The sequence below is a fragment of the Telopea speciosissima genome, chromosome 3 (genome assembly GCF_018873765.1).
Source record: "Telopea speciosissima isolate NSW1024214 ecotype Mountain lineage chromosome 3, Tspe_v1, whole genome shotgun sequence".
In the NCBI taxonomy this organism is placed as follows: domain Eukaryota; kingdom Viridiplantae; phylum Streptophyta; class Magnoliopsida; order Proteales; family Proteaceae; genus Telopea; species Telopea speciosissima.
The window spans coordinates 50,805,869-50,868,225 of NC_057918.1; the positions used below are offsets into that span (position 1 = coordinate 50,805,869).

Consider the following 62,357-nt stretch of genomic DNA (forward strand, 5'->3'; position numbering starts at 1 on the left):
TTCACTTGTTCGTCAAAGGTCAGAACCTGATCTGATGTGGCCAGTACTTCCACTAATGTTAGGGCCTTCGTGCCATATGCTAGTTTGAAAGAAGTCTCGTCTGTCGGAGTCCGTATCGTGGTCCTGTAAGCCCACAACACGCTTGGTAACTCTTCTACCCATTTGGCTTTAGCATCGAGCAACTGCTTCGGGATACCATCAAGGAGATTTCGGTTCGTTACCTCGACCTGACCATTATACTAAGGATAGGCCACCGAGGTATTCCTAAATTCGATGTGATAATGGGCGTAAAAGGCTTTGAATGCACTGTTATCAATCTGCTTTCCATTATTAGTGAGCAAGACTCGAGGCAGGCCAAACCGATATATAATTGTCACGAAAGAACTTCTCCATGTTTTTCTCAATGATGGTTGCTAACAAATCAGCTTCTACCCACTTTGTGAAATAATTGATGGCGACCACCAAAAACTTCCTATTTCTCGATGCTGACGTGAAATTTCCAAGTAGGTCCATTCCCCACATAGCAAAAGGTATGGGGTTAATTATTGATGTCAATGCAGTTGCTGGTCGGTTTGGTACTGGGGCAAAAAGCTGGTACTATTCACAAGCTTGCACATACTTCATTGCATCTTCTTGCATCTTTGGCCATAGAAACCTTGCCGTAGGATCTTGTAAGCCAGAGCTCGGCCACCCATGTGATTGCCGCAAATTCCCTCATGTACTTCAGCTAAGGCATATTATGCTCCAGTGGGTCCAAGGCATTTCAAGAGTGGCGTGCTGATTGATCTTTTGTAGAGCGCTCCGTCGATCAGGGTATATCGAGCCGTCCTTCTCATTACTTTCTTCACCTCGGCTTGGTCAGAAGGTAAGACACTATCCCTTAGATACGCCATGATCGGGTCCATCCAGCTTGGGCTTTCCTCAATCACATACACCTAAGCCTCTTCCTTGTGTGATGGCCATTTCAGGACTTCAATATATACGATTCTATCTAGGTTTGAGCAGCCTATCGTGGCCAACCTAGATAGAGCATCGGCTGAGCTGTTCTTGCTCCTTGGGACCTGCCTTATCTCAAAGCCGGTGAAGGCTAAGATTAGGTCACAAACTTTTTTGAGATATTTTATAATTCTTTCCTCCTTCGCTTCATAATGACCTTGGACCTGGTTTACACCCAGCTGAGAATCGTTGTGAGCAATCAGACATCCGACCTAAGCCGATCGATCTATCCTAAGTCCAACCAATGGTGCTTTATTTTTTGCTTCGTTATTTGAGGTTGGGAACTCGAACCGAAGTGCATATTGTATTTTGAATCCTTCTGGGCTTGTCAATATTAAACTTGTCCCACTTCCCGCTGTACTGCTCGATCCATCTATGAATAACATCCACGAGTTCAGGTCATCCTTTTTTCTTCTACTTCCTTATCACTGCGAGTACATTCCATGATAAAATTGGCTAGGCTCTGTCCCTTGATCGCCGTATGAGGTTTGTACTCGATATAGTGCTCACTGAGCTCTACTGCCCAGCCTACAAGGTGACCTGAGGGGTCGGGTTTATGTAGAATTTTCTGTAAGGGCTGGTTTGTGAGTACAATGATTGCATGACTCTGAAAGTATAGCCTGAGCTTTTGGGCCGCGATCACCAGGGCAAATGCCATTTTCTTAATTTGTGAATATTTGGTCTCCGCATCTAGCAGAACATGGCTTACGTAATATATTGGTTGTTGAACTCGTGAGTTCCTGTTTGTTCTGACCAAGACTGCGTTGACCACAACTTCTAAGGTGGCCAAGTACAACTGTAAGTCTTCTCCATGTTCAGGTCAGACCAGAAGCGGTGCGTGCTCAAGGTACCTTTTTAACTCATCAAACGCCTGCTGACATTCGGTTGTCCATCAAAAATCTTTTGAACTTCTTAAAATTTTAAAGGTATTGAAGAACAGGAGGCACTTGTCCCCAGCTCGGGTGACGAATCTGTTGTGTGCAGTAGCTCTCCCAGTCAACCTTTGAATTTCTCGGATGGTTTGGGGTGGTTCCATTTCTTGAATTGCCTTGATCTTTTCTAGATTGGCCTCAATTCTGCATTTCAAAACTATGAATCCAAAAAATTTTCCCGACGTCACGCCGAAAGCACGGTTCGCATGATTTATCTTCATTTGGTTTCGCCTCAAACACACAAAGGTCTCCTCTAGGTCGGTCAAGTGATGGTCAGCTCAGATACTCTTTCCTAGCATGTCATCTACATAGACCTCCATATTTCTGCTGAGCTGATGTTTAAACATTTGATTGACTGTTCTCTGATAAGTCGCCCCTGCATTCTTTAAGCTAAAGGCATCACCTGAAAGAAAAAATTACCTTGTTCAGTTCGGAAAACAGTATACTCTTGACCTTCTTTACTCATTAGAAGCTGGTTATAGCTTGAATAGGCGTCCATAAATGTAAGCATCTCGTGCCCTGTCGTAACATCTATGAGTTGGTCGATCCGGGGCAACGGATAACAATCCTTAGGACATGCATTATTCAGGTCGGTAAAGTCGACGCACATTCGCCATTGGCCATTGGATTTCGGGACCATAACCACATTTGCTAGCCAGGTCGGGAATTCGATCTCTTGAATAAAACCTGAATCCTTTAACTTCTGAACTTCAATCTCGATTGCTATGAGTCACTCGGGAGCAAAATTTCTTCTCTTTTGCTGAACTGGCTTGTGAGCTGGGTCGATGCTAAGTCAATGTTCAACAATATTCTTCGGTATCCCTGGCATATTACCTATCGACCAGGCAAAGACATTTGTGTTTACCTTAAAAAGGCTACGATCTCCTCCTTTTGCTATGATGAGCACATTTATGTGTGAAATCTTAGGGCATAGAGCATGCATTTTACCACATTGGACGGAGTTACTTCGGTGCTTTCTTGTGCTTTTCAGGTTTTCAGCTATCTTGTGCTATTCTGGACTATCGGGAGCTGCATGTCCGAATCTACATTTAAAGTCATCATTTTTCTTTCCATGGCTGTTAAGAAGATTCAATTTTGAGCAAGATGGACGTGACGGAACGCAAGTACGTATTCATTTAGGCCTCCAGGCAAGCGCTTATTCTTTTCAGGCCAAGAAAGAATAATGGGCTAGAAATGAGCCAAAATGCAAGCCCTGGCCAGTCTGATTTGGAGAGTTATATTTGGCATCAAGGAAGACAATTATGATCAAGGGTTGAGATCCTCTCAAACATTTACCCTCTTTTTGCATTTTTCACTATTGGAGGAGAGATAAAAGCTACATGGAACCTACACCTGTTCACATGTGACCAAGGGTAGGATGAGAATAATTCTCACTGAAGCAACCAAGGATAAAGATGGAACTTCAAATTCAAATTAGAAGTTTGACTAGAAAGTGGGCTGCAAGCAAGGATCAGCCAAGATGGGATTTGCGCAAGAAAGAAAGGAGAAATAGTAAGACAGATAGGAGAGGAGAAAAGACAAAAAAAATATTTAAAAAAATACTCTCTGCCACTCACGTTTCTCTTTCCCTCTTTCCTAACTTCTTCTTCTCTCTCTCCCCTATTTTATCTCCGTTTCCACGTTCTCTCCCATCCACTTTCCATTTTCACTTTTCCATTTTTTATATTTTATTATTTTTGTTATCCCATCTCATTCCACCGTTCCCATCTCTCCTCCCTCCGACGTTATCTCTCTCTCTCCCATATTCTTTATTTATTTAATTTTTTTTCTCTTTTCCTATTTTATCTCCTCCTCTTTTTCTTCCCTCTTTACTAAAATCCCTCCCACGTTATCTCTCTCTCTCCCATATCTTTATTTATTTAATTTTTTTTCTCTTTTCCTATTTTATCTCCTCCTCTTTTTCTTCCCTCTTTACTAAAATCTCTCTTTTTTTTTTTTTATTCTACTTCCCTCCATCGAATATCCCCCTTCTTTAATTAGATTTTTCCATTCTCTCTCTCTCTCTCTTATTTCTTATCTCTTATCTTATTTTTTTTACATCCACTCTCCATGATTTTTTTTAGAGCACACAAGGCTCCACGATTTTTCTAGAGGACTAGATGGGTATTTAATTAATGCTTTGAGTGGAATCCTAATCATTACCCTTACTCTCTCTCTCTCCTCCAAATTTTCAAGGGGCATTATAAGAATTTTACTACGGATAGATTTCGTTTGGAGAAGATTCTCTCATCCTTGGAAGGTTGAAAAGTGAAAGATGCCTTGATCACATGACTAGGAGAAGACTCCTGCAAAGAAAAGGAAGTACAAGATAGAATTAGAAAGTCTACTTTTTGAAAAATAGAAAGTTTATGGACCAAGCTTTGTACATATCTCGTACCTTCTTTTTATTTTATTTTAGTTGGGGATTCTATCTTTATTGTAAAGGAAGGAGAGAGGAATATTTTTATTTGGAGATTCCCTTCTCTCTCCCCTCCACAGTTTTAGAAGGAGACAAGCCCCAAAATTGTGGAGGCCGCTCTCCCTCTTCCTTCTTCTCTCTTCTCCTCTCCTTCCCCCTATAAATACCCCTTAGCTTTGGCTTGTAAAGTTGTTCAATTGCTTAGTAAAATTCTTCTTCTTCTCCTTCTAATTTGTGATATTTGGCTTTCTAGTTCTTAGTTTTAATTTTATGAGCTTAGCTCATGGTTGTAATAGGTTTATTCAAGCTTTAATTTCAATTTATGTCTTCAATATGGTTGTAATTTCTTAATTCTAGTTTAGTTTTAAAGTTTTCTAGTCTAGGCTTCTAATTCTAGTGAGAAGATTTAGATACTTGGAAGAGGAACCCATGCAAGGATTATTCAAGTGTTCAAGCTTCATCAATTCCATTCATGCAAAGCCTAGTTAATTCATGCACTTTCAACTTTGGTAGAAGGCATTATTAGTTTTTATTTTTATTTTTATGTTCTTCTTCTTCTTAACCTCTTAATTCTTCTAGTTTCTAATTTTTTTTCTTCTTATTCTCTACCACTTGCCTCTTCTATTATTTTTATTTTATTAGTATTCTCATCCCCTCTACTCCATCCATTCTAGTAGGACTCTCATTCTTCACTTTTTATTCTCTACCTCTCTAATTCAATTATGCTTTTAGGGTTTTATTTTTTATTTACTATCATCATTATGCATTATGTTAGGATTTTAATTTAATTATTTTAATTTTAATTTCAGATTTGGTAGCGCCATTTCAATTGTGGTAGAAGCAAGCAATTTCAATCCGGTTCAAGCACCTTTGGGTTTTACCTCTCTAATCTCTTAGTCTTATTCTTCTTTTATTTTTTTATGTGGTTGTAGTGTGTGGCTGCTGCGATTTATTCCTTCAAATCCGCGTTAGTATTGATAGTAAGGGTGTCAACCTGTACGATTTTGGTAATACGGTACGGTTTCGGTGAGGTACAAAAAATAGGTACCTAATACTGTTACCGTACCGTACCATTTAGGAATCCTATTTCCAATACCGTTACTGTACCGCTATGATACGGTTTCGATACGATATATAAATTGTATGCAAAACGGTATAAAAACGGTATGAAATTGGTTTTCACAAAAATGGTCTAAATATGGGATCTTTAAAACAAAGAATGCCATATTTTTTTGGTAAATCAAAGAATGCCATATTAGTATTAGTATTTAGTGTATCACCGTATGGTGTATACTCTTTTATTTTTCATTTTTACATGTTTATACCCCAAAATGGTACGGTTACGGTACAAATTCGGTAAAACGATACGGTTTTGGCACACGGTATGATTTGGTACATATCGATGGTATGAACGTAAAAACCGTTACCGTACCATAGTCAATACCATTTGACCATACCGTACCGTACCATTTTTGCAACGGTGCGGTTTGGTACCGTTTTATGCGGGGCGATTTCGGTTTCAGTGTACAGTTTCAGTTCTAGATTGACACCCTTAAATGATAGGTTAAGTGCTTAAGTGTTAGGACGCCAATTCAATTCGTTAGATGCATAATTTCATTAGATAGATGTGTGTTAGGATTCGATTCGCTAGATGCTTTTGAGTTAGGATACGTTAGTTAGTTTAATTCAACATTATAATTAATTTGGTTCATTTTGCATTGCTTTTAAGTGAGTAAGATAGAGTGGCGTACATCTCCTTGAGTTCGACTCGTAGCTACGATTGATCTGTACGCTTGCGGTTATTATTTCTTGCAAACATGCTCCAGCTTCATCTGGCTTCTGATCTGTACAGTTCGATCCGGATGGTCTTCACTGATTGGAATGGCTATTACTTAAACTGGTTCTCCTCTTCGCTCCCTGAGTTCATCCCTCTGGTCGGGTACCTCTAGCCCCAAATCCATTCCTCCACAGTTGTCCTTGTTCTTCTTAAATGTTGCGTAGCATTCCCCAAATTTTTTTTGATCGGTTCGGCGCTCTCCAACACCGTTAGTAGTCGGGAACTTTATCTTCAGATGTTTCATTCATACGACAGCTCCAAGCGCATTTAGAACAGGTCATCCTAGAATTGCATTGAATGTCGAGACTGAACTCACAACCATGAAGTTTATCATGACGATCACCTCATTTGGGTATTCTCTTGTTGTCACAGGTGCTTTTATGCCCAAAATTCTGTGGACATGTCGGTTATGGATGACCATCTGTAATACGATTGCATCATCATGGGGCCAGCTAACGCCTTTCATATCATCATCGGTAAAAGTAATGGTCTGTTCGGTTCTTGCCGTCTTCCTGATTGCCTCTGCTACACCAACAAACTTGGCATGTGCTTTTGCCTTTGTGACTGATTCCTGGCCGGGCCCTCCTAGAATCGTCAAAATTGTTGCCCCTATAGGCCGACTTGGTCTTGGCACTTCCTTGGTGGCTCTGCCCGCCTTTCTTTGGGTCTATCTTTTTCTCTGTCGGTCCTTCTTTCATCTTTCTTATTGTCTCTTCTGTCTTCTCTCCTTCTATCTCGACCTCTTTCTCTATGGTTGGGTCGATAATCTCTTTTTTTGTCAACATATCGGGCCAAGTGCCCTTCCTTGATTAAGTTCTCGACCCCTCTCTTCAGTTCTCTATTGTCCTCTGTATCATGTCCCGTACCTTTGTGGAAGTGACAATACTTGTGGGGCTTCCTATCCTCAACCTTCGAGAACATCGGCCCAGGCCAGTTAAGGAGACCCTTATTCTCGATCTACATCAGGATGTCAGATCGTCTAATGTTTAGCAGAGTGTAATTGGGATTGGGCGCCCTATCGGTTCGAGGCCTCCTGTCTACCTGTCTTTCTTCTTTTTCTACGCTCTTCTTTCTTTCCTGGACCCTGTTCCCTTCGTTCCGAGAAACAATCACCTCCGCCATACTTGCAAATTGGTGACATTGATTGATCAGTTCGGTCATGTTACTTGTCTTGTGCAGAATCAGACACTTGATCAGCTCTATGTCCGTTATACCACTGTGGAGGGCATTGAATGCGACTGAGTCATCCTGGTTGGGTATATTTAATGATTCTCGATTGAATCACGAAATAAAATCTCGGATCGACTCATCCTTTCGGCCTCCATGATTCCCTACGAGAAGGGGTGTTGATTGGACATCGTCAAGATGTCCTCAGCAACTCCTTTACCTAGACCCCGGATTCTCTCATCAAGATCCTTCAATCGTTGCCCCAAAATATCTTCCTCGGGATGGGGTGGAAAGCCACTCTCCACTCGGCATGGTTCTCAAAAGGAACTGTGCTTGCTTCTTACAGGTGATGAGCTCTATCTACCACAATCAAAACTCCTCTGGGAATGTCTTGAAACGGTCCTTTCCCATTCTCGTCTTGGATGAGACCGAGATCTCCTCCTGCTATTTTTGGGATTATTGTGTCTCATTCCCTGACTAAGCCAAGGTGGCGATCGTCTCCTTATATCGCCGTGCTAGTCCTACTCTCAGATCAGTGAATTATCTGGCTAGCAGTTGTGCCTCTCTCCATTTCCTCAACGGTAGGGATTTCATGAGAGACGTGGGTCAGACTCAAGGTAGTTGGAGGGGTGTTGCCACATGGCTCTTCTGAGGGAGAGCGCAAACTGGTAGGCCCATCACCATTTGTGGCTATGAAGGTTCCTGCGCCATGACCAACATGAAAGGTGCTTGCTCAATAAGCCTCGAGTCAGGTCCTGGGCATCGTATCGAAGCACTGATTCTACGACCGTTCTGAGACCACTCGACCTGTAGATTGGAATAATGTAGAACACCTCTGCTCCTCGTGACCAAGTAAACCGCATCGAAAACAAGTTAAAGGAAGCCTCTTATATTGGACTTCGATAACAGATTTTGTTCCATCTCTCCTCTTGAGCATGATGGACGATGTCAAGGGCTTTAGAATCTTCACTGTGACTCTCGCACGAAGATAACACAATTGTTGCCCCCCTCGAAACCCATTAATCACCATGACTTTCCATGGTGTTCCTACCTTCTTAGTCAGTTTAGCTGCAATCTCCAGATCCATAAATTGCTTAGGAAGAGCATGGAATTGAATCCATAAATCAGTGACTTCAAACTTCCAATTTCGAGAAGCTACCCATTTCTCGAGGACGATAAGATTACCTGCGACAGACCATGGCCTTTCGTCAAGTACATTCTGCATATCCACCGCATGTTGGAAGTGAAACATATAAGTATCCTTGTAGAGTGATGATACTTAGACTGAGAACTTCGTGTTCCATGCTGCTGTAAGTGTTAGGATTTCCCCGAAATGCGACGAGTGTGGGCTTAATTAATTATCGGGTCGATCATTGATGGGGATCAAGAAATACAAGGGTTGACATGGCTGCTACTATTTCATTGAGATGGACCGGCCCCGGCTTGGCCCATTGTGGAAGTGCGTTAAGGTTTTGGGGAGTATTATAAATACAACTGATGAGGGGTCCCTGCAGTCACTATTCTCTTTTCTCTTTTCTCTACAAGAAAGGGAGCTGTAGGAGAGTTTAGGAGGCGACAGAAGATCCCTATCGCGGATTGCATTCATTCTCTGACAGATCGATGCTGCTTATGGTAGAGTTTTTATTTGTTCTTCATCAGCATACGTGGGTGCCAGGTACACTATGCTTTCCCTGTTTATTTTGATTCCATCGTATTCTAGAGATCTGTATGAGGACGGATTCGGGTTTGACAAAATCCTTGAATGTTCTAACAAGTGGCATCAGAGCCGACCATACGGACCTAGGATCGATTGATTAAGAACCTGGATCGAGTTTTGACGGTGAAAATATTTTTGTATGGGTGTGAAGTGCTCACCGAGACGATCACGATGGTGGGTGGATCGTCGCTGTCGGTACGCGCCGCCCGAAGGCGCAAGTGAGATCCACGCGCCGACGGTCGTTGTAGGGAAAAAAAAGAAGAAGCTCCATAGCGATGCTGACGTCAGCCCTGTTCCTTGCGGGTCAAGTTTGACCCGGTTAAAGCTGACCCAACCCGACCAAAGATTCCTGACCCGATCAAGGTTGACCCGACACGAGACCCGATCAGTGACCTTTTTCTCTCGGACGGGTGGGTTGGTGGTTCGGTTCAGGCAAATCGGGTTTGGTCCGGGCTGGTTGACTTGGTTTGGTTTGATTCTGACCGGTTTGGTTCGTATTTTAAAATAAAATAAAGGGGGGAAAATAACCAGAAAACTTCAAATGGACCGTGTCAGTTAGTTTGGATGGATTTTGAGACGCGGTTTTTTTTTGTGTGTCTGTTTTTTCGTGCTCTTCGATTTGATATACAATTCGGCATATTTTGTATGAATAGATATTGTGGTTTTGTCAGTTTTTGTGTTTTTTAGTTGTTTTGAAAACAGAATCGACTGTTTTAAAACGTTTTTTATTATTCCATAAGCTGTTTTTCCTGTTTTGGAACGCCGTTTTGATTGGATTCTATTCTGGGATGCCCCATTTTGCTTGAATTTTTCAAGGCCAACGTTTTGGGTATCCAGTTCGAATATTTGATTGATTTTATGGGATCTGTTAATGACGACTGTGTCACCTTCGAGTGACGTATGGGCTAGTGGAGCGTCCAATTGGGCTCCGATTGGTCTTGTTTCATTCGTAATTATAAGACCTACCCACTGGTACCTGGTTTTGGGACGTTTAATAAACCCAGGGACCTGTTTTGGATGATTATGATGCTTTGAGCATATTTGGACTATATTGGGTTGACCATTGCCTCTTTGACGATAAATATGCATGTCACAACACATTATGGACGATCAATGTGTTTACTTGCACATATATTGCTGCATATCTGGTTGAGGAATTATGAGAGGGTGAAATGGTGATCCACCAAAGTGACCCATTGAATCCTTTTATAGTTTTGTCAAGGCAGCGGAATAGGTGACATTAGCCCAAAGGCGATGTTACCAAAGTTTGACGAGGTGATATGCATATGAATTGGAAGGATAGTGGTCTAAGGGTTCCAGTAGCCCAAAGGTGCCGGGATTTCTGAAAACTACTGATCTCTTCACGGAAAGACAGTGTGTCCATCCAAAGATAGTGTACTCAAAGAATTTGGGATGCATGGCCTAGGGGTTTTCTTATAGCCCAAAGGTGGAGGAAAATTTCTGAAAGTCATCGACATCTCGCGGTAATTGCAGTGCGATAAATTATTATTGAGGTGCATAACCTAGGGGCTTCTCTATCACCCAAAGGTGGAGGGAGATTTTTGAAAGTTGTTGCTATCTCGCGGTATTTACGGTACGACAAAGACGTGTACCTTTGACCCGAAAGGATAAGAATGCAGTATTGTAAATAATTGTTAGTGTTTGATATTTATTATCTTGATTGTATGCATACATGTACTTGATGTGTTGATGATAAATGTTTAGAACAACTAATTTTATGATGATATGTTGATGCATGTTTAAATGATGAGTGAACACGCGATGGGTAAAGAACATGTTGATTTGTGTGATATAAAAATCTTTGATATTATGATATGTTGTTTCTATATATGTTGATCGAAATTATGCTGTTGATGAATGACGAATAATAACTTATTATGATAGATGAAGTAATAAGTGAATAATTATGGTAACTGACGGTTAACCAACGAGCATAATGAACCATGAATGAATAATCCATCAATAAGAATTGTAACGATGAAAGATTGTTTTAAAAACAATTTGTAACCTATAAGGTATAACCGGCCTTGTGCCATTTGACAGAAGCTACTTCGGTGGCATGGATTGAAAATACATCAATAATATAAAAAGATAAAGCCAAACACTGAAATAAAACAAGAAATAATGAAAGGAATGGATGAGTAAATTAAAAACCACGAAGAATATGTTGAGGAAGTTGATGTACTTAATAAACTACGAGTATACCCTTGAAGGAATCAATACCTAATTGTGAACAAGAAAGAAAGAAAAAAGAAAGAATCTTGAGAATGATTACTTGACTGAGAACGAAAGAAGTATTTGGTTTGAATAGTTTGACGGTTTTTGATTACTTTGTATCGAGATGTGTGGTTTGAACATTTTACTTTCAGACTTGATCGATTTAGTTTGCTCGATTCTCTTGATCGGTGGGAGTGCTTCTTTACATGATTGTTCTGTTTGTGGATTGAGAGTTCTTCCTATCTCGTTGATATGCTTGTTGAGTGGGAGGACTTAATAATATATGTTTCGTTTTGATTGTGATGCTTCTGTTTGTTGTGATGAATAACATTTGCATGTATGCATATGGATGATGTGATGAGGGCCTTTTGGTCCATGGATGTTCGATTGGCAACAAGCCAAGTCGTTCGGCTATTTCTAGCCACGGATGTTCGATTGGTGATAAACCAAGTCATTCGATTACCAACGAATCATGATTATGTTCAAAGGTAATCCATGAGTCGCACGATGCTCATGAGACGTTCGAGGACCCACAAGGAATGATGACGATATTTATGTGATCACAGACGTGGACGACATTCCTTATACAAATTATCTCAAGGCGGTTCATGTTAGTAAGTAGGTCTTTGTTTGTAGCTGACAGAAAGAGATATGCCGTATGTTGAGGTGTATTTTCTGCTGTTGCTCGACATCGATGTATTTGCTGGCTGGATTAAGGTTTAGTAGCATTATTGTTGTATTGAGATCCCATGGCCACATCTGATAATGATGACTTTATAATTAATCTAGCCCAAGTGGGAGATTGTTAGGATTTCCCCGAATGCGACGAGTGTGGGCTTAATTAATTATTGGGTCGATCATTGATGGGGATCAAGAAATACAAGGGCTGACGTGGTTGCTACTATTTTATTGAGATGGACCGGCCCGGCCTGGCCCGTTGTGGAAGTGGGTTAGGGTTTTGGGGAGTATTATAAATACAACTGATTAGGGGTCCCTGCAGTCACTATTCTCTTTTCTCTTTTCTCCACACGAAAGGGAGCTATGGGAGAGTTTAGGAGGCGGCAGAAGATCCGTATCATGGATTGCATTCATTCTCTGACAGATCGATGCTGCTTATGGAGGCGTTTTTATTTGTTCTTCACCAGCATACGTGGGTGCCAGGTACACTATGCTTTCCCTGTTTATTTTGATTCCATCGTATTCTAGAGATCTGTATGGGGACGGATTCGGGTTTAACAAAACCCTTGAATGTTCTAACAGTAAGTGCCTCAGTAACCGCCTGCTTGCAGTATGGTTTCACTGGCAAGATTGAACCAACAAGCGTCAAATCCCAGGACTCTGCAAGTTTGTTCTCCGTTACTTCATCAACCTCAAATATGTCATCATCCGACTCTTTGTCTGAGGACGGCAACATCGAAGGTGGTGGAATGTTGGAGTGGGCAGCATCAGATGGGGGATGCTCAGGTGGTAGTAATAACGGTGGTGGATCCATAGGGAGGATGCAGCAGAGTTACAAGAGTAAGGAGGGAAAGGAAGGAGAGGGAGAGAGAAGGATAAGAAACACTCTAGAGGTGGAGAAGAGAAAACGTCTGAGCCGAGAAAAACTGTTACCTGTTGGAATTCATGCCTAGGATTTATGTTTACATGCTACGTCTCATTTTAAATGATGATGACCCTCTTCTTGATGACTTTTAATCCATTGGACATTATATTAATACATATGATCAATTTTCGATGTATCTTACCAAAAAAAAAAATAAATTTGATGTAGCCATAAAACTATTTGCATCAAGACATGTCTAATGTTAGGTATTCCATTGATTTACTAAGTGATCAAAGATTGAGTTCAAATTAATTAGGCTTATCAACCTATATATAAAATCTAGTGCTAAATCCAGTACCATTGACAACAATGATTGTTTACCAAAAATGATACTTAACATAACCATCACTAACATCATACTTCCAATACCATTTTGAATGGAAAGGTAATATTAATCCAATATATTAGGCTACTAAGCTTGTCTTGGTCATTGAAATGGATAAAATAGATCTAGACGGATATCATATGGGATTACACCAATAAAATATGTCAATATGATAAGATCCTAAACATTCCATTGAAAATCTTATCAATGGAAATGATGCAAGATAAATAATAATTAACAATTTAATAAAACAATTAAATTAGTTGATTATCATTGGGATATCTAGACCATGTGGTCTAACCCTTGGTCCACTTGAATAAACTATCATGTTATTTCAATAACATCAAGGGTTGTGGCTAAATATAACTCTTTTGGTTTTTTAATGGGTAAAGCTGTTTGTAACCGAGATGATTACTTTTTTATTTCATTTTTACCCTTAAATATATTATTCTCTCCTCTTTTAAGTAAATTTTTTTTCGTAATTTCAGTATCCCTCTCTACCCATCTTCCCAATGTTTGTCCAAGTCTCTGTTTTCCCACCTTCCCCACCTCCGTCTCAGCCTCCGTTTCCAGCCCCCTTCTGCGTCCTCTCCCTCCTCCCTTCTCCCCTCTCCCATCCCCTTCCCACTGCATCTCCCTTCCTCAACTTTGACCGTCCCACAAAACTCAGCCCCTTCCTCTGCAAAAAAATTCCCCCTGAATCCCCTCCAGTGGTTGTCTTCAATTCCATTCCCTGTGTTTTTCCTATAATCTTTAATAAGTGAGCAGGACATGATGTTTAAGCCATCCATTCCCCAGGATTCCATCAATTGATATTTCAGACTGTATTTGCGCTTCAGACCAATATCCTCAGGCTCAAGACCAGCAAGTACGGTGAGGTTAAGCCTACACTTAGCAATTGGTTGATATTGCCGAGTTCCTCCGCACCCACTTGGCCAACATTATGTGAAATGATGGATGATACGTTGAAGTGAATTTTATGGGTGAATCAAATCAAAACCCATCCTCCAGATGGGTTTCAACAAACATCGATACTTGCATAAAGTAAATGAAAACCTAAACGATATACCGAAGAATTTGGAAGTAGTAGAAGGGTATAGAACTACCAGCAAAAACAATTAGGAATAAAAGATGCAAATCATGACAACATGTGCTCGTTCTTAAGGCAGAGAATCACCCATAATGGGAAGAAAATGTAAACTCCAAATTGGTGCATCAAATTGAAGTTTAGCTCCAACAAAGATGTTGATGGAATATTCAAGAGGATAAATCACAAATATCTCTTATGCAGTTCAAGTTGCAGAGTTCAATGGCAGCGTACGTATTTGTGCTTCATTACAGGGATTGAGGAAGGAAGTGGGAGAGAGGAAAAAGGAGCCGAAGCCGAAGCTGAAGCCCAAACAAAAGGGAGTGAGAGTACCGGACCTGAAAATAAGGTGCCCGCAATAGAATCAAGAAAAAAAGGGACGTAGCAGGAGGAGAAAGAAGAAGAGGGTCGTACAATATTGAGAATTTACAATATTAGATGACTTGTTATAGTGCCACATCATTATTTGGATGGTAAAACAGTCCGGTTACAAAGTAACCAAACAGACTCACCCTTTCTTAATATAGTTTTATTTTCCATAAAAAAAAACAAAAACCAAAGGGTTGCGGCTAAAGCCGGCCAATGAAAGAATACTCATTTGAAGGATAACAACAGAAATGGTGAAAAGATCTCTCTTTAACATGAGGTCATCCATGTTTATATAATGGGTAAGCAATCGGGATCTTCTACGGCGGGCCTGCTCCTAGAAGTGAGAGCGGCGCAAAGTGTGTCATGCGCGCAATGATCGTCTTACCCGTTGCCCAATGCCTTGCTCAAGTAAGGATAAGGCGGTTATTACACACGTGACACATTCTGTGCCGCTCTCGTCACTACGGGCAGTGCACCGTAGAAGATCAGGGTCCATGGGTAAGAGTTATCTGCATATGCGGGGGCTAATGGGAGTACGAGTAACCGCATCAACAGGATGATCAATATCACCTTTCGTAGGGGTGGGATTGTCATTTCGTTCCAGCCTGAGCGTAGGGCACACTCCCCCACAGACAACTTTCTCCGGTATATAATATAAAGAATGAACAGCTTAGGCGCGACTAGTTCTGTCTAATCATTTGCTTATTGTCTGAGACTTCATCAGATCTTCTGTCTCCCTCTCTCTTACCTCTCCCTGTAAATATTTTATCCCATACTTTTATTTTTTTGTAAAGTTTTAAGCTGTAGATTGTGTTTGTCACATTTTATGGAAGTCTCTTCGACAGGCAAATCATTTTTTATTCTTTTAAAATTTCTGTGTTTTGTGGTTGAGTAGGTGATGAGATTGATTCATTTCTAGGGTTTTTGTTATTTTCGTAGGAAAATTGTTTTATGAATCGATTGATTTGTTTGAAGTGGCTGTTTGTTAGGATTGGAAGGGAAGCTTATATCTCTGGTTTCTGGGGCTTCTTTCATTTCTCATTCGTTGCTGTTGGAGTTTTTCAACGATTTGAAGTTTTAGGTTGCGAATTTAGAACTTCTGCATTGCTTATTTGACGAAGCTTTCAATTCTTATTTGCATGGGTTTTGAGGAAACTCGGTGTTTCTGTTAAAGGGCTTTGCAGATTCTGGTAAGAACTAAACTTGGTTTCTCTCTCTCTCTTTTTTGATTTTCGTTTGATTTTAAAAAGCCCATTTGTTTTTTCTTGGCTTTCATTGCATCTTTCAGGGTTTTTTTGTATTATAATTCATGGAGAAGGATAAATCCCCGAGCCATGGAGGAGCTTTCCCGCCTCCTTCAGCTCGTTACTCTTCTTTTCCTTCATCTGGAAATGTATTCAATAGCAAGTCTGATGCCTCGTCGTCTTCTTCGACTATCCTGCCACCATCAGCCCCAGCGACGGATTCCAGCCATTTCAGCCATGATATCAGCCGAATGCCTGATTTCCCGCCAAGGAATGTTGGACACAGGAGAGCCCAATCCGAAACACTCAGTCTACCTGATGATATTAGTTTCGATAGCGACCTTGGTGTTGTGGGTTCGGGAGAAGGTGGTCCTTCGTTATCAGATGATACTGAGGAAGACTTCTTCTCTATGTACATTGATATGGAGAAATTAAGTTCGTCTTCTGCAACATCTGGATTGCAATTAGGTGAGTCATCTTCGGGGGCAGCCTCCACTCGAGCGGTGGGGGCTGGAGTTGCTTTATCTGAGAACTTGGCTAATGAGAGACCAAGGATTAGGCACCAGCACAGCCAGTCCATGGATGGGTCAACTTCTATTAAGCCAGAGTTGCTTGTTCCAGATTGTGCTTCTCCAGCAGAAACCAAGAAAGCTATGTCAGCTGCTAAGCTTGCTGACCTTGCTCTCATCGACCCTAAGCGCGCAAAGAGGTAACTTTTACTGAGACATGAGTTTAAATGTTTGTAAAGTTAATGAGCATTCTTATGGTACATTAGTTTAAATATTAGTTTGCACTGGATTCTGCATTGTCCCTTGCTCATTGAGCATATCCATGTTATATAAGTCAACACTTCTTTGTTAGGTAGCTTATCCATTGCTCAATGTGCTCTGTTGAGTTTTGAACAATTCATTTATATACTTCAAGGAGCCCTATGGATATGGTTCAGTGTGCTAAAAAGTAGGAATGCATGTTCACATTTCTACTTACTGCTTTCAGGTGTTTATTTATTGACCATTGCTTTAAGTTTCTGGTGAGATTTTTCAGTTTTTGGAAATTATTCGCTTCTATGGTATTTTTTTATTTTTTTAATGAATGGAGTGGTGTATTTAATAAATGCAGCGTAAAATTTTTTGTGATTTCATTTGCAAACATGGAAAACATTTAATTCATATTTAATGAGTGTTCTGTTAATAAATAAATGTTATTGACTCACTAGTTTATGGCAAAAGATTGATTATGGGTTTTTGGACAAGGTTATAATAATTGAACGATATTAATTGGTTGTAATTTTTGTTACATCCCTTTCTATAAATTTTTATATGTAATCTGCAAATTAATTGGTTTTTATACACACTAAATGGGCCTTGCATGTGGAGTTTTGCTTCAAATAAATAATAATTAGTATCCAAGAGAAGGATGGGGCATGGAGGGAAATTCACAGTATATACTTTCCTTGAAGAACTGCAAGAATCATATCGGAGTTCAGGAAAAATCTGTCCTTGCATAACTTTTTCATGATAAATCTTTGCTTACAATTTTTTGGTTATACCTTGACTTCTAATGAAAGTGGTGGCCCTATGGAAACCCTAAACCTAATTAAAGAAATTAGGGCTTATTGTCAAAGGCTCAATTAGAGGATACAAGGAAATTGGAATATAGGCTTGGGCTAGAACAGAAGGTATCTTAACAACAATAGAATATGGTTGCTCAAAGGTTAGACAAGCAACAAGGAATTAGAACAAAATTTCTCTGTAGGAGAAATCTGATCTCTCTCCGAGATCGGTTTGGGATGAAACTCTGGTTGAAGGATGGTTTTGGTAGGGCCTATCAGGGGCTGCGATCTCAAGGAAATTTGGGTCTGTTAGCAAGATGCGATTTGGGGCAGAACTTGTGGAAAAACAGGGCATGTGAGTAAATTGGGTATGTTGTAAACATAGGAATCAATTATGGTGGTATGGTCTAGCAGGGAAATGTAAAAGGAAGCTATGGAGAAAGTTTCAGATCAAACTGAACAGAATTGAGACCTGCTGGTTGCTGAAACTTGTAATAAAATCAGAGCATGTGCAGGACCGTAAACGCTATGAAAGTCTGACCTGTTTGATGGTTAACTGAAGTAAGTCTTGCTGGACTGAAAAGTAGAAGAATAGAATTTGAAAGAACAGAAATCACTGTAGTATCGAGTATCGACCATTCGACCCACCTTTTTACGCTTTGGGAATTCAACTTTTTCGCTTGAGGAGAATCCACCCAGGAATATGACTAGCACTAGACAATTCATTAACTGATAATCTCTGTGTATAACTTTGGGGGTTGATCCCTTTATATAGAGTAGGGATCAGCTTCCTTAATTGTGAAACATGTATAAAAAAAGGGGTGTACCCAGTGCACGAGGCTCCCGCCACTGTGGGGTCTGGGAAGGGTCATAATATATGCAGCCTTACCTCTGCTTTAGCAGAGAGGCTGTTTCCAGACTCGAACCCGTGACCTCTTGTCACAACAGAGCAACCTTGCCGTTGCACCAAGGCCCGCCCTCTAATTGTGAAACATGTATATTCCTTCCAATATTACACGATAACAAAATAGAAAATAATCTAACTGCTAACAGACTTTCCAAACTGGAAAGAGCTAGATCTGATTGTAAAACAGAAATATAAACAAATAAAACTCAATCTAATCACAATCTACTGCTGCTGAATCTTCCAGAAATTGCTATTGCTAAACAAAGCCAAATCTCAAGAACAAATTAAGGCCAAACCAAGGAATCGATCTGTTGTGTTCTAAGATTGCAAAGATAGGGATAATCGAACACAAACCACAGGACAGAAACACAATGATCCTATGACAGAATACTATATGGCAGAATAGTAGAAGTCAAATAAAACAACATCGAACGGTCGGGTAGAGCTGAAATTTAAATCAGATATTCCTTTTACTAGGGTGAGACGTCCTTCTGAAAATGAAACAGATCCAAGGGTGGGATCGGCTGTAACAACATGTAACAGAATTAGAAACCTAGCATTTAACAGATTTAGCAACTGAACAAAAAACTGACATAACTTTCAATCGGCTAGTCTGTTGACCATCTAATTCTGACACTAAAGGAGCTAACATGGAGGAACAATATACTAGGTGGAGGACTCAATTCAAGGGTTCTATTGTCCAAAATAGAAAGTTAAGTCCTTTAGCCAAAATAGAGAGCAACTGAAACATTACTTAAAACCCTGCAGTAACAAGGAAAGTATAGAACACTTGATGGACAGAACAGAGAGTTTGTCGGTTGTCCAAACATATCCTGATATTGTGGACTGTTGGAGGTACCAACAGATCAGAGAACGGTGAGTGCCTGACAGTGAAGGAAACCTGTAGGAACTTGTTAGCAATATGGCAGTAATAACAGGTCACCTAAACCAGTGAAATAAAAGTAAGGGAAAAGGCTGGGCACACCGCCCGCATACTGCATGCTAGCGCTCACTGTGTCCATCTCTCTCTTCCCCCCTTTGCAATGACCCCCTGCCCCTTCTATATGATTCTCCATCCCGGCCTCATTGGTGCAGCCCGATAGCTTACCTCACACAGGCGGTTTTACTATCCCTCTACCTAAAAGTAAACTCAAGGAAGACAGAACAGTAGGAAGAAATAGAAAGAAAAAGAGAGAAAATAAAAGTAGAAGAAAGTGGGGAAAGGGGGATATGACCTGGCTTCACCACCACCTAACCTAGGCTTAACGACGTAGGGTTGCTGCTGCTTCACCACAGTAGCCATGCATCACTATAGAGAACACATTTTTTTTCTCAATATAATGAGTATTACTCCATTACAAGAATAGAAACTCCCTATAGTGTGGGGAGAAACTTGGCTGCCAAGCAAGCTTAAAAAAAAAGGGTAAATAGCATCTAAGGTACCTAATGTTTTGACAAATTGTAGCTTAGGTACCTGATGTTTCACATATTGCGTTTGGGATATTCCTAAATCAGGTTATAATTAACCTAATTACTCAAATTTTTTTCTTTTTCTAATTTTACCCTTATAAATAAGTATTTTTTTCTTCTTCTTCTTCTGCAACCCTATTGGACCCACTCCCTACTGAAACCCAACCCCACCATCACTCCCCACCCTCCTCGTGTCCCCCTTCCTCTGTTCCTTCCCCACAACCTCACCCCGTGAGCACTGTGGATAGTCGACATCCGTTGCAGCTGAATCTCATGCTTTCCTTGGTTTCATCTTCAACTGATTCCCCGTTTATGCTTCAAAAGAACTCCTAGAATGAGGCATTCACATCCTCAGGTACTCTAATGTTTATCCATGGATTCTTTCTATTTCACTTCTTCGTTTTCATTGGTCAGTCTTTTGTTTCAATTTTTTCCTTGTATGGGTGTTAGATCTGTGTAATACTTCCGTTTTGGAATCTTAGGTCTGGTGCGACACATGTGATTCTCTCCTTTGTGTTCTCACAGTCACACAGATCTCGGGATTCAACTCCCATTCTGTAATTGGCTTTTCTAGTCTTCAATCTTAATGTTACATGCAAAGAGCCTTTGCTTCAAATATTCTACTTTTTGCTTATGCTTCCCAAAAGATTCGAATGTACGCTTAGCAGCTCCATATATTGCGCGGATTCATTGTTCTCTCCATTTTTTTCAATCTTTACCAACTGAAAAAGTGAGCTTTAAGTCATTCTTCGCCCTCCAAAGCCGATGTGTAGTATGCAGCATCTTCTTTCATGATCAGAACACAAATCCCCTGTTTTCTTTCCATCTTTCCTTACTTATTAGATCTATGACCTAAATGCCAATGATTCTTCTTTATTTATTGTTCCTCTTTAATAGTCTTTACTAACCAAGTTCCGACTCAATCCTGGAGATCTTTTCGATATAAACTTGGCTTGGATGTCCTTTAATCTTGTTCTGTTTCTTACTTTCCAGATCGCAGCTTAGAAATCTACAGGGGGGATACAAGATCATTCCTTAAAGGAATTGGTGTGAACCGATTGCCATCAACTGCCGAGTGCGAAGAAGTAGTCGGTGCCCCCTCTCCGAACAACACGATATTGAGCTTAAGCGGAAAGAGAAGTGAGAGGGATACAAATGGAGAACATCACAATATCACAACAGTGTTTCTTCGAACATGGTCGTCAAACTTGGGAAAAACCATGGTTGGGTTGCAGCAAAGGGTGAGGCCAGTGGAGTTGCAGAGGAGGAAGAAGAAGAAGGGACAGTGATGTGGGTCCCATCAAGTTTTTATTTTAAAAACTAAAATAATTATTTACAAGGGTAAAATTGGAAATAGGAAAAAGTTGAGTAATTAGGTTGGTTATAATCTGGTTGAGGTATCCCAAACGCAATATGTGAAACATCGGGTATCTATGGTACAATTTATCAAAACGTTGGGTACCCTTGGTGCCATTTACCCAAAAAAAATAACTAACAAAAGAAATAGAAACTATAAGAAAATAGAAACTCCTACTTAGCCTAGCTATTGACTTAGTAGCATTAAAAAATCATAAGAACTGATGAAAATAGTAACTAAAGATTTAGAAACTCAAAGATATCGGCAGCTTCAATTTTTCCTACGCCGCCTGGCCACATGGGCCCACAAAAGATATTCATGAACAGTACCATGTGAACAGTCTTCTTCCTTGAATTGCATTACAATCAGCCATTCCCCTTTCTCCTTCTGCTGGCTGCATCAGAAAGACTGACAACTTAAGTGAGATGTAGTTTCAGTGATGCAGTGGCATTAGAGTGGCTGGACCATATTAAACGCCATTTTTTCCCTTTTTGGCCGTCAATAATTTTGCCGATTTCTGAATTGATTCCAAAGATAAGGCAGTGCCAAAAAAATGGCAAATGATTTTAACGAGTTTAAAACACGTCTTAGATTTTTGAGTAGAATAATGACACTTTTATTAAAAAAAAAACTTAAATTTTGATTCCAAAAAAATATAAGAGTAAACATTTTGTACACCCCCTGAGGTTTGTTGACCTGTCATGTAGCCCCCAAGATTTTTAAACATAAACCACACGGTGTTAGTTAGGTGTTAGTGTAACAATGTAAAAAACCAAAATAGGCTTTGTACATCTTTTTCAAAATAACCAAAAGTAAATAAGGAATTGGAGAGGGAATATTCCCTCGCCTCCTTCACCAAATCGCAAAACCAGAAACATTTTAGGGTTTCAACAACTCCACTGCCGCTTCTTGCGGTGGCCAAACCAGAGGGCCGGCGAACTCAATCCCGGTGTCTATAGGCCGGAAAACTTAAAAACCCATCCAAAACCTCTGAAAATGGTGAAACAGAAAGGGTTTTTGGGAAATCTGATTGTTGCCTCTTGTGGCGGCTGAACCAAAGCCCGGTGGCCTTCAAAATCACCATTGAGCGACCGCCAGGCACCGACGATTGATATTCCAATGTCCAAATCTGAAATAGGGCCAGGGCAACTCGATTTCAATCAAGAAAGAGGGTTCTGCGATTTGGGGTTTTCAGGAAACAAAAAGGAAAGAAAAATAAAAACAAATGGTGAGCCCAACGTAGGCCACCGGAGTGCCTATATGCCCCGGCGAACACCCAACAGTTTTTTTTTTTTGCAATTTGCCACCCCAAAACCCATTACATGTGACCAGAAAAGGATGATTTCGAAATGTCAAACAGACCGTCATTTAGGTTCACAATGACTGCTCCTGCGATGATGTGTATAACAGCGGCAGCCATGGTCGTCGTTCACAGATTCTCTATAGAGTTGTAGGTTACTTCCTCAAACTCGATTTTTGCTCCAATAGATTCTAATTTATCCAAAAGGGTATTATTGGTAACTCCAATAGCCGTAAGGGAATTTTGGTCATTTACAGATTATGGTCTACTGACACCATCACTTAACCTGTTCATTCTAACGGAATGGGTATTCCGTCAGTCCCAGGGGTCTGTAAGTAAGGTTTTAAGAATCTTGGGGGCTGCATGACTGGTCAACAAACCTCAAGGGGTGTACAAGATGTTTACTCATAATTTAATATTGAAAGGCTAGTGGCCCACACATAAAAAATTGATATTAAACTAATAATCAAGGTTTTAGATCTCGGTTTCTCGATCTTGTATTTTTTTTACTCAACTCGATGGTTGGTTTTGGTGACCATATGGCCAAGATAGGTCCTGAAACTTGACATTCACCTTATATTAGGCCTTCTAAACACAGTGGAATCATTAATTTTTACAAATTCAAACCCAAAATGGTCCTTTGACTACGGACGCTAGGTTGGTAGTCTACAGAGTGCGTGAGGCCTACCCTAGGCTATTCCACACAATATTTAGAACTCATATAATTAAAGTAGAGGTGTAAAACAACTTAAATAAGCATTAAGAATTAAAATACATCAAACCATAAACCATTTAAGTATTAGGCATCATATTCATATTTCATAATCATACATAGTGATGGTTCGACTATTTGTTCATAATTGTTGGAAACTTGGAAAGAGACATAGTCACATAGATTAAATAAATACAAGCTAGTACCGAAACGAGTGGCGGGCCGGATCATCATAATGACCACGTTGTTGTTGTTGTTGTTATGGAATCAAGCTCAATCCATAGATCGGTGGACATTGTATTAAATATAATAATTTCATAGTCAACAAAACAAGGTTAGGTCATGTTTTTATGGAAAAAAAATTGTTTTTGAGAAGGAATTTTTACCTAAAAGTGTTCTTAAGATGCAATGCAACTCCCAAGAGAGATGTTGAAGCTTTAAATCACAAAACTTCCACTTTGTATGAGTTTTCCCTTCACAAGAAAGCAACAAAGGCGAGACAGCGAGATTTCGACTCCAAGTGGGGATTTTATAAGACTTAAGTTGGTCTGGTTCAACCGTTGAACCGAGACAGAGATATTTGGCGAGATCTCGGCCGAGATATCGTAGTATTTGGGTATCGACTGTGATCTCGTCTCGAGATCCATCGAAACCGAGATAATAGCGTACTATGCTAATAAGACATTAGTTGGTCCCACACTTTGAGTATATTGTTTCTTTTTGGGCCTGTATTTTTTAAATTTAAACATCTAAAACCTGCACCGTCTGTTATCAAAGGAATGGGAATTGGCTACCAGGTAGTAGTTTCTATTTTGGATATTTGGTAGCAATAGGCTACAAACTATTTATGTAGTTTCTAATTTTATTTTTCTAGACGCACAAGGCACCATAACTACATGTGTGGGTCTATTCTTTTAGTAGTTTCTGTTTTATTAGTTTAATTTTGGAGGAAGTAGGCCATTATATATTGCAAGGGCCTTAGAGCCCAACGGCCTTAGAGCCCAACCTCACGATTTTGATGGTTAATGAATTTGGCTTTTGCCTCCATTGCTGCGAGAGACAGTGAACATGGTGAGATGCCATCAGCGTAGTGAGAGACTGACCTAGGCCATTGGTGAGAGGCCTTGGTCATTTTCCCTTCTCCGCTTTTGTTTTTAATTTATTTCTCTGCAATCCTTGTCTCTACAAGTAATTATGCAGTCTGGAAGTCTAGATTATGGATCTCAAATGCAAGTAGGCTGAATGTTCAAACAGTAATCAGATCTAAAATAAAGGAAACAACTGTGCTGTTAAAGGAAGAAATCGATCATGGAAGAGGAGGGAAAAGATATGAGATTGATCTTCGTAGAAAGAATAAAAGGGAAGAAGAGAGCATAAAAAAAGAGAAGAAATTAGGTATGGGATACCAATCCCGTATGCACTGCTCAGCAACACTAAAACTCTTAAAAAAAACTCATATTCTTTACTAAAATCATCTCTAATTGATGGGGAGTGTATTACAGACATAAAGACTTTCTAAAATTCCTAATTGGACTCATAAAAGGACTCTTAATCACACACGCACACACACACACATACACACGCAATAAAATAAATAAACTCAAAACATAACTCTATCTAGCTATTAAGTATTGTAATCTAACTCAAACACTCAACTACTAATTCTGTGTACTAACTTTATCCCCACTTTATGGGCTTATTAATTAGGCCCATTACAATGAAATCCAAGAAATAAAAGGCACAACCTAAGATATAACTACCCAAAGGTCAATTTGAGCCCACTGGACTGCCATAAGCACCTTATGAGCCTCCCAAGCTTCGGCATTGGCCTCTTAACGGGATTAATGTCTAATGCAACTGCATCAAGTAATGTCCGATACCTACTGAAGCTGTGCTATTGCCTGCTGTTCCATGAAGTTGAAGTACTGTTGACTTTGAGCTAATACCAAGTGAAGACCCTGCTACATCCTTCCTTTGATGTCCACTGTAGCAGCCTCTCTGTACCACGTGTTCACTATTCTGTCCTTCAGATTCAAGTGGTGTTTTGAAGGTTTCATTTTCTGTTGGACACCTTCCATCGACCTTAATCTCACTCACATCTAATGGCTGAATCTGCTACAAGTACTAAGTTACTAATTTTTGTAACTATCTAATTTCAGTCCTGCCTTCATATCTGTTAATCTAAGCATCAACTTGTTGAGATATTTAGAGGACCATCTCCATTGAGCAGGCCCTAAAATCGACCCAACTTTGGTGTTGATTTGATCAGTAGTTTGTTAGTTATTGAGTGTTACTAAATCTGTCCTTTTACTTACTTTCTATTTCTGAGCAATCAATCTAAACCTTGGATTCCTATAAAACTTGGAAGTATTGTTCTTCTACCTATTCTCCACAGTCGACCAGAACTGGGGCTTGATCTAAGCCTCGGTTCCCTTTTGTTGCCAGAAATTATCCCGTACGGTCCTACTTGTGGATTGGTTTTAGTTACTTGCTGTTTTAGTGAGTCTAGCCCTATCAGTCTGCGTCCTGTCCAACCTCCTCTGTATATTAGCCTTCATGAGGGCAACCATGGCCTTTTGCACCTCAATCGGGATTCTAAGGCATCTCGCCACATCCCTATATCCACCAGCCAGATGTTGTTTAAGTCTACTGGCCCCACCACCCAGTTTCCTCTTCCCACAACAATTGCACTGTGACTTTGAGTTGTCATTTCTAATGGGTACGCCATGATTCCATGCCAGGTCTTCCCATCCCTTGTCCCTCGTTAGCTATTCTGCAACCTTCTTACATTGTGGCAACAAGAATGCCGACATTATCGGCTTTTCTAGTTTCTACAACAATTAAAACACTTCTAAAATAACAAGAAAGCTATTTCTTAATTTCTTCCTAAGTCATATATTTACCCAATAAAAAATTATATTGTAATATTTTTTTAAAAATAACAATTACATAATAAAAAATTGTTTCTCTACTTTTTATCATATTTTTTAAAGTTTTAAAAAATAAATGTATCTAAAAAATAAAAATCTATTTTTGGACAAAAAATAAAATCCGACTTCATGAAGTTGTACATCAGCCAATGATGTCTAACGGATAAAAAATTGAAGGCCAACCAATATATATTGACGTTTTTTTTTTCTTTCAAAAATTAGTTTCAAGAATATTAAATTTTCAAATCAGATAATTAAAACAAAAATTTTAAAACAGAAAATTAAATCCAACTCCGTGAAGTCGTAGATCGGCCTATGGATAAAAACTGAAGCTAACTAATTTATATTTATCCTTTTTTTTTTGTTGCAAAAGTTAAGTTCGAGGAAAAAGAGTACCTTCAAATTCGAATCTTGCACAAATCTTGATTCAAATCCAGAAAGTGATTGAAGTAGATGTGTTGTACTAGTCTACAATGCCCTTGATACAGCCAAAGATTTACGCATTTTGGCCAGAAATCGGAATTTCTATGAGTTCCAAAGCTTTGTGTCAAAACCCCTCTTGCAGTTGAAATTTCTATGATTTCAATCAAAATGTGGCATTTTATGTATGGCACTATACCGTTTTGGCAAAATGACTGAAATGTTTTGGTCATTTCGCTGAAATCTCGACCGAAATCTTGTAAACCAGCCAAGTTTCTAGTGGTTTCATTGCGACCAGGTTGGAACTGATATAAACCGTTGAAATTTCGGTATTTCGATCGAAATTTTGAACTTTGTGTGCATCTACCACTTTTACTTCTGTGTTTTGCTTTTTAATCAACAAAATTTGTTGCTTGTTCCCCCCACCCAAAAAAAGAGAGTAAATTACACTTATCCCCATTATGGCCTGGGTGATTAAATTACTCAGACCTTCCCTGGACTTTGCCCGATTTCCAATCACCTCCCCTGTATTTTCAACAATTAGAGGAGAGGTGATTGACAGTTAGGGAAGGGGAGTGTAATTGTTGTAAATTCAGGGGGTGCTTACTGTTATTAAGACATAGTATAGGGGAGGCAGAGTAATTTACTCAAAAAAAAGAGAAAAATTTAAATGGATGTTAAAGCTATCCTCTTTCTCACACTTCCAAAATTCTGTATTCAACTTGTCTATCTTTTTTTTTTTTTCTTCTTTTGGTCAAGAGCTTGTGAATATCTTTAGTAGTACAGACAAGAATGAGTAAAAATGACATCAAATAAGTAAGTAAAGAGGTAGCCATAGACCTTAGGAAAAGGGAAGATTCTGAAAGGTCTCAGAGTTGCAGGGAGGTAGAGAAGAAATTGCACAAGAAGAAGGGGGGGGGGGGGGGAAGCTTGCACACAGCCCGCAGGCTACTCAAAACCACAATCAACTATTCCATTCTATTCAATCTACTCAATACGTTGGTTACAAGCGTATTAATAATAGAAGAAACAGAATTCAATAAGGAAACAACTATGCTAGGACTCTTAATAATTTAAAACTTGCTAAAACTATTCCTATGTATCCTACCCAAATTAAAGATCTCCTAAATATCTACCAGAATAAAACCCATATCTAGATCTGGTTCTCGGTCTGGGTTCCCAAACGGGTTTGGGTTGGTCCAAGCTAGTGTACCTACAGCAATTTCCCCGGTATTGAAAAAATCTCGCCCACGAGTTTTGTAAAATGAGAGAATCAGTACCACTCAATTGGTATCCACAAATATCAGCTTTGATGGGGCGATGATCCAACGCATCTCATTATATACTGGCACAATCTTTTGATAGTCGTTAGCAAACAACATCTCTTTGATGGGAAGCTGATTGTGGGGTTTCACAATTGAAATTGGACCATCAATTAATTCTTCAACTGCAATCTTGATTGGACCGTGTACTTCAGTTTGATCGTTGCTTTTGTTGTCCACATTTGCTTCCACATCTGATCCAGCTTCTGAAGATTGTATTGGCAAGCTCTCGACAACCTGTCTTTAAATTAAGAAGTCCTGTATGGAGATTACAAAGTTCTGTTTGCAATTTACGGAAACCATCTCTAATCGAAAGGAGTAAATCATACCGATCAACCTCCATGATGTAAGCATGTTCGACTTTGCTGTAAATAAATAGAATCTCTAAGGGCTATTGGGACATTAGAATAAGGAAGGACAAAATAAGGTTAAGAATTAATGATTGAGGACTAACTAGGAATTAAGATTAAAATAAGGATACGGTGGAGGAAAGGGGCATTAGAGGGGTATAATGGGAAGATAAAAAAAGGAATTAAAAAAAGAATTGATAAAGGAAAGAAGAAAACAGAACAGAATTATATAAAGAAGGGGGGGTAATTCTGGAAATAAGACCTAAATAAACTAAAGATTAAAGTGGAGGCAGTTTAGGAATAAGAGAAAATAAAGGATCGTGGGGTGGGGCCTGAGGGTTACAGAACAGAGTCCTATTTAGGGTTTGCTACTCCAGGGAGGGAAACGGCAGAGGTGAAACGACTTTGAAGGAGGACGACCACTCGCAGCGGGAAGCTTAAAAACCAGGTATGTTTTTTTTGGCTTCTCGCTTCTCTTCTCGACTTTTTTTTTTCTTGGTTCTCTGTCTCTCGCTTCTTTTTTTTTTTTTTTGTTTCTGGTTGTTGGCGGAACACGAGGGCGAGAGGGGGATTGATGGAACCTGCGGGAGAGAAAAAAAGAAAAGGGGCGGTGGGGAGAGTTGTCGCCGGGGATCTGAGTGGGGTTAGTGGGGTGGGGAAAGAAGGGGGGGTGGGGAAGAAAACAGGGACGACATAGGGTTTTTTTTTGGGACGATCTAAGGAGGTGGAATCAGAACATTTGCTGCATCCAACAACCCACATTCGAAATCAAAAGGTGTTCTTGAAGGGAAAGGTAGGTTTTTTGAAAAAAACTTGATTTTTTTGTTCAAATCTTTGAATTTTGGTGTTTTTTTTGGTATGATTCATAGAGAATAGGTTAAACTAACTTAGTATTGCATTCTTTGTATACATTTACAATTGCATTTTTCACCCAAAACCGAAAATTGCATCCAAAAAATGATTTTTTTTTTCTTCCAAAAATTAAAACATATGCTAATGTATATAATTTATAACAATTTCAATGTGCCACACTTGTCTAGTTATACATTATTCACAATTCTTAGTGTATATGCATGATATATGACATAAATTACTTGTTTATATTGTTTTGTGTCCAAAAGTGTATTTCCATGTGTATTTTGATCATTTTCATGCGTTTCTGCACTGATCGATACGTATCTCCGATACGATACGTCTCTTAAAATCGCCCGACCGATACGATACCCGATACCGATACTTTAAACCTTGGTAGTGATGCTTGACCAATTAGTTTCATTTTTACTCAGAATTTTGAAAAGAACTTTTCTTTCTTTTAGATTACAGCACATGAAATGTTAACAATTGTTGGTATGTTTCATGTGAGTAGGATCTGGGCTAATAGGCAGTCAGCTGCAAGGTCAAAGGAGAGGAAGATGCGCTACATATCTGAGCTAGAACGCAAAGTGCAGATGCTGCAAACAGAAGCAACTACCCTGTCTGCTCAATTGACATTGTTGCAGGTATGTTTTTCTTTTTATTACCCTTGTCTGCAAAGTGAAGAATCAAATCTATTTGTAGAAATTGAGGTTGTGGTCTGTCATTTGTGCTTATTTTGCTCTATTTTTAGGTTCTATATTGTGGTTCTAATTTATTATTTTTATTTGGGCTCCCCATGTGCAGAGAGATACAACAGGTTTGACTGCTGAAAACACTGAATTGAAACTGCGTTTGCAGACAATGGAGCAACAGGTTCATTTGCAAGATGGTAAGGATATGATCTGACCTTCTTGCTTGTTTTTTGAGTTTCTTTTACTTGGAAGGTGGTAGCAGAACAAGGTGTTGTGCTGCCCGGGCCGGGTGCAATGGGCAGTTTGACAGTTGCCTAGCATCCAAATTTGTGCTCAGGTAGTGATGCAGATTCATCACCGAAATGGGCTTTTGTTTTATTAGAAATAAGTGTTGTGTCTTTGGTCCATTGGGTTTTTAATGTAATAGGCTACTTTTTTGGGCATGAAACATGGGTGGTAAGATTATATACGGGATTTCCTTTATTAGGATTTAGTTTCTTATACTTAGGTTATTTTTAAGTTGTTTTGGGTTAGTTCAATTGAATCGGTTATATCTGGTTCAATTTAAGTTGCAAGTAATTGTTATTAAGTGTTTTGGTTGGGCTAGATTAGAATTCTATAAGTCCAGTCCTGTTCATAGTTGTCACGGCGTCACGGCGATCCAAGTCGGTGGAGGGGTGTCACGTCGATATATCGACATGTCGCCCGCTATGGCGTTGCCATGACGAGCATGTCGACCATGTTTTATTTTTTATTTTCTCTATTTTTAATGTGTTAATAGATGTATACTCAAGCCATGTTTTATATTTTCTTTATTGTTTCTCAAGTTTTAAGAAGAAAATTCGAAGAAGAAATCGAAGAGGGAAAGAAGAAATCGAAAGAAATTGAAGAGGGAAAGAAGAAATTGAAGAGGGAAGAAGAAATCGAAGACAGGAAGAAGAAATCGAAGAGGGTCGCCATGGCGTAGGTCGCCATGCAACCCTCTCCAGCGCCAGGACGCCATGGCGTCACCATGGCGACGCCATGACAACTATGGTCCTGTTTTGAGTCTATTTCCTTTAATATCTCTTTCCTAATCAGTTTAGGTTACCTTATTAGTTAAGGATTGGGTTAGGCCTTTTCTTTTTAGTGTAGGAGTCTCTGTTTTTGAGTCCTCTATTTAAGTTTGTAAGAGAGGTCAGCATTGGACACGAATTTGATAAATAAAGTTGCTGCTTTTGTTGCTTTTTGTCTCCATTGAAGATCTCTTGTGTTTGATCAAGAAACCCCTTGTGTGTGATCAAGGAAAGGGGTTGATACCTTGTGGTGAGAAGCCCGGGTGGATTATCTTTATGTTCATGTTCTTTTGTTGCTATTATTCTACCGGATTTATTGGATTCTTCTTCTTAATTTCTCCCATTAACAAGTAAGTTCAGACCTTGAGTTTTCTGCAAATTCCTATTCTACCTAGGATTTACACGTTACATGTTTTTTGAGTTTAAGCAATTCAACCGTTAGTATCATCTCAAGTTTTGACCTAATGTTCTTGAACCTAATTCATTAACTCGATTTGAATTTCAGCATACCCTGACCTGCAGATTTCGAATTATTAGAGTTTTCCCATTCTACCCTTTTTTCCATTAAGGTTCTGATTCATGCTTGAATCGATTATGGTTTTCTGCGTTAAGTTTTGTTCTCATTACCTAAAATTAATACAGAATTGAATGTCTAATCTTAACCTAATTTCTGTTTGCCAAAATTACCTGGTTAATGGCTATTTTACCCCTGATCTAGGTTACTGTTTTAGTTGTTGATTTCTGGTTCTGTTTCATACCTTTTTCAGAATCTGTTAACTCATATTTCAGACCTGATTTGGTATAAATCGATTTCTCCTATAGCTGGTTTGAAATTCTGTTTCATGACCTAAATACCCTTAGTCCTATTGCTATCGCAAATTGTTCTTTTATTTAAAGATCTTGTCTCTTGGCTACTGTTTTGAGTCTTTCAAATACAGTACTACATTAGGCTCCATCCATCCTTATTTATGTATCAAGTTGCAGGCCAGATGAGGCTTGCCATGAAGATAGCAAAGCTTCAAAAAATGACTGAAAATCAAAGGTGGGGCAAATCAATTTAACAGCTGAAAAAAAATAGGGGGAATGGTCTAAAACATGGTGGCCCATATTCATAGTTGTCAAGATGTCGCCTAGGCATCTAGGCGTCTTGTTGTTGCCTTGCATCCAGGCCCCCTTCAACACCTTGGGTTGCCTAGACGCTGTGACAACTATGCCTATATGGTTGATTTGGAGCACCAATTTCACACGTGGCTGATCTAGGTGCCCTTTCCATCCAACAGTCTATATTGGCTAAATCATCCCTCCATGTAGCTCAAATCAGGCAACCTGTAGTGCCAGACCTGGTAAAACAACTGTATTGCTACCTCTTGTTTCTTTTCTTTGTTTTCCTTTCTCAGATGATTTGGAAAAGCCCTAGGTTATTTACATGATGATATAATTTACTTGGTTTCCTATCATATATGTCGTGCAGATGCCCAAATGATTATGAGCCTCCAATCAATTAGTTATATGTATTGGAAGTTACTAAATTAACACCCCAGAGAGATGATATGTCTAGTTAGTTGACTTTTTGTGTTGGTGAGCAAATGGTGAAATATATTCATCATGGAAGTGTTTTATATGTTGCTCTACTGAAGATGGTCCATCAAGTGAGTAATCCTTTCCAACATTTTACACTGAGAGTGTCATGATTTTACAACGTCCTACACTGGGAGTATCATGAGTTTAAGGGGAAAAACATCTGAAGGGCATTTTTCTAAATATAGTCTTAACATATGTGCCTGTTTTACATAGATGCTTATTTAATCCTTTTGTGATTAGTTGTACGGTGCTGTACCTGGTTGAAGGCATATATCTTTGTGGCTGTGCATTGAATGCTTGTTATATATTCATGAGAATGTGCAGCCAAGAAAGGAGATGTACGGATCATTGTTCATAATGGCAACAAGTGTAGATATCTTTTCTCTGTTGTCATCAGTAACATAATGACATCTTTTTAAGACAAAATTTAGCACTGGTAAGCATATGTCCCTCAAGCAAAGGTTCACTTATTTTTGTTGGCTTTTTTTTATCAGAGATCCAAGAGATACAGGTTTAGGAGACAAGGAGGTTTTGGTTGACATGATTTACGGTTGAATGATGAAAAAAGGGGGACAGCTTAAATGCAGTGGTCAAAACCTGATGTTGACTGTAGGGGATTGAACTCTGCTAGAATTGGAGGAGATTCTTGGTAGAAACCAGTAACGTTACGTGAAACAGATATAAAGAGATTGAGTGGCCTAGTAAGAATAGCAGAGAATCTAGGGAAAAAAAAGAAAAAATAGGAATTCAGGTTGAGTGGTCTAGTAAGAATCCTTTTCCCTGTGGGTTGACAAAGACTGAGATCTCATTCTTCTACCCAGGTGCGATTAGAAATGATGATGGTGTTCTGGTTAGGTTTTCTGAGAACTCAACCAAAAACTGAAAAGTATCCATTAAAGGGAGTCAGAGAACTTGAATAGAAGGAACTAACCAGAAATGAAACTGAAAACTGGACCACGGCTTAATAGTTTAGACAGTAACAATATAGCAGAACTTGCAGAGAAAACAGAGTGCTAAAATTTATTAGCAAAACAAGAATATTCTGACCTGTAACAGATTCTGTAAACAGAGGTAACTAGAGTTGATTGCAGAAAGAGAAGGAAAGAAGAGTAATGGATTGCTAGAAATCCACCTTAGATTAGAGGAAATCCATCCTCGAAGTAATAACCACAAGTCCATGTGGTTTCAGCAGAAACAGAGAGTCAAGAGACAGGTTTAGGATACAAAGCTGACCCATAAAATTCCTGGTCCCTTTTGGGCTTACATGTTTTGCTTGTCCCAAATGTACTATACTTTGGTTACAAGGTAAAAACTTCGAACAGCAACAACAACAAAAACAACTCAGCCTTATCTTTACTAAATGGGGTCGGCTACATGGATCCTTAACTTGCAATCAGCTCTATTCGAGGTTATACTTGATACAAGGCCTAAGCTATGCATGTCTTTCCTCACCACTTCTCCCAGAGTCATTTTAGGTCTGCCCATGGCTCTTTTAGGTCCTTCAATCTGAGTCAAGTCAGTGCTCTGAACTGGAGCATCTAAAGGCTTTCGTTGAACATGGCCATGCCACCTCAAACAACTTTTTTCGTAGCTTATCATGTATCGGAGCTACTCCCAAATCAGCTCAAATTTGATCATTCCTTACTTTATCCTTCCTAGTTTAGCCACACATCCATCTCAACATCCTCTTCTCAGTTACATTTAGCTTATCTATATAATGCTTCTTAGGTTGCAACATTCCACACTATACATAATAGCCATTCGTATGATTGTCCTATAAAATTTTCCTTTAAGTTTTAAAGGAATACGTTGATCACACAACACTCCAGATGCACCTCTCCACTTTATCCATTCTATTTTAATTTTCTGTGAAACATCATCCTCTATATCATCTTATGTATTTATGATTGAGCCCGGATTCCTTAAAGAATCACTTTGCAAAATTTCTCTCTCATCAATTTTCACCACTTCATTATCTGTTCTAGTGTAGCTAAAGTTACACACCGTATACACCGTTTTCATTCTATTTAGCTTGAAACCTTTTCATTCCAAGGTTGATCTTCATTACTCCAACTTGGCGTTAATCCCTGCTTTTGTGTCATCCAGCAAAACAATATCATCAACAAAAAACATACATCAGAGAACTTGATCTTGAATGTCTCTGGTTAAATTATCTATGATAAGCGCCAAAAAATAAGGGCTTAAACCTGATCCTTGATTTAACTCAATTGTAATTGGGAATTCACTACTTTGACCCCCCTCCCCACAATCATAGTTATCAAGGCATCACCTAGGCGTCCAGGCTCCTTGGTTGCTTTGGATGGCTTGGCGGGTGCCATAGTTGTCACGGCATCACGGCGATCCAAGTCGGTGGAGGGGTGTCACGTCGATATATCGACAACGCCATGGCGAGCATGTCGACCATGTTTTATTTTTTATTTTCTCTATTTTTAATGTGTTAATAGATGTATGCTCAAGCCATGTTTTATTTTTTCTCTATTGTTTCTCAAGTTTTAAGAAGAAAATTCAGAAATCGAAGAAGAAATCGAAGAGGGAAAGAAGAAATCGAAAGAAATCGAAAGAAATCAAAGAGGGAAAGAAGATAGGAAGAAGAAATCGAAGAAGAAATCGAAGAGGGAAAGAAGAAATCGAAAGAAATTGAAGAGGGAAAGAAGAAATCGAAGAGGGAAAAAGAAATCGAAGACAGGAAGAAGAAATCGAAGAGGGAAAGAGAGACAGGAAGAAGAAATCAAAGAGGGACGCCATGGCGCAGGTCGCCATGCAACCCTCTCCAGCGCTAGGACACCATGGCGGGCGCCTTGATGGTGTCACCTTGATTTTGGACCCTCTAAAACACCATGGTCGACTTGCTGCCTTGATAACTATGCCCGCAATTCTTACACTTGTTACCACACCATTATAGATATTATGTCCATATATTTACTTTAAACACTTATCTTCTCTAGTACTTGCCAGATTAACTCTTTAGGGATTCTGTCTTAAGCTTTTTCTAGATCAATTAAGACAATATGGAGATCCTTCTTGCAATCTCTAAATCATTCTATGAGTCTCCTAAGTAAATGAATAGCTTCTGTCATGGATTTTCTTGGCATAAAACCAAATTGGTTCTCCGTAATAGTAGTTTCTTGTCTCAAGTGAGTCTCAATCACTTTCTTCCATAATTTCGTAGTATGACTCATTAGTTTTATGCCTCTAATAAAGTAAGAACTTACAGATTCCAGAAAAAAAGGGACTTTACTCCAAAGCTGACACAAATTTCACTAAACAGAAAATCGAAACTATTTAGAAGCTTTTGATGTTAGCTCCTAGTAGACAATAGAAACTAACAATGGCTGAACTCTCCTGACTACAATCAAATAAAATAGACAAGAAAAACAAAGAAGGGCTTCTAGAGAAGCCCATGGTGCAATGGCTTTTAGAAAGGCCTATTGCTAGTGTCTTTTGGCCCTTTTCTACCCTTACTCGGTGCATCATTTTTTTTTTGTGTGTGTGGGGGGTGGGGGGGGGGGGGGAGGAGGGAGAAAACATACATGGTTACATACAGCTGAGCAACATGCTATAGAGTTTCATAAATTATACTTTAGTTGATGATAAATTTTGATATTAGATATTCTTGTCAAGATCCACGAAACATATAGGTTTAGGATAGAAGTACGCATGGTCCCATGTTTGTACTACATTAATGTTTCTTGATTTATAATATAAGACATTATATGCTGTATATTTTTGGCAATTAGGACGATGAAAAAAAACAAGAAAAGAATGAGGGTAGGACAAGAAATTATGAACTAAAACATTGTAGCAATGCACAGGTGAATAATGTGCAGTTGGAGTTTTTTCTATTGTGTTTTAGATAAGCAGTAGAAGTTGATTAGGGATGACTTTATGTTGCTTATTCTTCCATCACTATGAACGGATAGCCTTGATCATTTTTCTATTCTAGGAAAGGCACTAGACAAGGGTATCTCAAGGTTCGAGGAATTGGGATCGGAATCAGCCTCGCCTATCTGATCCAAAGCGGTACTATTTGGATCAGCTGATCCAGGCTGCCCGATCCAGCCGATCAAGGCTATGAACACCCAGAAAATTCTGCAACTTCATCTATACGCCCCCAATTCATTCCAGACTTGATATCTTCTTTGATTTGAAGCCAAATTGATTGATATTTTAGGTACATTAACGTTTTTGATAGTAGAAGATATGTACTAGAGCTGATAGTCCAGAAAACAGTTGGAGTAGATCAAAGACCTGCAATTTCCTGCAACTTCAAGTTCCCACCCCCAGTTCATTATGGACTCGATATCTGCTTTGTTTTGAATCCAAATTGCTTGAAATTTTGGCATCTTTAGTTCTTTATCGTTTTTGGGAGGACAACTGATTTACTAGTTCTGATCTTCCGGAAAATACTCCGTGAAGGAGATCCAACACACCCGAAACTTGGGTTTTGGCGTCATCACACAATCCAAGGTCTTTTTTTGCGATTCGTCCTTGGATTGGTGGTATTTGGCCATGATTTTTCAGTATGTGGTTTGTATGTTGATGATCAACTATTTAAAAAAAAAATTCATTTGGCCATGGAAATGGCCATTTTTTTGAAATTTTAATTATAAAAAATAATGAAATTGTTAAAATCATGTTTGTATGTGGAATATATGTGCAATTTTTTAATATTGTTTTAGGACAATCCAACTCTGGGCCTGTAAAGTGGATTGTTGGGGAAGAATCGGCCGATTCCTTGCTGAAACTGCATTCCTGCCTATCCGGATTAGACTCGGATTGGAATTGGCCGTGGCCAATCCTGTCCCCATTCCCGAGTTCTAGAACCTTGGGGTATCTTCTTTTGACTTTCCTTGTTACTGTTGTTGGGTCATTGTTAGCAGACTGAGCAACTGACCTCCTCAATATCTTTAGTGGTTTTTCAATTTGAATCCACTAGATTTCCCTGTTTGCAATTTGCAAATGAAAACCTGCTTTGGTGGAATCAAAGATTCGTTTTCTACAGTATAGGCACGAATTGCGACCTAAAGAAAATAGAAATGCTCGCATTAGTACGGTGAAAGGATGTAAGAACTTAATTAAATTTTGGGTGAGAAACAAGGATAACCCTCAAATCTGTCAGCACATTCTCGGTTCTAGGGGTGTCCAACCAGGTGGTTTCGTTTGGTCTTGGTTGGGCCTTAGTCGTTCTTGCACATCTGTGGTTCAAGACTAAGATGCAAGGATAGCCCCTCAAATCTGTCAGCACATTCTTGATTCTAGGGGTGTCAACCAGTTGGTCTCGGTCAGGCCTTGGTCCTGCACATCCGAGTCCCAAGACTGAAACTGAATGATTATGTAATCAGTCCTTAACAGTGAAAACCAAGACTGGTTAATAATTGGTCGGTCGGTTTCGGTCTTTAATGGTTTTGGCTAATTGGGCTTAATTGATCGGTTTTTAGTCATTTTTTGCCCTTTTTGGTTTAATCGATCATTAACAGTCTAGTTATTTGGTCCTTTATCGGTTGGTCTATCGGGTTAATTGGGTTGGACCAATACTGACTGATTACTCAAAAAATTGCACAACCCAAACTGAAACTGGATTACTTATTATTAAACAGTTGGTTTGGTTCGGTCTTATTTGGTTGGGCTCAGTCAGGCCTGGATTTGACACTCCTACTGGAAAGGCTCTTTGTGGTTTTGTTGGTGAACATTTATCAGTGATAGATCATAGATGGGTCTTACCATGACCTTATCCCTGTTTTAAGGTAAAATTTGTCCAGTGACTTGATTTTCCTTGGTGGTATAGAATTTTGTGGTGACGGAAAGTGACAGATTGGTCTAGGATTGACCTAGAGTATTGTGTAACAAGGCCAAAGCCTGGATTGGGTTTCGAATAAGAAATTAACTAACTCTTTGCAACCCGTTCAAGTCATTAATTGTAGAGCAGAGCTTGCTTAGGAACCTCTGACACTGCCTTCCATTGGGATTACCTAATCCTGCTTTATGTGCACTACAAGCATAAGGAAATATATTTGTAGTGGGAGGGGGTGAGGACAAGCTCTCTAATGTTTAACTGGGCAACATTTTTAACAGTTGGGTATTTTTTTGTAATGGAAATAGCAGTTCTGTATTTTATTTTAAACTAGTTACTTCTCTTCATTTATTATTAACAAATTATGTTGTTTCTTTTTATTGATAGACCTAAATGAAGCACTGAGAGATGAAGTACAAATGTTAAAACTGATGACTGGAGCCATTTCAAATGGTGGTCCCGTGATGAATTATGTATCCCCCTTCGGAGCTAACCAGCAGTTCTATCCGAACAGCCATGCAATGCAATCTCTCTTAGCTACCCAACAGTTTCAGCACCTTCAGATTCGCTCTCAACAACAGCAGCAGCAGCCGCCGCCACAGCAACAACCACAGCACAACCTTTGGCATCTGCAGCAGCAACAACAGCAGCAGGTCCAGCAGCAGCAGATCCAGCAGCAAGACCTGAAAATGAAAGGTGTTATGACTTCTCCAAGCAACAGAGAGAGCACAATGGATGTCAGTTCATCATCCGAGGATTAAAGGGAGAAATTGCCTGATACTGAGGGATTGACATATGTTCAAAATCTTCATTTGGTTTGTTACTAGATTTTTGAGTAGCTATTATTTGATAGATAGAAATAACTTACTTTTTAGAGAACGGTCAAAACTGTTGAAATGATTTTCCATTCAACTCCTTTTAAAAGGGCTGTTCATCCTTGAATCGTATTTGAAAAGATTTTTTTTTTTTTCTTAAATATATTAAGACTTCTAAATATAGGATGGTTATAACATGTTGCTGATCCCATTTGGGTGGGTTTTTCTTGAGTTTCTGTCGATGTTGTTGTGCTCTTTTCCTTTTATTATTATTTAGTCGACCCCATTTAATTAGGATAAAGTTGAGTTATTGTTGTTGTTGCATACCATGTTTCTACATTGGCAGGTTTGACTGGATTTTAGTGGGGGGAGGGGGTTGGGGTATGATTCTAATCCCAACCTGAAGTAGGATCCAGATCTTCTACGGCGCAGCTGCCCTAGTGGCCTGAGCAGTGCAGACACAGCCACGCGCAATGACCGCCTTACCCCCATTAGGGCAAATTGCTTGGGCAGGGGTAAGGCGATCATTGCGCGCTTGGCTGTGTCTGCACCGTAAAGGATCTGAATTGCCTGAGGTATGGTCGGTCTACGTAACCCAATCAAATCCACTGATGTGTTTGATTTTTATTTTTAATTTATGAAAGTGATATGTTTTATTATATATTTTTTTATGAAAGTGGTGTTTGTGTTTGATTTCACTCGTGCAAATTTACATGCTGTCACTTTGGTAGATTTCTTGGGCACTTAAATTTTCATTTTTTTTTTTTGTTGAGAGGAGGGGGGTTGGTTTGGCTTGTCGTAGGGTGGATAGAAAATTGCTTTCCCAGTGCAGATTTGATTTGATGTCAGCCAAACGGCATTTGGTTGAGGCCCAATTTCATTGAGAGGCTCGGCCAACCATTGCTTGCTGAAGAGTCAAAGCGTGGGCCCAAAAGTACTACTCTATGCCACATGTTGATAATAAAGTTTCGAAATCTAAGAAAAATATGTGCATCCACCACACACTTAAGTGCGATTATGGAGAATGTCATCCCCTGGCTTTTAAGACCATTCCCATTGTCCTGCGGTCATCCTCTATGTACACAACAGCCTTATAAATCAAGGTTCTAAATCATGGTTTCGAGGCTGGTTTTGGTCACTTAAATCGGCCTCGAAATAGAGATGTGTCAGATCTTGTGTCGAGGTTTTGACAATGGGTTTCCAACCTGGGGACTTCCTGGGTTGAAACCTAGGGTTGAAACTTGAAACATGGGTTTTGTTTTGGCCAAGCTTGAAACCGAGACTTCTTGGAGATTTCTTGGAGATTTTGATCAGTTTCAATCGAGATTTTAGTTTCATGCTTATAATAAAAGTGAATTGTCCATAATCACTTCTGAGGCAGCCTTGTGTCCACGGAGTCTCTTGGGCTGCGTTTGGTAACACTGACAAGAATGATAGGTAAGTCTGTCTTTCTGCTCGTCAAAAAATTTATGTTTTTTATCATGAGCGTTTTTAACACACCCTCTCTCTCTCTTGACATTTCTTACCATTGACTCTTGTTCCTTCCTCTCTCCCAACACCACTATCTTCTGCAACACTAGAGACAACTCGAAACCACAAGCCATAGATTCTTTTGTGAGATTTTAAGAACACACACCGATACTGAGAGTGCAAAAGGTGTTTTGAAAAAATCAGAAGTCTATCATGGATACATTCCAGAAGCTGAAAAAGGTTGGAGAAGGAACATTCGGGAAACTCTACAGAGCGCGAGGTTCTCCAGGTATCCCCATGTCGTCAAGTAACTCTTTTTTTGGTTTTTCTTCTTTTATCGATTAGCATGATTGCACTTCACTTTATTTTGCTTCCTTAATTCAATCATTATTATTTTTCTATTTCTTTTCTGCCATGTTCTTTGTGTGATTGGTTTTCCCTTTTGCTCCAATACCACTGTTTTCTAAGGAATTCGTTTCTTTTTCGTGGGGATTTCTACTTTCAGTGTCTGCTGCTTACTCTATTCATCCGGTTTACTTTTAGTAATACTGAATACTGAAGCAAAATTTTCTATTGTTGTTGGCGATCCTGCGATTGTTGGATTTGGATCCTTGGCAGCCTGACATTTTTGAATTGTGAGAGGTAATTATGATTGAGATTGTCTACTCAACCATTGGATTTGCATCAAATCCATGTAGCGACCTGTGAATTATCGTAGCACGAAGGCCGCTCAATCCCAGGCTGCAGAGGATCCAAATCCCAGATTAGATGTAAAAACAAGGTAAGAACAAGGATGAGAAGACAATTCTATACTTGGTTTTTGAGTATATGGATACTGATTTTAAGAAGTTCATCCGAACCTTTTGCCAGACAGGAGAAACCATTCACCCTTAAACTGTTAGGTATGATAGCAAACAGTTTAAGAGAGAGAGAGAGTTTTCATCTGCTTCATCAACGAGTTTATGATCCGAGGCTATGCCAATCCAACGGCTGTCAGAAGCAAAGGAGAGAGAGATTCAAAAGGGAAACCATGCAATAAAAGGAAACCTTAAGAAATCCACAAGATTTTCAACACATGATAGCCAAAACATGCAATAAGGAAAAACCTTTTGAAATCCACACAAGATTTTCTACACATGATAACCCAAAATCAGATCACTCTTCACCTTCCATGGAATCAGATGACATTGGGCAAACCATATATAGGAACTGTCATTACCACATAAAACTGAAACATAAGCAAACTTCAAAAAAAAAAAAAAAAAAAAAAAAAAAACCACCACCACCACTACTACTTCTACTACTAAGCAAAGAGACAGAAGGATCTAACTCATGAAATCCCCTATTGCTTGGTACAATCAGTTGGCTTGAAGGAAACTTTCCCACCTTCAATATCATAACCAACCAAGAAGTTCATCTGAGCTATGTTACCAAAGATAGCCAGATCATTAGTAGGGATGAAGGCAAAACATACTATATTCTCAGAAACCCTAACAAATGTGTTCAATGGATTCAGCTTCACATCGCCACCAGCAAAATGTGCAGTGATCGGAACATCAATGTCCTTATCAGTCTCGTAGCATAACTCGAGCAACTCTGGGTCATTAACAGGTGTAAGATTAATAGCATCCTTCACTGCAATTTCAATCTCATCATAGAATTCTGATGGTAACAATGTCAATGTTGTACCCGAATCAATGATTATGTTACCATCCTCTTCATTCTTTTCAGCCGCTTTCGACTTATACCTCAACTTCTTGTCTCCAACACTAACACCTTCAAGGGTAAGGAAATAGAATGTAGCAGGAGATTTTGATACTAGAGGGGTTGAAACCACATTTTCCCCTGAAACCTCTGCTTGAGCACCAAAACTCAATCTACTAGTCTCATTCTCAGCTGTTAATGGAACCAAGCAGTAAGAGAACTTACCATCAATTGATGAACCCAATTGGGAAATCAATGACAGAGAACCACCTCCAAGGCCTATCAAACCAGAACCATTTTGATCAAAGGTGCCATTATTGTTGTGTCCACAACCAAATACCTTCTTTGGTAAGGAGACAAAACGACCAGAATTGGAACCCAAACCCAAAGTGAAAGTATCTGTGGCAAGATTGCCAATAGTGAAGGATTGGTCACCATATTGATATGAGTATTGACAAGAATCTCTAACACAAGAACCTTGGTTACCTAGCCCTTCACAAAACCCTGAATCACAAGAAAGGTCTCTAAAAGTAGAGGATTTTTTTGGATCAAAGAAAGGGGCTACTTGCTTGTAACAACCTCGACAAGGCTTGCATTGTGTCCATATAAGATCACTACCAGTATCAGCTATTGCCATTATCTCTACTGGTGGAGTTCCAATTGAGATTTTCATGAGATACTCACCATTGTTTGAGACAACAGTTGATGAGACATCTGTTTTGGAATTCAAGGGTTGTTTGAAGTTATCAATTCGGGCTATCGAGCGACGAAAAGCATTTTGCCATCTCTTCAAAGGAATGTCTGAAGGATTGTAATATGGAGAGAGTAATGAATCACGATGGATGAGATCAATACTGAAACCACCTCCATTTCTGGCTTTGATAAGAGAAAGGCTTGAATGACAAATGAGAAGGAAGAAGGAAACTAAGTTGAGAAAAGTTGCCATGACTCAATCAAGAGAGATTGAGAGATAGAGAGATTGAGAGGATGAGAATTGGTTCTGTGATTACTGAATTTAAAGATGGAGAATGGGAAGAGGAGAATATGAAGCAAATCCATGGAAGGTGGAAAGTGATTTGATTTTCTTCTGTGGATTTCAAAAGGTTTTCCTTTATTGCATGGATTCTTTCCAAAATTCATATTTCTATTGAATCTTATAATAAATGATAATGGAAGATAAAGAGTACTGCTGAGGAAGATGACTTTTATTGAGTCTAGTTTCATGTAGTATTTGCTTCAACAGCCGTTGGGCATAGCCTTGGATCACAAATTCGTTGATGAAATGATAAGATAATATGGTGAAATTGATAACATAAATGGTTACGAGCATTTAGGGATAATATAAGCAAGATTTAGATTTGTTCCCATGAGATTTCTTGAGAATGGATCCTCTGCAGGTACGTGCAGGTACATGTAAATGTGAGAGGCAACCACCTGTCTCTTTTTGTTTTCATAAATACCCCTCCTCACCTTGTAAATAGCAATACCGGGACAAATGGTTGCTTCTCACATGTACATGCAGAGGAAAGATAATTGCTTGCTCGGTTGGCACCTCAGAAGTCACAGGTTTGACTCTCTTATCAATGTCGGTTCGAAATTATGATTTGAGGAATTAGTATTGGATCAGTTGTATCGGTCGATTAGTATCGATATCGACAGACACTGATATTGATTCCTGATTGATCTTGTTTCGGTGGATCGATACGAACAGTGGTATATATAAAAAAAATTCAATTTTTTTTCTTAAGAAAATAGGGGTAAACTTGTGATACTGACCGATCTAGATTAGTATCAGTACGTCTCAGCCAATAACAATACCAATATCGATGGCACATAAACTTTTTTATTTTATTTTATGAGTCTTATGAACTTTTTGAAGTTGTATGCATGGTTGTGCATGATGTACGATCGTATTTTCAACAGTTGAATGGACACAATCATATACCATACGTCTCTTTATCCCAGTCCAACAGTTGAGGCACAACCGTTCATCATGCACGACATGCACAAAATCTTCTTGCATAATTATACATTACTATTTACCCAAAAAAAATATTTTGGAAATATACTAAATGGACCAAGATTAGCGATCCACTTTTTGTCATAACATTCCCATTCCCATCATATAAATGTTTGAACAATGAATGGCCTAATAAGATTATTGGAAGATGAAGCTCTCAACATGATATCTTTGTAAGAATAGTCTTTAATTAGCTCGCTTTATCCGCTTGTAACTGTGACTTAATCAAGAATGTATCTTGATAAATGCGTCTCCCCACCTCTTTCTCTTCTTTGGTGACCGTTCTCTTCCTTTCCCTGACGCATGGATTAATGCACGCATCTCATACCGATCTTCCTCAGTTTATTTATGACTAGGTACTCAAGAGGTTTTACCTGAACAACTCCTAAAAACAATCCGAGGTTGGGCTTTTTTTTTGGACTGAAAATAATTAAAACCAAGGTTGGATTGGGTTGGGTTTGGTAGGAAAATTATCTCGGCCACAGTTCCTCTTATAGAGGGGGTGGTAGACCCCACCCGGGCAGAGTGTTGGGCATGGGTAGGATGGTCATTCCAGCCCCCCATATTAGAGTAACTGCGGAACTGGAAGGGATAAAGATCTGGGTTTGGTAACCACAAACCAAATGCTTATACTATAATCTATCAATTTGGAAAATGTTTAGTCCAAACCAATTCTTCCGGATGGAGATATGAATCTATGAACATAAGTTGACTTTTCTACCTTTACAGTTCTGCGGTGCTTGCTTCTCCCACTAAAAAAAAAATACAACGTTCTAACATGGTGGACTATTTGGGGAGATGAAACCCTCAAAACTTAACTGACTTTCCAATCCAACTATAAGATTGACCAAAGATACCCTCCAAGTTGCCCAAAAGGATCAGATGTGTGGGAAGCCCTTCTTTTTTCTTGGGTTGGGGCGGGGGGGAGGGGGGGGAGAGGGGTGAATAAAGCCTTTTTCATTATTATGTAGCTCATATAAGTCAGATTCAAGGGCTTATGCAGATTCCAGAATATGTGGACAACCAAAATGTAACATCAAGAATCCTTACCAGATATGGCCGAGAAGAGAAGCTTCTCCCTTTCCTCTCCCCCCTCCTCCTTCTCCCCCTTCTCCGCCTCCTCCTCCTCCTCATGGGCTTTTGAGTTTTTAGTGCTTTAGGCATTAAAGAATTCACAAGTTTAAATTTGATTGGCCACACATTTGATTGAACTTGAGAAACTGGCTTCTAGGGGTCTGCATGATAACACTTCTGTTTTTAGGTCATGTTTCTATTCCAGAATTGACTTTTTTGTATTTCTGTTATTAGGCCAAATTTCTTGACAAAAAAAAATATTTGGTAACGCTTAATAATTTTTATTTCTAGGCCAGAAAAGAAACAAAAACACATTTTTTATGCAAAATCATTTATGCTTCTAAAACTTCTATAAATTTTCAAAAATGTCATTGAATACCTAAAAATTTAGCGGAGGTGTTGGTGGTGGTGGTGGGAGGTAGAAGTGGAGGTGGTGATGGTGGCGATGGTGTAAAGGAGAAGGTAGCAGAGCTTCTCGAACTCCTTCCCACACCGGCTAAAGTTAACTGGCCATGGCATCTTGTTCTAGTTTTTTTTTTGAAGATTTTAAATAAAGTTACTGGGATCCCTATATCTAAAGTCGAGGACAAATCAGTTTTAGAAATTTCTAATTTTCTAACCCATTAGGCTTTGAAAAAAAGGCTAAATTTTGTAATATATGGAAACCCTATATAATTATATATATATATGAAAGAGAGAGATTTATATTGATTTGGAATATGGTATTCTGTTATTGAGTAATCCCATTATTAGAGATAAGCCTTTATTATTAGGACTTAGTGGGATTCTTGACTTGGACAAAGCTGGCTGGGCCACATACCTTAGCTCTAGGTTGCCACCACATTGCATGGAAATTGTGAGGTGGTAGTACTTCTAGCAGCCACCTAGCAACTAAGGTTTAGTGGGATTTTACTAGTTAATTAATCTTGGGGTTAGACTAAGTAGTTTGTTAGGTGTTGGATTGGTGTTTTAATTAAGTTTTTGGTTATGAATAAGGGTAATTAGTTTTAGGATGAGGGTTTGTATTGCTGAGCTAGTAAGTGCTGTAATGAGTTGCAGGGAACCTTAGATTACAAGGAAGAAAAAAAGAGCAATAGCATTTCTAGTGGATCACAACATCAAGTCTCAGTTTCATGGGTTGTTTTTGTGTTGCAATGGGAAATTAAGAGGTTGAAAACAAATTAAGGAATTGAAGAAGGAATTTGAAGATTTTGTTGCTAGAATCAGTTATTTTCTAGGAACCGGTTGGCCGGATGATATTAAACCCATTGGGGGTTGGGCGGACTATTCGTTTGTTCAGTGTGAGCAGATAAACCTGTAAATAGAAAGTTGAGAGTAGCATTCGTGAAGGAAATGGTCGACCTGTAGCTTCGACTGGCTACTTTGTCTGGAGGATCTAAAAGTGAGAATTTTGTAATGTTTTGATTTAAAATGGCTAGGCTTTGTCATAAGCAATAACTGCACATCAAGCCTTACTAATTATGATGTTACCCCATGTAGGAGTTATTGATTGACAAAGTGTGTGAATACCTTACCAAGAATTCTTGAGGTGAGTGAGACTTACTTAACTACTGAATCATGAACCAAATAATATTGCAAACAAGTAGTGACTGTGGTAGTGTGCTACCGTTGATATGTTGCTACAATGTAATTTTATGTATATGATATGGTTGTGCATATGTTGGGTGTATTATACCTGTATGCTGCTTTAAAAGTTGTATGAGATGAATGATTGAATGATGTATGAATTTCTTAGTGTTTGCTAATGGAAAAAGGTGAAATGAACAAAATGATGTCATATGTAATAACAAGTACGGTATTTGTTATCTGAAAAAAACAACTATATGGTATGCTATTTGGAGGAATACTCTTAAAATGCCTTGATAAGAAAATGTTTAAAAAAATTAAAGAACTACATGAAAAGAAACAATGAGAAATGACGTGTGCGCCTTTAGCACTGTTTCCTCACTTAGAAGGGGGAAAGGGGTGAGGTGTATTCTATGATTGTTTCCTCACTTAGCCAGGGGGATGGGATGAGATAAAATCTATGACTATTTCTCACTTAGTAGGGGGAGGAGTGAGATGTTTAATGACTATTACTCATTTAGCAGGGGGAGTAGTCAGAAGAGACGTGTGCAATATATAAAGAATTGAGAAGTAAAAAAAAGTACACAGATATACGAATGTAATATATGTCAACAAAGTATAAGATAGTTTGTCCACAAAAGAAATAAAGTCTTCATGATTAATAATCTTGGGCCTTTATTTAAGGTAATTTTTATATAGAATGCATGTTGAAATTGATAATTGATGTGGTTATGTAGGTTTTACTCATTGAGCCGTTAGCTCACCCCAATGTTATGTGTAATTTATAACATAATGAGTCATGTAACTCGATAAGGGTATTTTGGGTGTTGTTGTCCTTTTTTTCTTTGTTTATTCCCCTGCTACAAGCATAATCGGCTATACAGGGGTAATATTATAATTATGCTCATAAGTAAAAGATATAAATGAAGGGGCTGTGAGTGAAGGAACAATTCACTCAAGCCATTCTCTCATTCTTGGTTCAGCTAACATGGTATCAGAGCTGGAGCTAACCCTATTCTGATCCAAGGTTCCACAACCTCCATCTCTTCTCTTCTCCTTTCTCTTTCTTCCACCTTCGATCTCTTCTCTCATTCTTCTCTTGGTTTCTGTTCTTCACCTTAGGGCAGCACTAATGAGGTGATCTTTCGTCTAGTTGTTGCCCTCTATCCTACCTCCCTTCTTTCTTATGATTTTTCGGCTCGATAGATGCTGCTCCTTCCTTGCAGTATTGAAGACTTCCAGGTTATTGAAGATTTAGCATTTTTTCTCTTATAAGCTCTTCTTCCCTTTTTTGGAACTTCACCTGTGCCTCCTTTGCAGCAGCTTATATCTTGAGATTGAACTCCTCTGAACAACTTCTTAATCCAATCAATCTTTTTATTCCAGGGTTTTCTAAAAACCTGAAACTTATCGATTTTCTGGTTTGGGAGGTTTCTTTCTTCCTTTCAGTTGCTGATTTTCTTTTTGGAGGAGTGTGTTTTACCTTAGAGAATCATTCTGCATTTCTGCCAACCTTTTGTTTGAGTTTCTTTAAGATTTTCCTTCTCTGAATCAATTTTAGCATACAAGAATGCCCAACAGGTGTTTCATAAATTGCCTCTTATAGCTCTCCTTCTTAGATTGATGTTGATATTTTCAGAGATGATTTCTACCACCAAGAGTCTCCTTTGACAATATTTCAGCCTCAAATTTTGAGTTTTATTGGAGATTTCCTTTTCCCTCTCTTGAGATCGATTGTCTCTCTTATTGATCTTAAGGTTTCTGGTTTCTCTTGGTTGATTGCATAGGGTCTTCCTTCCTTGTTGGACTGCTCCAATGCCAAACTCAGATGCATCTTCTGCACCCTCTGGGTAAGATGGACAACCCCGGACAGACCTTCTTCCACTTTCAGCTCCAATCAAGGTTGAAAGCTCCAAGTATCTTAAGTGGTCTCGGACCACTTATTTGACCATTGCTAGTTAAGGGTTGACTGGTCACATACTTGGGACTATCCCCATGCCAACTGCAACTGGGTCTCCAATAGAAAAGTGGTTGTTCAACGATGTAATGGTCATGTCTTACTTGTTGCAATCTATACAACCAGATCTGTCTGACTATTTCATGCTTCTGGAGATAGCCCATCAGATTTGGAGTTCCTCCAAGGAGACTTATGGGTGTGTTGGGAATGTTGCCCAAGTGTATGAGATTCACAAGAAGGCTCATGATCTCACTCAGAAGGAGTAGTGTATTTCTACATAATATGCTGCCCTCAAAAGCTTGTAGTAACAATTGGATCATTACTCCACTTATCAGCCTTCTACACCTACTGATGTTGCTACCTACGTACACACCTCAACAGTATCCATGTGTACAATTTCTTGGCTAGTCTGAATGTGGAGTATGACCCTATTCGGATGCAAGTGTTGAACCAGTCTCCCTTTCCTTCACTGGAGCAGGCCTTTTCCATGATTCATACTGAGGAGACTTGTCGGGATGCGATGCTATATGCTCCTACTGTTACTAGGTCTGCCCTACATACCACTTCCAGCCTTGCTTCTATTGCCACTACTGACAGGGTAATGCTTCCTCCGAAGAGCCTGTCAAGTGCGATTGCCACAGGCCCTATCACACCAAGGCTTAGTGTTGGAAGTTACATGGAAAACCTGCTGATTTTGAGGCAAAACGAGGCCGAGGGAAGCCCAAACCGAAGGCAAACCTGACTGAAGCTGCTGCTCCTACTACTATAGTCCCCTCTGTTGACACTGGTTTTACTCAGGATGAGCTACTAGCCCTCTGTCGCATGTTCCAACCATCATCTGCTGCACCTTCTACTGCACTTGCGCCTGCTGCATTATCTGGTTCTTACTTTGCCTCAGGTATTTTGGTTGGTAGTCAGTGTGCATCGGTTGTCTCATGTCCTTGGATAATCGACTCCGGTGCCACTGACCACATGACTGGTTCTTCTCATGTATTTCCCTTGCTCTAGCAAAGATACTGTTCGAGCAGCCAATGGCTCACTTTCTCCCATTCATGGAAAGGGTTCCATTCACTGATCTCCTACCATTACACTAAATTTTGGTTTGTATGTTCCTTCATTTCTTACTAATCTTCTTTCCATTAGTAGTTTAATTCGAGATTTGAACTACAAAATAACTTTCTTTCCCTCTCATTGTGTCATACAAGATCTGGTGCAAGGCCACACAATTGGGGGTGGTAAGGTATATGGTGGTCTCTACATGCTCGACATGGGTCCGCCTACTCCATCATCAACTTCCTCTTCAGCTTATCAGTTACATTCAGCAACCTCTACGGATCTCCATCTATGGCATTGTCGGCTTGGTCACCCTCCTCTTCTAACTTTAGCTTTCTTGTTTCCTCAGTTAGTTGAAAGTTGTAACAATGATGAGTTTTTATGTGAAGCCAGTGTTTTGGCTAATCAGACTTATTCTACTTACTCTTCAATTAATAAAAGAAGTAATTCTCCTTTTGCTTTAGTTCATACTGATGTGTGGGGCCTTGCTCGTTGTGTTTCTATTTCAGGCCATAGATGGTTTGTTTCCTTCATTGATTGCTTTACTAAGACCACTTGGGTGTACATGAAGTAACATAAAAGTGAGGTGTTTCGATGTTTCCAGCTCTTCCATTGTATGATTCAAACCTAATTCAATGCCGAATTAAAAATTCTACTGAGTGATAATGGCAGAGAATACATGGAAGGTCAGTTCCAATCCTATCTGGCTGAGAATGGCATCCTCCATCAAACCAGCTGTGTGGACACCCCTACTCAGAATGGAGTCATTGAAAGAAAAAAATGGCACCTTTTAGAAGTAGCTCGGGCTATTATGTTTGCCTGGTAGGTTCGTCCTTAATATTGGAGTGATGCTATTTCACTGCTGCTTACCTCATCAATCATATGCCTACCCTTGTCCTTGATGGTCATACCCCTGTTGACCTCCTTCAAGGTTCTTCCTCTTTTGTGGTTCCCCCAAAAATCTTTGGTTGTATCTGCTATGCTCGTAATCATCATCTTGATGGTAAACTTGATCCTTGGAGCATTCGATGTATCTTTTTGGACTACTCTCCTACCCAGAAAGGATACAAATGTTATCATCTACCTTCTTGGCATACATTTGTTATCATGAATGTTGTATTCCATGAATCCCTGGCATACTACTCTCAGCCACCTCTTCAGGGAGAGCATGACCCAATATTTGAAGATATGCCTGATCTTTTACCAACTTCTATTCAGGGGGAGCCTTTTTCTACCCTTTCAACTCCTATTCAGGATAAGCCAACTTTAGCCTCTCGGTCACTTCCTACTTAGGAGAAGCGAAGACCTATGAGTTAAATTCCTGTTGATCAAATCTACACTAGGAATCACAAAGAGCAAGTTGAGACTACCACTACTATACCACCTCTTCAACCGTTAGAACTTGATCCAGATCTAGATTCTGCTGCATTACTTGGTAAGGATCCCTCTCTTGATTTATCTATTGCTATCTGTAAAGGCATTAGATCTTGCACCCAACATCCCATCATCAATTTTGTTTCCTATGATGCTTTGTCTCCTTCCTATCATGCATTTGTGTCCTCTCTTTCCTTTGTTTCTATTCCTTAGAAATGGCAGGAGACAATGGAAGATCCAAAGTGGAAAACAGCCATGTTGGAAGAAATGATGGCCTTATCCAAGACTAAGACATGGGAACTGGTAGCTCTTCCTTCGGGCAAGAAAACAGTGGGCTACAAATGGGTGTTTGTTGTCAAGCAGAAGCCTGATGGAACGGTGGACAGATATAAGGCTAGACTAGTGGCTAAGGGATTTATCCAAACCTATGGGATTGATTATCAGGAAATATTTATCCCAATAGCAAAGTTGAACACCGTTCGGGTCTTGCTATCATATGATGCCAATATTGGCTGGGATTTGCAGTAATTAGATGTTAAAAATGCTTTCCTTTATGGGGAGCTGGAGGAAGAAGTCTATATGGAGATCCCTCCAGGTTTTTCTTGTGACAAGACTCATGTGAAGGTTTACAGACTGAAGAGGGTATTATATGGGCTGAAGTAATCTCCTTGGGGTTTATTTAGCAGGTCCCATAAGGCAATGATCTTTGTGGGGTACAAATAGAGCAATGTTGATCACACCTTGTTCATCAAACGGAATGGAGATAAGGTTACTCTCCTCATAGTCTATGTTAACGACATAGTGGTGACTGGCAATGATGTAGATGAAGTCTATCACCTAAAGACTTTCTTGGGATGAGAATTTGAAATCAAAGATCGAGGACTGCTCAGGTATTTTCTTGGGATTGAAGTTGCTCGTTCTCCCAAAGATATCTTTCTCTCCCAAAGGAAATATGTTCTAAATTTACTTTCAGAGACTGGTTTGTTAGGATGTCACCCATGTGACACCCCTTCGGAGGCTACTACTCATCTACAAGAGAAGGATGGTGATCCTGTTGATAAGGGGTGCTATCAAAGGTTGGTGGGAAAACTAATCTATCTCTCCCATATCAGACCAGACATTGCATTTGTTGTTAGTCTGGTCAGTCAGTTCATGCATGATCCCTACTCCACCCATATGGCTGTTGTTCTTCGTATTCTCCACTTTTTGAGCTCAGCTCTAGGGAAAGGATTCTCCTGTCTCCACATGATCACCTTCGCATTGAGGCATACACAGATGTTGCCTGGGTGGTAACCCAGATAGAAAATCCGCTTCAGGCTATTGTACCTTTGTAGGAGGTAACCTTGTCACATGGCGAAGTAAAAAGTAAAATATTGTGGCTAGGTCTAGCATTGAAGCGGAATTCCGTGTCATGGCCTAGGGCATATGTGAACTATTGTGGCTTCAGAGTTTACTCTAGGATATTGGTTGTTCTGTTTATCATTCGATGATGTTGTACTATGACAACAAAGCTGCAATCAACATTGCTCACAATCCAGTGCAACATGATCGTACCAAGCATGTGGAGATCGACAGACACTTCATCAAGTAGAAGTTAGAAAGTGGGCAGACTTGTATACCCTTTGTGAAATTCGACGATCAACTTGCAGAAGTATTCACCAAAGGGTTAAGTGGAAAGTTATTTCACCCTAGTCTAGTCAAGTTGGGCATGTGTGATATTTATGCACCAACTTGAGGGGGAGTGTTGAGTTATGTAACTCGATAAGGGTATTTTGGGTATTTTTTCCTTTTTTCTTTGTTTGTTCCCCTGATATAAGCATAGTCGGCTATATAGGGGCAGTATTATAATTATGCTCATAAGTAAAAGATATAAATGAAGGGGTTGTGAGTGAAAGAACAATTCACTCAAGCCATTCTCTCATTCTCGATTCAGCTAACATAACAGATCCTAGCTCTACAGACAAAGGCAAAGTTGTCACTGAACATGAGAAGAGCTAGTTGATTAGTGAATTGCATTTTGTTTGTTTTTGTGTTAGTAATATGTTCAGTTTACATCATATCGTAATGAATTCAATAGAACAATTTGTAAATTCTAGTAGATGCCATCAAATCCATTGCAAGTTGTATTACAGTCTAATACGTCAGAATGTTTATTTTGACCCTTTCTATTTATTTTGACCCTTTCTGTATGATGTAGGACTTTTGTATTATTTAACTCTGATGAAATATAAGGTAGAATACGGTGTTGGAAGACTCTGAACCCTTATAAAATGAACGATTATGCTTTATTTCTTGTACGATCCTAACCTGGCTTGAAAATTTGGGGTTGTTACATAATAATAATACCAGAATATGCTGTAATAATTCTTCAGTAGAATTCCATTTTCTAGAAAGGAGAGATAGGGGTTGGGTAGACGGATTATCAAGAGAGAAGAAGCTTCCTCTTCAGCATAGACAATTGGGTTTCCTCTTCAGTATCGATAATCGGACCTGCCTCAGGCACACCACCTAGGGCCTCAAGCAGAGAAAGTTGGTTACCAAAAGGGACAATAATTGTTGAAGGAATAGGAAACTGACTAGGTAGCTTCTTTGAGACACCAAAAAGGAAAAAACTTTCCTGGTGCACAGATTGAACCAAGTTGTGTAGACACTGAATTTTGTCACCCTAAAGACCTTTCAGACATTGTTGTTTGGTGAATCCTAACCGCAGTTTAATCTAGGAAGTAATATTCACTCTACCCCAATAACGACGGTCCCGCTCACCGGTTAGTGGGCCATGGCGTTGTAAGGGAGCAGAAAGCTTCCTACTCAGGGGGTGTAGGTGCAGAGCCTGTTGGGAATAAACCCGATACACAGTGGAATATGGATCGGGTCAATACTTGTAGTCCATGATCAAGAGTAGGGAAGAAACAATTTCAAAAATAACATTCATGGTTACCTTAGAGTCGCAAGTGAAACTCCTCCTATAGATAATAGGTCTTCCAACTTGTGCAAACTTGGAGATTGAAAAGTCATTCAATACTTTAAAGCTTAATCAATCCTTGCAACCTTTTAGAAGAACACAAAAATCACCAAAGCCTCTTAAGTTCTCTAACTCAAGTCTCACACACACCACTACAAGAGAGGGGAGAAAGAGAAATCGTGGGAGGAGGAGAGAGCACTGCCAAAATCATGGGAGGCTCCTCCCTCTCCCTCTTTTATAGTTTTGGAGATCCTTGGGTCTCAAGTAACCTCCTTCCATCTTGGCCTTAGCTCAATCTTTCATTTTGGTGTTTTGTGAATCTTCTAATTTTTGCAACTCCAATTTGCTACTAAAGTGAAGACATAGAATCTCAAAAGGGATATAATCTTTCTAAATTATGGTTTATGAGATATTCTCATAATATCTCTTGTCATAATATAAAAAGATATTTAACCATAAATATTTTATTCTCCCCTGCAATGCCATGTGTCCAATAAACTCTTGTATTGCACATAAGCCCTTCCACTTTCTTAATATCCCATAATGAATTATAGAGTATGTACTTTAATGTTACTAATCCCCAATTCATCATGTACGTTGATCGAGAGAATATGTGATTGCGATCGGACGATCGAAAAACTTTGAAATCAATTTTTAATATAATTTATATAGTAATTTTATATTGAAAATAAATTAATAAAATATTTTGAATAAACACTGGATCCAGATTTAGCTCCGATCAATCACTTTCTCTCTCTTGGATATTCCCTGGGTAAATGCAGTAGATTCCATGTTGAGAATCCCTTTGTTTACAATGTGGGATCACGAATCTAGTGTACCAGTTTATAGTTCGATTGGACATCAACCATTGGCTTACCAAAATCCGTAATGCCACACTGCAACAAATGAAATCTCTTAGGTCAAAGGGCCATCGAGTGGCGGGTAAGTATATCACACACACAACTAGTAGCAATACATAAGATATACGTACCAGATTCTCATCTATACACGTTATCGACTTGTACCCACATCCATGCACCGAAATCACCATTTCTCGTGACATGCGATATGGAAACCATATAAACGGGATGTCTAGTCCCATTCCTAGTTTAGACAAGTTTTAGGTAAAGACCTATGGAACATTCTTATAAGCCCAAAAATAATAAAGTGTAAAAAATTAAATTTAATAATTTAATAATTCGGGTTTGATGGACACATAATTCCAACAGAGTCTCCAACTGAATTTTTTTTAGATACTAAGGACATACATGACCAAAAAAAGTTACAGAGCACGAGAAAAATCGTAAAAAATACAAAACTGGTGAATCTAGAGTTTTAACGACGAACATCACAATTCGCCGATGAAAAAGGCATCTTTTCACCAATGAACGGAGCTTTCATTTACGAATTTGAGTTTTCGCCGGTAAAATCCACCTTTTTTCATCAACAATAACTCTAATTCGCCAGCGAATCTTACCCCCTGTGCCTATAAATAGTAGGTGTAGATACCTCATTTTGTCTTTTCCCCCGGAGGTTTCCCGTAATGATGATGAGCACCCTCCAAGGCCTAGAGCCGAATCCATATACCGATCGTCCATTCCCTTTGTCAGAGCCCAAACCAGAGCCTCCAAAGTCTCCCAAGTACCCTTGGAAAGGCTAGCCCTGACCCAGACCCCTTGGAACCAACCTTGCCCTGCACAGAATCTGGCCCAAACAGCCCAAACCATGCCCACTTTGACACTCAAAGGCCTCGAGTCGACATCGAGCCAACCTGCCATCGACACCGAGCCATACCACTTCACTGTTAAATATGCCACTTTGACTGTCTATCTCACTTCGACATTTAGTTAATGACAATCGACACTCAGATACCAACCCTCGATGTCGAGTCCTGTTCATCGATAGCCACTCGATGTTGACCATACCCCACTTCGATATCAAATCGGGCACTTCACTATCAAATAGCTGCTGATCCGAGAAGTCCAAACTTATCATTTTTTGCTTCAATTGTGATTCCTTTCGCGTCCTAGCCTATTTTTGGCACTTTGAATCTCAATCTTGGCTCCTTTAGGCCCCAAGAAACACCCCCAAAGGTAAGTAAACATTTGCTTATACCCCATTGGTCCCTACCTTGACTTTACACCCATCGTCGATGCAAAGACAGTCATCTTGGATGATCTAGATTAACTCCACCAACCCTACACGAATTTGAAAGTGCACACACCCCTCTACATCTATAAATACACCCCCTCTCATGTTGAGGAGGGTTACATGCACTTCCTATGAGCTTTGCCTGGTCCAGTTCATAGACAATCCTTCCTTGGTGCTTGCTTACCCTAATTCAGCTCCCCATTCTCTTTACTTCTTGAGCAATACAACCCTCTATTGAAACCCCCACACATCAAAGCTTAGGAACACTAAATTGGAAATCTCGGCTTGACGATGAAGCATTTAAGTACAAGAGACAAGAGAAGCCACGACAAGCGGCGAAACTTGCTTAACGTACGAATATCTTGAGTTACATAAGGGAAACTTCCACACTCTTACTTTGATCTTCTTTCACTAGGTAGGCCCTTCGGTCTTTGATCTTATTTAATTTTTGTTGCTTTCATATTTTATCGAGTTTTGTATCTCCAAGAAAAGTGTGATCCGATCTTCCTAGACAGTGATCACACCCCATCGTTTCTTTCTCCCTTCATACTTCCTTTATATGTATTGTATCTTATCTTCATGCATACATCTCCATGATCCCAATTCCCCGTAGTTTAAGACTCCCTCAAACGCACTCATCGTTGGTGTATTTTTCTGTTTAATTCCCATGTTTCATCACACATATGCATTAAATTATCATCATTCATTACATTATTACGCTTAACCTAGAGTCAATCATGTTTAGGTTATTTAAGTCCTTGAGTCCTTTATTTTACATTCCAGTATACTAATCTTTACTTTGCAGCCGAACCTCTGGGTACGTGTCCCCTTCATTCCCCTTGTATTTTACTGTCTTGCACTTTTTACTTATATTCCACATTCTACCAAAGCATGTTGTTCATTCCATGATGTCTAGCAATAGAAGACTGGTAAGACCGGGCAGATTGGGGTGCCTAATACCTTCCCCGGATCGTAACTTGACCCGTACCCAGACCAGTGGACCGATCAGTCGCAAATGGGCATTGCATGAGAGTCATTACATTTACATTATGGGTCTTAGACCCTCCTCTAGGTGGCGACTCCAACATTCAATTCAGCTCTCTCTTCTCCCCAAAGAGAGAGTCATTACATTTACATTATGGGTCCTAGACCCTCCTCTAGGTGGCGACTCCAACATTCAATTCACCTCTCTCTTCTTCCCAAAGAGGGATGAGGTGGAGGACACGTGGCGATCCCCTGCCATGCAATCATTGTCCTCATAGTAGGCCGAAAGATAGAAAAGGGAAGGAGAAAGAGAAAGAAAAGGAAATTTCCAATAAGGGAAATTCTGAAAGAGTAAGTTTTTGGAAAGCCCTTAAGGGTCTAGAAGAGCTTTAAAAGTGCCAAGATTCTGCAGAAAATAGACTGGTAAGCCCTATTTAGGGTCCAAACATGTAATTTCTTACCCTTTTTCTAGTTCAATTGTTTTCTTCCAAAATAGTTAAATGTTCCCTTTTTAGCCATTATGCCGCCCAAATAGTGATTTCCCAAATAACCATAATCTCCAAAATATTTAGTATTCCATTTTACATCGAGAGGCTATACAAATGATTTTCAATATGATATCTTGAACTATGTTTGATTTTATTCCCTAACCATTCGGGATACGTAGGTAGCCGGGTAACCTTATGCCTAGGTTCGGTTCCCCTATCCCCTCTCTTCCGCCTTCTTGTATATATTAATGTGTATAATTCTCGACCTAGAAACCTAGATTTAGATTATATTTAATTATTTATGATGCATACTAGTTAATAAATAGTATAAATAAGAATGGTTCAAATAGAAGGAGACCGACCTCTAGCTGGGCGAGGCTGAGTGCGTTAAAGCCTCCTAACACATAACTTGACATCTATCCGAAGATTTAGGAAGACCAATTTCCTTATCCATTGTTAGTTATTTGGGGTGGAGATCTTTGTAGACTTTTGTGGTCCTAGACCCTTTTCTAGGTGGCAACTCCCAAACAAAAAATAGATCGAGATACAACAACCCATAATATATCCTTCTATACACCCTACCTTCATAAACAAAGGCTAAGAAGGGCAGAGGATGGAGGTGCGAAGTCCGCCCCCTTATACCAACAGGTTGGAATCCCCTGTAGGCGTGCAATTTGTATTTTGGACAAAAGAAGACCCTAAATTTCCCCACCTAGTTGGCTTGGCTGCTCTACACCGTATCTAGTGGTTCTTCCTCCATTGTAAGTGGCTCAAACAAATGGGAAGCAGGCGAAACAACACCTACAAACTCTTTTCTCTTAAATTAAACCCATCTCATGCTAGTATAGACTACTTTGGAGGATCTATGCATTGCTTAGTTTTATCCCCAAAGAAATTATAGTGGGCACATCTCAGGGGCTGCCACTCATATATGATTCTTGTTTGAAAGTGGCTCCTCCTACATGGCACAACATGATGGAAGTAGGACGGTCCTCCTTGGCATCTAGCTTTATATAGAGGTGTGCGTAAGATAACCTGTTACACCCACACCCGAAATATATCCTAATACCCCGGGTCAATTTGAACTTTTCCTAACGAGTAATGCCACGATGGTAATGGTCAATACCTTTGATCTTGAACTTTAAATTTCCACTATACGAATCCCCTCGAAGCCCTAAAGGTATGGGTCAAAGCCCCGCAACTTTCCTTGAAGTTTGGGCCCTAACAGCAGCAATGGATTCACCAGACTGGTTCCGTTCGTGGATCTGTCCATACTGTTTCTTGCCCTTTTGAAGTATTTTCGTGTGGGATCGACGTCCCCGTGTCCCGGACACCATAACTTGACCTTCAGACAAGATGGACTCCCACCCTTACCTTCTTTTGGTTTGTTGGGCCATGAAGGTGGACCCACAAGGCTTAATTTAAATAAATAATGGGTTCCTTTAACTAGCTTTCCCTTAAACTAATATGCCCTTGTAGGATCTTAGGCTAAGCCAAAAGTAACTTAATCACATAGACCTAAGAGGTTGTGGCCCTCACCAAACAAGCCTTAAGGCCCATTTAGACCTAAAGACCATCCTTAGTCTTAGGGACTAGGCAAACAAGCCTTAAGGCCTCTTTTGGTCCTTAAAAGATAGGGCTTAGCCCCATATTCTCTCATCTCTCCCCCTCCAAGCTAAAACCGTGGAGGAGAAGAGGAAAGGAAGAAGAAGAAGAAGTAAGGAAGAAGAATGGGAGGGGAAAGGAAGAAGATGGAAGGCATGCCAAAGGGGTTTGGAGCCCTACCTTCCCTCCTCATGTTGTCCGGACAAGGGTTGAAGAAAAGAAGAAAAAGGGAAGAAGGAGAAAGGAGGAGGTGGATCTTCAAGGCTTGCTAGGGCTGGCATTGGAGCTCCACTCACCAAGGTATGTCCTATCTCTTGGTACCTCCCTCTTCTCCATTTACACTCTTGAGTTGAGTAGGTTCCTTGGGGTTGAGCTAACTTAGGGTTCCATTTGGGACTCAAGGTGAGGCTTAGCCCTTGAATGAAGCTTTAATAGTGAAGACCAAGCTTTATTGAAGGCTTTTATCAGTTATCTTGCAGCTTTAGTTGCTAATCCCTTAGTTTTCAAACTCCAATGGACTAAAATAGCATTAGATCCTTATGAGATCTTGGATCCATGAGGTAGGCCTAAGTTCTCGTGACCCTAGGGAGACCTATAACACCCCTCCATAACCCTGAGTGCCATGTGAACTCCAGGTTCCAAGATGGAGGAGAAAACCTTAAGAAATCTCAGAAAGAACTCCGACGGACGTACAAATAGGGTCACCGTCGTGGTTCTGTCCGTAAGTCCGTCCAGTGTATTCTGGTAGCTGAACCGAACGGATGCAGGAATGGATTGACTCTGTTGCCTCCATCCATGGTTCCATTCCCTCTCGGGAATGTCTCAGGGATCGAATGGATGCAGGGATGGATTCATGAAGAGGTTCAGTCCATGGTTCCGTTTGCTCTAGAGTATGTCTCAGGGTTCGAACGGATGCAGGAACGGATCCAGGTGGAAGTTTTGTCCGTAGATCCGTCCCTCGTGTTTTGACCTTTTGGCTTGAACGGAGTCAGGGACGGACTCACCCTGTTGCTTCTGTTCGTGAGTCCGTCCATGTTGTCTTGGTTGAAACTTGATTTTAATTTTGGGGACATGACATAGTACCCCACTATACTTCTTTTAACACTTACTCTCATATTCCTAGGCTACCTAACTCGATGGATAGAAGGTGCATTGGTGAGATTCATGTCAACCACGCCGGGTGATACCCAAGTTAGGAGAGTGGGTTTTGGGTGATTTGTTTGGGCTTGAATATCTATTAAGCAATCATTATCATGTTATTATATGAGTATAAGCATCTTGTGCATTACATTATTGATCTTGATTCTGAACGGTTACTAATGTGATGTGACAATGTTCTCATTTTGGTATCGGGTCAAGGTGCCGGGTGTACCGGTACCGGAACCCCATAATTAATTATAAAACTTGTTAACTGTCATCCTGATCTGTATGTACCGCGCCGTGCTGGTACCCAGGTACTAGATGGAATGTGACATTGATGCACCTGGAGTACCTCTCAGGATGATAGGATTTGCATGTAGTATATCTCTGGTTAGGATTCTAGTTCCCTTATGCTACGACCCTTACCAACAAGGGTTTATGTATTGGATAGTCTGAGCACTTGTTGCCTGTGGGGGAGAGAGGCCAGGTCAGGGGTAGTGATGGCTATCGGGGTCTGCCACTGGGTGGTCTGATGGCTTCTACCAGGTAGGCTCCCTCATGATAACTGAGGTTTCATTGTAGTGATAAGTTAAGTGACCCACAGTGTCTCCCGAGTTATTACAGTAGCATACACTTGACTTAGAATTTGTGTGCTAGGTGGACAATGAATCTATCATTAGCATGCATCATGAACTGTTCGAAATTGCATGTTTGCATGTATGTGCACTCCCCTTTGCTCTCTCACTAGCTTGTGGAGCTAACCCCGTTGTGCAACCTTTTTTTAGTTGATATGCAGGTAATCTCTTGATGAGCACCTATGGATGCGAATTAAGTGGAGCCAATGACTGGGACTTGGGAATCGATGTACACCCAAGAATGGTGCCCTCGTGGCGTTATTAAATATTTAATTCTATATCCATCTTCAGTCATGTATAGACTTTATGTATAAATGTACGGAATGTACTAGATTGACACGAGATATTGTAACTATAACATATGTTATTATTAGAGAACCGATGCTTTATATTTGTATGATTTAAAATGATTTACGCTTCCGCTAACCTCAATCTCTGTAATTGGAACGATTTATTCCATTTGGGTACGTTCCCTAATATTATCATGAATTAATAATTGGGTGGACTGTGGCTCGAGACATTGTATCTATGATCCTGGTAGTATTAGGATGACACCTGTCGTTCCAATCACCTCTCTTTTTGTAAAATACTCTTTATTGGGTTGGGGGCGTGACATAACCTAGCTATCCCTTTTTTTGGTCATTTGATCAATATATATGGGGTTGTTAATGGTGGAATGGTAGATCCGGTAAACAAACTCAAATTGGAATCTTGCACAGCTCAATCCGTTTCAAAGTAGAGTGAGGAGTCCTCGACTGCATGATGAGAGGCTTTTTTTGTATTAGCCAGGGACCTCCTTCATGGACATGAATTTTGTCCTCTTCCAAACTAAAACGAAATATGAAGAAATCTGAATCTATGAGAGTAACTACTAGATGCCTAGAAATCTTCCAATGCCTATGGACTTAGGCTCTAACCCCATCAAACAAAGGTCTTCAACCAACGAAATGACATACACAAGTGTTCTTCTAGTGTTCAATCCCCTTAGAGAGTATTGAACCTGGACATTTCGCAAACCTCTTGCCCGTTCCACAAAGTGAAGGGAGGCCCTCCTCGACAAAAGTAGAAGTTGAAAATAGGGAGGACTAT

General features: G+C 39.7%; 2 protein-coding genes across 2 annotated transcripts; one reads left to right on the forward strand and one right to left on the reverse strand.

The window, feature by feature from the left end:
* The first annotated feature begins 15,568 nt into the window (after nucleotides 1-15,568).
* LOC122656746 (probable transcription factor PosF21) lies at nucleotides 15,569-39,139 on the forward strand. The gene is made up of 5 exons (XM_043851382.1): nucleotides 15,569-15,862; nucleotides 15,980-16,643; nucleotides 29,621-29,753; nucleotides 29,914-29,998; nucleotides 38,637-39,139. Exons 2-5 carry the CDS (start codon nucleotides 16,000-16,002, stop codon nucleotides 39,008-39,010), a joined length of 1,236 nt encoding a protein of 411 aa, XP_043707317.1. The 5' UTR covers nucleotides 15,569-15,862; nucleotides 15,980-15,999; the 3' UTR covers nucleotides 39,011-39,139.
* Nucleotides 39,140-41,876: 2,737 nt separating this feature from the next.
* LOC122655257 (aspartic proteinase CDR1-like) lies at nucleotides 41,877-43,184 on the reverse strand. The gene has a single exon (XM_043849464.1). The coding sequence runs from the start codon at nucleotides 43,182-43,184 to the stop codon at nucleotides 41,877-41,879; it is 1,308 nt and encodes a 435-aa protein (XP_043705399.1).
* Nucleotides 43,185-62,357: the final 19,173 nt, after the last annotated feature.

Coding starts and splice junctions, on each gene's coding strand:
- LOC122656746 (XM_043851382.1), top strand. CDS start 16,000: ATGGAGAAGGATAAATCCCCGAGCCATGGAGGAGCTTTCCCGCCTCCT. Junction 16,644..29,620: donor GACCCTAAGCGCGCAAAGAG/GTAACTTTTACT, acceptor TCATGTGAGTAG/GATCTGGGCTAATAGGCAGT. Junction 29,754..29,913: donor CTCAATTGACATTGTTGCAG/GTATGTTTTTCT, acceptor CCCCATGTGCAG/AGAGATACAACAGGTTTGAC.
- LOC122655257 (XM_043849464.1), bottom strand. CDS start 43,184: ATGGCAACTTTTCTCAACTTAGTTTCCTTCTTCCTTCTCATTTGTCAT.